Below are 70,984 nucleotides of genomic sequence, written 5' to 3' on the forward strand. Positions count from 1 at the left end.
GCAGTTTCAAAGCCAAGAAAACGTATTTTACACAATATGGGCCCTTAATTATATTTTTTGACCATATTTTCTTTACTTTTGGTAGGTCCAGGGTTTTTTGCTATTTATTATGGGTTGTTAGTCCAGATTGGTGGAGCCTGGAGCACTTTTATCTCATGCTTATTTTAGTATTTATAGTGTTTTATTGTTTTGTTTATTACATAGTATCATGTCCTATCTGTCCTTTTTCCAAAATATCTGTCAATTGGATGCCACTTTCTTAGACTGCAAAGAAACCTGAACCCTGATATATTGGATCTGAGTGATCCAAGATTTCTGGTAGCATGTGGGACAAGGTAAACCCGGCTCAACCTCAGCTGACCAGCAACCTTTATAAATTCCTCAAGTCGTCACAATGCGAGTAGCGTCTGTATACTTTCTCAACATATCAAATTACTTTGTCATATCTAGTGCTTTAAATATATTGGGTCATTTGGTTTGTTCTTCTAAAAATGCAAGAAATCAATCCAATCTTTATTTTGTATTTATCCCTTCTTTTAATCTCTGGCAGACTTTGCACCAGATTAAAGTGCATTACTAACTCCTGCCGTCTTTGCAAATGGAAACTATGTATGTGTTTATTTGCATTTAAATCGGGGATCACAAGTGGTCACTCTAAACACATGTGGAGACTTATTCCAATGCCAGATGGGATCAAATGCCCTAAGAACTGTCTACTGTGATAATTCAATACATATTCTAATGCCAGTAGTAAACATGGCCAAAAATATCTAGATTGTCAACTTCTCTGAGGCTGGATTCACTGCCTTAATCTAAGGAACTGATCCAACGTCCTTCCTTAAATTTATATTTGTGTGATATCTAAAAATCACACAACACATTCATAATCACACAGACACACACACAAGAAAGTGCAGACGGAAACACAGATTCACGTTGCTACCATTGCCTTAGTTTATTTACTGAAATAGTTCTGAAGTCAGTAGTTAGATCTTCTTGCTGGTTCTCTTCAGGACTAGAGAACCAGATTTGGAGGTCTGTAGGGAGACGGAAAAATAAGTTAATTATTAAAGACAGAAATATGTGATTCCAGTGCCTTGTTGAACTTAAGCGTATGTCATCAAAAGAGAAAGTTTTTCAGTTAATTTTCCAAATATTCAAAAGGTAATATTCTGAAAAGCTGGATTTGGAACGGAAACAGATGGTTTTACACATTGGCAAATCTTAGTAAAACATTTGGAAAACAGTTTTTCTTGTTAGCTAAAGCTGCTACCCAGCTGCAGATATATAACATTATGGTCTGTAGTGATCTCTGAACGGTGCTGAGCCGAACAACTGGTATCACACTGAAGGTTCTCTGCAATGAAAGCATAAGAGCGTGTGTTTACCTCAACAAGCTTGCCTCCAACGATCTCACTGGTGTGGTGGTAGTTGGGGAAGGTCACGTCCAACTTGCCTCCGTCCATCTGCACAGTGGCCTGAAAACATAAAGGTTACAATCAGTCAGGGAACCAGGATAAATTCCTCCTCCTGCTGCTTTCTACTGGGTTTATCATCACTGTCATGGTCTCATTTCTCTTCTGGGCAAAGCTGGAACTCAAGACTGAATACGATAAGATGCAAATCTCTGGATTCTTTCCCTCATACCTTGAATTTCTTTCCTCCAATGGTCTCCATATCACACTCCTTGCCGATGGTGAACTTGTTGGTGACCGTGGCGTTTGTGGGGTAGATCTGGGTCCAGGTGAAGTCGTTGCCATTCTGGGTGACATCTGTGATCAGCTTGTAGTCGCGGCCCTTCTCAATGACTGCATCGGGGATACCTAATGCGGAAAGACAAGAGGAGTGTGAGGTTTAAAATAGCTCTGATTGGTCTAGAGAGTAAAACGAACGTACTGTGTGAGAAATGTTTTCGGATTGTCGTCTGCATTCTCACCGAGCAGCTTGCAGAACTCGTCGTATCCCTCCTGGGTCTCGGTTTCCCATTTACCAGCGAAAGACATCTTGGTGGTATTGGTGGGTGGAGGCGTTTGAGCAGAGATAATGAGGAAGCTGAGGGAAAAAGCAAGGTACTGGGACTGAGACAGCTCCTTGTTTATATACTGTATGCCGAACGCCACCTCCCTCATCTGCATGTGGTGACACAAGAGGGTAATTACATCTGAAGATGATTACTACATCATCTTATGAGTGCTACAGGAGAGAGAGGGCAATAACCCGTGTAAACGGGTGTTTATGGAGCTCCGAGACAGTGAGTAAAATGCTGACTGCTCATCACGAGCGAGCTGGTAGCTCACCTCTAGGTCGATGAACTCTCCTACAATGGCTTTATGGTCACATCTTCCACTTTTACTGCCCAAACAGTTTAAAATTAAATAAAGAGCTTCGTTTTAAAGTTTATCCCTCGATCTGACGTAGTTTGTTATCTTTACATTGTGAATGGTCCTCATTTGTAATGAGATCATCATGTACTTACTCAAGACCTTGAATCTTTATTCATAGATAGATTAGCACCGATATGAGTCATTTCACAAGCTTTTTACAATTTATACAATTGTGAATTTTGCATCATACAACATAATTTCTTTATCTAAATGTATTATAACACCATCCTGTGGGTCTGTATGGTTGAGGGAACCTTTTGACAAAATCTACAAAGCCCTACTGAATGAAACAGACCCATAAAATAGTTTTGTGCGTAGAGGTTGATGCAAAATCAACAAACATACCAACATAAATTGGACTTATTTAGCTGCAACAGTTTTTATAACTGCTACTATGTTTGTTCATATTTTTTTGACAAATCTATGGCACAAGCCCTGTAGCTCAGAGAAACTAAATTGATCTCACTTTATTTACACAGATGATAAATGTTAAAGATCATTTGCTGTTTTTGGTGTTTTCCCTTCGCTGACCACAGCCTGATGCAACCGACACACAAAAAACCTGTGGCTAGGTGGTATCTTTGCATCTGCACCATCCTGTAGGTGTAATGATTGGTTTCTGAGTCTCCAGGCAAAATGTAATGAAGTTGCTATCTATAGGGAGCTGTGTGTACTGTACCTGAAGGCAACATGGACACATTGAGGTACGTACACAATGCACAGTATACAAAAGGTGTATGTGTGTGTGTGGTGTGGTGTGGTGTGGTGTGGTGTGTGTATGGTGTGTGGCCTGATGTGATCAAACTTTATGTCTGGAGTCCTGGGGTGAATTGTGGTTAGGTTCAGGTTAGGCATGAACCAGTCCTGGTTATAGTTAGTAATACGATTTTGGTTTAGGCTTTCCACATTAAATGGAAGTCAATTTGAAGTCCTAATTAGGTCACATAATTTGGACATTTGGCTTTTACCAGGCGCTAATGGCAAATGACATGGGCCTGAAGGTATCAGCATAATATTAGCGTTACATTGTTATAATTGTGCATCCAGCTCATTTACATGAACACGACTGAACGCCACATGTCGGCTGGTAGCTAAGAAGCATTAATGAAAACATCTGCCAGTCAGCTAATACGATGGGATGGGCTCCAGAATGGGTTATTCAGGCCACAACTTGTCATTGGGTCAATGTACATGTTCTACAACTGCATTACATATATGCTATTACAATGTGATATATTATTTTATATTTAACAAAGCATCGGGATTCAATCGAAGAATTGCGGGATAATGTTTTTATCTATTATTTTATTTGTTCATTTTAACTCATATGTAATTCAGTGGTATAAATATACATTGGTATCATTCTCTGGGGACAAATATGAATGAACCGAATGAGATGTCATTGTTTCCTTACCAGTATTAAAATAGTTTGTAAGTGAAGCTAAAGTAAATTTGACATTATTAACTTAAATCTATACAACCAAACACACAATATGGAGTAATACGTAATCCTTCAGCTAACAAAAATGATTTTTGACTGTAGGCGTGTGGCAGCAAATTGAATAAAATCAGCCAACAACAAAAATAAGTACTTTTCAAGTCTTCCTTTATGACAAACACATTCAACCACCAAACAGTTAACAGAATTTCAGTGTAATGCTGAAAATTGTCCATTAAGGTGACTACACGACTGAAGCACCTCAGGCTTTCAATTCTGCCAAACTGTGAATAGGTGAAAGCTTTTGATGCTGCACTTAACTTCGATCTGGCACAATGCAGCCGTTTTCACCGACCACTGATAGTGTTTCTACCCTGTGAAAAGTCACCATGGCCTTGAAGGTCTTTATAGATACATAAAACATTGCATTGGCCAACATCCTATAAAAGACACCATTATCTCTCGCTCTTTACTGTCTCTGCTCACTCTCTCGAACAAACTCGCACATGGGGTCAGTGTGCTGAAGTGTTGAAATGCAGTTTAAAAAAAAAAAACTGTTTCATCAGATTTTACGTGTTCTGCACCTTAAGATTTTTTTGTGCACAAGCTGTGTATGTGTGTGTTGTGATGCGCAACGTGATATGTCACCGGGTTCAGTCAGTACTTTGACTGCCTCACATTGACATTCTAGAAAAGCTCCAGGGAACTTTCAGCCTCTGAACCTTCATAGAGACTATTTCATTTGACCCATGAGACAACTCATATATGCAATTAAGACATATTTAATTCATTTTATTTTGTACACATTTTTAGCACAATAAAAGACAATAACTTAAAATACAACACTGGTAAGTCCTTCAGGGTCGTCCTTACAGCTGCAACTTACCTGGATAAATTAGTTGCAGCTGTCAAATCTAAGAAGATGAACAATTTTATGAAGGATCCATTTATGCTGCGGTGGAGCTGCAAGAACCAAAAATTGTAAAAATGTTTTAAAGGGTTAGTTTGTTTTAAAGAAGCATGTCAGAGCAGGTTGATGATTATGAAAGATATTGAAAGAACACTGATGGACACTGCAAGGAATTAAACAACTTTCATTAGCCCTCAATGGAACAACTGACAACTGTCAACTGTTTGTTGGTTTGATATGAGAAAGAAAACCAATGCTCTGTTTGTAAGGTTACGTTTTGTCAGAGGAAATTGCTTTGGATAAAACCATCATCATCATCTCTACCACCTGACATTATTGCCTCGCTAAAGAGAAGCAGTGGTGGCCACTGCATTAGCAAGTTCCGAACAAACAAGTAAACTTTATTTGTATAGCTACATTCACAGACACAAAACCACAAACTGCTTTACATCACTACAAAATACACTTTAAATGTAAAATATATTAAATATAAGAAGGTTAAATTATTATAACAAATTCCTCAATCCAGATACAATACCAACTGTAATTTATATGAGGAATAGTTCAGTCTGGCCTGTAAAGAAGGTTGTAAAAGGTGATATGGCCCTAAAAAAGAGAAAGGTTGCTCACTCCTGCCGGAGAATAGACTTAACGATGCAGCGTTTTCTTCTATACAATGTTAAAATGACAGTGTGACTCTTAATGCATCTTTCTTCATGTGGCTTTGTCAGGGATCTGTCTTATTTAAACGTTCTGCACTTTGTCTCCTGTTTCACTATCTCTGTCAACACTGCATTGGGTTTTGAATGCATAAATTTGCTAAAAAAAAGATGAGAAAACGGCTTCAGTCCCTTTTCCCTCCATTTGAAGCTCTGCTACAATGTGTGCGGAGTCTTGATAGACATGTGTGAAGTAGGATGTGGTAAGGAGACATGAATTCAAGTAATGTACTTAAGTACAATGTTGAGGTTCCCTAACCTGAGGTACTGAATGATGTCCATTTTCTTCTGCCTTCTATAACTTCTAGAGGCAAATATTCAACTTTTTCACACAACTATATTTCTATAATTATAACTGCAAAATACAATCAACTAATGAATAGCAGCAGGGTAGTGGTAGTAGTGTATAACGTAGGTAGAGTCGATCTGTATCAATAATATTACAAAAATATTTCTGAATTGGGTCATTGTCCATAATCTCCCTATTGGTGCTTCAAGTGTGTATTTTGATGCTAACACTCTATTCATTAAAAGCGCTTGTATTTCAACCAGATCATAACAAAAAGGAATAGCATCAGTATCTGTGATAGTGTACTGTCTAGTGTGAGTACATCTTAAAATTGGTCATCCACTCCTATCATATAACAGGTGTCGAGATAACACACAGGTAACAAGAACACATTGTTAGGTTTCCTTTTAAATACACATTATCAATAATAGAAATGCTAGTTCACATTGTAATGGGCATAGTTTAACTACACAGGTTTATCCATTAACACATGCTGATACACTTTATCCAATCCAGTCATACAACACGGACCTGTAAACTGTTAGATACTACACACAATTCCCTGGTAATAAAACCTCTCGGTTCAGCTCTCAGTGCTGTGCAGCTTGCTTCTCTGTGGAATTAGATCTGTGGTTTCAGATCTAATTTAATCTCCTGTTTGTGTCTCCAAACATCTCCTACAATGGCTGCTTCACATTCACAGCCGTCCATGGGCCTCACGGGTCAAGCTTCATTATAATGGTTTCAGGACATCCATCGTGTTTCTCACTGATTTGTGGAAACTGCCTCAGTGGTTTGAGTTTACCTTGAACTGTAGTCAATGTTTGTATATTGATCCTCTTAAAATCTGTTTATACAATGTGTAATAAATGAGTAATAAATCTCTTGTATACATCCTGTATATGGAAGGAGGTAATTTCTTTATATAGTGAGCATTACCACCTGGGGGACAATGCATTCTTGTTTTCTGCATGCAGCTTATTTCCTGTATGATATGATGTGAATTTATGTGTAAACATGGATTCCACATGTATAGATATGAACCTCAGTATTGTGTTGAAAGTCATGCCAGTGTTTGTGGAGTGGTATAGCTTTTTGGTCTGGGCTGAAAAATAATGAGGCAACTAAGCAGAAAGTTTATCATAATCACATCCAGCGAGGGACTGATATTGCTGCATTTGTTTCTTCATTTACATTTTAGCATGCTCCATAGCGTAAAAAAAAACAGCAATGATGAACTCATGTCAGGGACGTAGAGTATATCTACTGCCACTAACAAAGTGTTTTGCATACTGAATGCGAGTGACAATTCATCTAAAGTCATTTGTATCTGCTCATCTCAAAGTCCTTCCAAACTGAAACCCTCTCGGCAGTTAAACGTGAGCAAAGTACAATTTTTACAGTGTCTTGTTGAGTTGTTTCCTCGTGGTTACACCTTAATAGTAAACTGCTCTTTCATCATTTGGTGAAACATTTCCTTTTTTCTCTGATCCCTTAAATCATCGTCGATAATAAGTAACTAACTTTATTGAACATGACCTCATGTCAATAAACACTTTTGCCTCTGCTCTTGTATTCATGCTCCTCAGATGTACGCCACTATGTTCTCAGACTTAGGGAGAGCGAACCGAAGACAACTCAACAGAACCGATGATGAATACGAGAGAAAACGAGTATATGAACAAGAAGGAGAAGATGAACGAGTGGAAGAGGGGGAGGGAGAGAAGATTCTAAAGAAAGATACATATAGATAGATTCCTTTTATCTGCAGCTATAAAGGGGGGATTTGTGATGGAGGAATTAAAGGAGGGGAGGCCTTGATATGCAAATGAAGCTGCTGCTAATCAAAGCAATAAGATTAGCCTTCCAAATTGAGATGAAGAAAGGCTCCATTATCTGGGCCGAGTGTCATGTTTAATAACGCGGAACGGCATCGTAATTCACTAGTGATGCAACTGTAGCTTGTGTGTGTGTGTGTGTGAGTGTGTGTTTAAGTGCACGAGAAAAGTGTATGTCTGCCTTTTTGTGTGTGAACGAGAGAGAGAGTGAAAGATTGTATATACAGAGGGAATTAATAGCGAAAGACAAATTTTGACCTTGTGTGTGTGTGTGCTAGGGGGTCACCCAGCATGAGCGAGTGTGTGTGCAAAGGAGAGAGGGGGAAAACTAAGTGAAAGGGAGAAAGAAAGAGCGCAAAAAGCTGTCTCCCATGAGAAAAGCGGGCATGCACAGTTGTGTGTGTGTGTTCGCGTGTGCGTGCTTTGATCCAAAAGTTTTGTGCTTGTGTGTTTGGCAAACATAGCTTTAGACAAACACTAGTGTATCCTCTCACATTCCCAGACATTACTGCCTCACCTGGTTTGATTGGAAGCATCATGGTTGGTTATGTAAGATTGAAATGGATGTGGACAGGTGTAAGTGAATCAACTGAGGGTGACACCGAGGGGACTGCAACATACATGTGAGCTTTAACAAGCACACACGTGACTCTGTACCAATCCCACCATCTCTTTCTGCTGCCTCGGTAGAATCTTCTTTGCAGGATACATCTTAAAGGCGGATTTGTAATGAGGTCACCAAGATGACTAAACTTACTAATGTGCTTTCTTCAAGCTCATTTTACTTTGTGTAAGATAAAGTTAATAAAATAAAGCAAAGCAGTAGCAAATCTCTATTTACACCTCCCTAAAAATGTTGTGTAAATATTCGTTTATTAGCTCATCCATTTCTCTCAAGCCGTTTTCCGACATGTAGTCCTGGCCCAGACTTTCTCTGGAGTTTGCCTTTCACACATGCACAGCACAGCAGGACATTCTGTTCACAACAACAAAGAAATGTCCAGTGTTCAGGTGAGGGCTGGAGCAGCTGGCCGAAGCAGGACGTAAAGTATTTACAACACATTATCACCCAAATGCTTACATGACTCTACGGCAATAGAAACCAGCTCTTCTAACATTGTCCCCCTTTTTTGTACTGAAGAAATTTCAGTGAAGATTACGGTAACACTTTCAAATAATGATACTCTTATTCTCCATCAACTAGTTTTTTATTACCCTGCCTTTTATGAATATTAAAATGCTTTGCTGAGTGTTGTTCCTATATCAGGTGTTACTGTCCATAAGATTGGTCATTCTCCCTCAATAACATTAAGAATAATATTTCTTAGTGTTGAACTACTAGTGAATTAGTTATGAGAAAGACCTCATTTTAGAGTTATAAAAATTACGTGAGAGTTTTTTGGACAAATATTAACACTAATTTATAACATTATAATGGAGCATATTATGTCATTGAGGGAGAATGGGCAATCTGACCTTAACATGTAATAGATCTATCAAATATAATACTTCCTTCAGAATTGTAGCGGTGTAGTACACTTAATTTGCCTCTTTAGATTTCTGCTTTAATACTGTTGAGTTTTGAATACCAGCTTTGGATTGGTGTTGCCGCCTTACACAAATGTTTTGATAGGGCTATTCAGACTAATGAAAAGAGAAGGTTAGCTGCATCATTCACCACCAACAGGTTCCATTTTAACACTTTAAATTTAAAACAGCACAGATGGAGCCTGTAAGAAAGCAGAATATCACGTCACCTTTGACGTACAGTGCTTAAGGTTGCAGCGTTTCAGTGGAGTGAAAGGAAGAACAAGCAGAATGGTTGATAAAATATTAGATATTTAACTGCTAATAGTGCCGTCGTGAGGCCACCAATTGTTCATGGCAATTATACCAGTCTATCACATCTAATTTGACCGTGACTGTTCATGGTTGGAAATGCTGCACCTAGCACCTTTCATTCTGCAAAGCCTGTCAGGGACTCGGGCAACGTGCCAATCTAACCATTAAACAGAGAGACAGAAATAGGCCACGGTAGCCGCCAACAGTAAACATTCTGCTGTTGTTATCTTTACTGTTTCTCAATCCGTCCTGACAGCTTTGCCATCCTTTGGGGAAGGAAACGGCAGTCACTGCTGATTATAGAGCCCCCGCCGCCCACACCACCGCCCCTCATCCAGGGAGCCAAATTATGCCCGCATTAATATTTCATATTACACGGGACTTGCAGTGAAACCACATGTGTACTCAGCCCTTTGTCTTTGTGTCAAATGAAATGTGCTCAGCAATCATCAGAGGGCAAGCCGAGGTGGTGCGAGGAGGGGCGACTACCGGAGGGGAGGGCTAGAGAGGAAGGGGTATGGAGGAGATGTGAGGAAGGGATGGTGGGAGGGAGACAAGGGAGGACGAGAAGTGTGGGGAGTTGAAAGTAAAGAAACAGGAACAAGCGGGTGGGACAAATACAGGGACTCGGAGGAGAGACGGTAATGTATGGGCGAGAGGAGAGATGAGGCAAGAAGAGGAGAGGAGCATGGAGGTCTGAAAGCTGAGTGTAGCAGAGAGATAAAAGATCGGCGGAATCGATGAAAGGCAAGGTGAGCAAAGAACAAGGTAAAGGAAAAGACAAGAAGGGAGAGAAATGCCTGTGTTCTTTAAATAATGAAGGTGTGAGCTGGGCTGAGCAAAGTACAGAGAGCTTTGCTTGAAGGCAGAGAAAACCAGGGAAAGCAAGTTGATTTCAGACATGCACTGAACTCCGGATTATCTCCTGAAATTATCCAGAGGGGATGACCTTAAATAGGCAAATGTCCGAGTCAGCTACTCTGGACATTTTCTGGAACTTTTCTTGCCAGTTACCTGGTAAAATGTCAGAGTGAGACCATGCAGCAGGAGATTGTCGATTCGCAGTGAGCCAGTGGGTTTTTTGGACGTTTCTACCTTGTGACGGATGCGAAACTGAAAAAAATCATAAAGAATACAAATATCTCAATATCTATCTGTCGACTTGGAAAAATACTGAGATTCAAGAGCTTTTGGATAAAACAAAAGGCTGTAGCAACAAAAATGGCGGTAGGTGTGTATGTGAGTGTGAATGATCTCTGTGTCGGCCCTGTGATGGACTTGCGACCTGTCCAGGATGTACCCCTCCTCTCGCCCAGTGTCAGCTTGGATTTGCAACAGCGCCCCCATATCTAATTATTCTTGCTAGACTACAAATTACAATTCTCTTCATTCACTGGGCCTCTATATGCCTCACCTGAGTGACAAGCAAATATTACAGTAGGACAAAGTTACAAATTAGAGTCAGCTATAAGTCTCACTTTTAACATGACTGTGGTTTCGAAACCAATACAATACGGTATTAAAAATTGTTTTGAGTAACAAAATACATAAAAATTCTTCTTGTGTGTGTTAATTAGTTGTGATATTTTGGTCCCCCCCCCAATTTTCACTTCATGACTGCGGACTTGTGTCATAATCACCCGTTCAGCACTCTTCTCCAGCTTCGTCCTTTTTGCCCCACCAGAGAGAATATCAACAACCCTATTCTGAAAGGTGCAAATTATCTGGGGCCATGAATTAGATATATATGTATATGTACATTTACTGGAGTTAGAGTCATGGGCTGTTTCCCAAATCAATCACTTATCCCTATATTGTCCACTGTGTAGTGAATTTGCAATTTTTGTATTGTTCTATACCCTATGAGGTTGACTCATTGTATTGTGCAGTTTATTTTTTCAAAAATACTAGCATTATTGAGAGGATAAAGAAGGACAGGTTTATATTTGTCTGCTTTAGTGTAGTCCCCCAATATTTCCGATGGCGTAGTTATTTCTTTCATGAAAAAATCACAAAGCATATCTGTGAGATGTGATAGCAAAATATATAAGAAGAGCATTCAAACATATACATATATTTGGTCATTCCATGTGCTTTTTACCTGAAAATAATAAAACTAAGCGTAAAATAAACATTTACAATGTATCATGGGATTTAAGTTGTTGTTGTACATCACGATCCTGCGACAATTAGGTTTTTACTGGCTCGGAGATGAGCTCCCCATAAAGCCCACCAGAAACAAGTCCCTTTATCCGACACAGCCACAGCCTGTTGCCCTCTGGCCTTAGAGATCTTGACAAAAGTCATATTTTCCCTCACAGAATGAACAAAGCATTTTGAATTTTGAATAAGAAACGACAGCAGGGATCACTTTGGGCTAACAGATTTACAGAATCAGGTTCATGTTAAATCTGAATTAAATCAAGCAATACCCGGCGGGCCCGAGCCCCTGTGAAATAAATATCCAAGACCCACAGTGAACAATAAAAGCCATAAATCAAGCTATCTGCCTGTCAAGATAAATGGCACATCCCCCATATTACTTTGATAACACAGATACAGGTGGCGCTGGGCTCATCCCATTGTCCATTAATAGAGACGGCCTCGCCGACAGATGGGGTTTTTCTTGTTGACAACAAAGACACAGAGACACACGCACAACCACGCCACGTCAAGTGATGACAAAGTGAGAGGTAGATGCTTTTTAACAGGCGATAGATGCTTTTAAACAGACGTAAATGTAGAGGGGAGGGCGGGGGAGAGACCCTCTGCTTTTCTCTTGTCTGCATTGGAGATTCATGCCTGTTAATTACACACACACACACACACTTGACAGGAAGCTACTAGCTGGTTGGTTGGCTGATTAACACGAGCCTGTCTGCGTGTGAGTGTGCTCCCATCGTGCTGAGATTGCCGCAGCCTCTTGTTAACCCTCATTGTACGAAACAACCCAGTGGCTCACCTTCAAGCACACTCACCAGCCTCTTATTCCCAAACCTCTCTCACTGTCAACAGTTATATTGGTGTGTGTGTGTGTGTACATGTGTGCGGATGTGTGTGTGAGTGTGTCGGCCGGTCCCTTCCCTCTCACTAGATAGGAAGTTAGCGGCAGCAGCTTCGAGAGGGCTTCAATTTCCTCTCCCTCTAACCTGATTATTAATTACAGTCTGCCTCTGGCTGTCCGCAGACCAAACATTGTACGACACCGTAACCAAGGAGACCGACGCAAAGTCATTCACAAACCTGATTCTGGATTTGGGCACGCTCTCGGCACGGTGGTTGCTCGGTTTTTCAGTCTGTGTTTGTATCAACTGCGGTGTTTGAATTTGCCCGTGCACCAATCAAAAGTTATTCAGTGAAGTCTCACGTGCGTGATAAGTATTGAGGGGTTAAGCGACACCTGTAACTGACTTGGCATCGTCTCAAAGTGCTGAAACTCGCTAAACACACAGATTAAACCAATCGCCTGGTTGCTAAACTGTAAACTGATCAAGGTGACGGCGTGCCAGGAAGTCAGTCAGGCCTGAGCTGCACGGCACTCAGCAGTAATCAACCTGGAGCTGTGCCTGCGGCGAGGCTGAGGGACAGCAGCCTTTAAATGGGCTTCTGGCAATCAAGCTGTGCGTGTGTGTGTGTGTGTGTGTGTGTGTGTGTGTGTGTGTGTGTGTGTGTGTGTGTGTGTGTGTGTGCTTGTAACCCACTTGTGATATGAGATGCAGAGCAGAAGTACCTGCCAGCCACAAAATATGGCTCATAATGCTCAACAAGTGTGTCCTGTGTTATTTTAGTGCTGGTCATATGGCAGTATGAGATACGTGCAAACACACAAAATCACTCTCATGTACTTTAGCTTTGTGAGAGCCACTCTGCCCTATAGCTCCTTACTCTCCCCTTAACCATTTCAACTAAATGTCTGAGGATCGGTCAAAATGTCCTCACTTTACCGAAATGTTCTAAACCAACACACGTGCACACACACAAACACACAAACACACACACAGGCATTACACAGACTTCAGAAGAGCTTTTCTTCCACTAATAAAGACAATGAAAAAGATTTGAAGCGATACTTCAATCAAACATTTTTAAGAAAGTTGCCCTGTAGAGATTTTTTACCTCTAACCAAAAAATCCTTTCTTTTCCTCCCTATAACTGTAATGCAGAGTTCAGTGGATTTCTGCTCTACACTTTACATTCCCCACCCTGACGATAGGGTTAGTTGTCCAGATTGACCATAGCAGTGCACATAGAAAAACATACACAAACACTGCATAATCATTTTATAAGTATTATAAGAATATAAGTCCTCTAAGCCACTCAGACTGAACCACTTCTGCTTTAAATCCTCGGATGTTTAAGGGGCGATTGTGTGAAATTCAACAAGTTGCCACTTTGTGCTGATTGGTATTAAAATGAGTCTCCTGAGTAGCTGTCTTTGGAACTTTTGATTCAGTCACTTCAAAGTGCCTTTTCATGTGCTGTTCTGTTATTTTGTCTACCCCCCCTGTTGAGCTTGGAACAGAGGATATTCAAAACCAATATGCTGCCGGAGATAAAAGTAGTGGAATAGATAGTGAACAGAATGGGAATATGTGATGGTGGCAGAGGGAATATATTGCACGGGCTAAGAGATATGGATAATTCATGGTGCTTTCATTTCTGTCCACAAGGGGGAGTAGAAGGGGACACAGGCGACCATGTTTCTACACCATGGACAGATGGAGCAGCTGGGGTTGTGGGCTGGGGTCTCCCCATTGGTAAGAGGAATTAAACTGGGTAGGGGGACCCTGGTGTATATAAAAGAGGGGAGGAATAAAAGGAGAGCAGGTGACATGGGCCGAGCAGAGAAGAAGAACGCAGTAGATGGCAGTAATGCACCCTTGACGCTGGTTGCCACCCGCAAATAAACCATACAAGGAAGAAAAAGAAGAAGAAGATGGAGAGCAGGATACAGACCTAATAGCAGCTTTCAGCCGATTGGCTGTGACTCCCAGCCAATGGGGGAAAGAGAAGAATCAAGCGAGTCCAATAGTGATTAGAAGGTCTCATCTATTAAGTGCTGGGGGAGGGGAGACATGAGTCATGGCTTAATGTATGCTGACTGTTTGTGGGTAAAAAGAGTAATTGAATGTATAAAGAGACTCGTACGTCTAGTAAACATCTCCTCTGTGTTAAAGGCAAAACATATTTCATCAAAATAAGTATAAAACATTTTGGTTTTATTTAAAAACATCATAAATATTGTATTTTTATACACATAACGTATGTATACACATGAACAATACAGTCATTAACATAACATAATGAACATTCAGTAATTAACATAACAGAGAAGAGACGTGGCGTCTCTTTCGCCTGCCTCTGGATAACCTCCCTGGTCCCAAACTCCTCTCAGCTCTTTTCTCTGCCTCTACGTTCAGTATTGGATGGAACCAGATTGTTCCCTTCTTCATCCCCTCACGTCTACGTGGTCTTCTTCTTGTCCAGGTAGCTGCGGTAATAGAAGTTACTGAAAAGTGCGATGAGGCTGAGAGAGTAGGCGAACACCACCACGTTCATGGAGTCGGGGAAGTCGCAGTCAGCAAACAGGTTGTAGGTGGTGTGGAGGGTGACGATGAAGAACTGGAGCTGGGAGGGCGAGAGACAAACACTTTTTTTTTAGTTTTCCTATTGATTCAAATTACATGGTGCTAATTACTGGTATTTTTGTATTGCCCGTCCCTTACCACAATTAAATTAAATCACTAAGAATTTGACTAATACAAAATTATATCATTTTAATAATACACATAATATTATTATTACTATTTCTGCCATGATGTCGTTACTATCTGGTCCACATTAATAGTATGCAGTATTCCTAGTGTTATTCAATAATTTTACAAAAAGGTTGATTGAAGGATGAATTTGAATGATAACACTAATATTTATTTATTTAAAAAGCGCCTTTGATTAGCTGTGTTCCTTCGCTCTAGTCTTGCAACAAAACAATGGATAATATAAATAAACGATTTTGATAGGCACAAACACGGAATCCCTTTTATACTGTGTATCAGCAGCTGGTGAAAGAGCAAATAGTCAATATAAAAGACTTGATTCTAGCTTTATAGTAAAAGACCTGTAGTTTGCTTGAGTGCTGAGAACCAGGATGAGCAGACACTCACATGAACATCAGTCGAATTTAGCTGAAAAGTGCAGGATGACCCTTGTGTATCATTGTGTGTATACACTCATCTGTGACCTGTGTGCTTCACAGAGTTTCTACCGGCTTCCCCTGCCAGGTATTGTGTGTTTGAGCGGACATAATTAAAGCTGTGCATCTTACTATGCATCCCAACCCCCCCCCCCCTTCAATGTATATAATAATTACCTCTAAAACACAGAAGGACCCCCCCGTCCACAAACACACACATACACACACACACATTAACAGACAGATAAACACCATCTCTAATCTCCCCAATCAACTCAACTATCTTGGCTTCAGTTCACTGAATTGTGAAGCCAGCTGTAATGAAGGCTTCGGGGGGGTCATGTCTAAGGTCAGTACTATTATTGTTACATAATGGCAGTCAGCCATTGTACTGACCCATATATGCTGCGGCCATGTAGAAGGACAAACACTAGAGGCTGCATTGTTGCTTCATCAAGTCAATAAAAAGAAAACAGATGGTCCAGTAGTTGCTGTATCTGAGGCGCATCAGTGCCGCTAATCTGTCTAGCAATGCCAACCCAGCCAGAACAATGACAAGCCAAGCAGGAGGCCTCCACTTCTCCCACCCCCCCCCCCCCCCCCCCCCAAGCTTCCAGCACATCCTGAGAGGAGGTTTCTTCAACAGTTTCCAGGAGCTATCGTTTCACAGCGACTGACTTGAAACAACCTTGCTTGAACAGGAAACTTTGTGTTACATGTGGAAGTAGAGAGTGTATTCGCCTCAGGTCCATTGAAATGAATCAGACTGCTAAAACATGAAAAGAGAGCTGATCATCAAAATGACCCAAAGAGATAAAGTGAGGTTAAGTGCAGCATGAACTTAGTCTGACCTTTCATAAGCCACTTGCCAGCTTGCTCCAGATTACAATAACACAATATATAATACAATACAGAGACAACAATTATTAAGTCTAAAAGATAAAAGTCAAAATAAAAGTAATAAGTGTATTATAATACAGAGTAAGTGCCAAATAGAAGTTAAAATAGAAATGAAAGTTAAACAAGTAAAATACAATAAGAAAGTAAAATAAGATGAAATAAAGTAAGCAGGTAAAATTAAACAGTTTGTCAAATAAAATAAGTAGCAAAATAAAGTATGTAGGTAGAATTGAATAATTAGCTAAATACAGTAAGTAGTTAAAATACAATAAGTAAGTAAAATAAGAGAAGTACCGAGTAATATCTTGAGATTTAAAAACATGATGTAAAGGCAAGGTTCAAAAACTCACACACACACAGAGGTAGATACTGACCAGCTGCAGAGAGGTGAGGTAGCGTTTCCACCACAGGTATTTGGTCATGCTCGGCCCCAGAGCAGCCAGGCCATAGTACAAATACATCAATACGTGGACCAGGGAGTTGATCAGACCAATCAGAAAGGCTGCGGACAGAAACGCAGGAGGACATTGTGTTGTAGATAAATAGATATCATTTGTACAAGTTGCTGTACTTTTGTGACATTTTGTGAGACTGGGCTGGTGGATCGTACTCACACTGGCCCCCAGCCACATATTTAACCCCGGCCCACCAGTTGAAGATCATGGTGGCGTGATGGTAGATATGTAGGAAGGTCAGCTGACCGTTCTTCTTCCTTAGGATGAAAAATATCTGAGCCACACAAAACAAAAACAGGCAAACAGTAAGATAATGCAGCTATGTGTTTAAGCTGCAGGTACAGGAATACATGCATACATGTAAGCATGGATGTGCAACTTTAATTTCTAAGTCTCATCATTTGTGATGATGTTAACAACAAAAGAAATATTACAAATTAAAAACATAAAACTTTTGAAATTGAGTGTTTGTACTCACAGTGTCACTGAGCTCAATCACCTTGGAGAAGTAGAACCACCAGCATACCCTTGCCATCTGCACAACAGGAGGAAGATAATTATGTTGTCTCCTCATAATTCGCTGTTTAAATTTAATTTATATTCTATCATGTAGACTTTGTGTAAGCTTGCATGTAGATGAATTCCTGAGAATGTGTTTAAACTGTAAATTTAACGTATGAACATGTGGAGGGGTAATTTGAAGGGTGTGGGAGATCACGAGGGGCATTATGTGACAATTGTCCCATAAGGTAAGGTGTGTTAAACAGATTTACCCTCATGGCCGGCGGGCTGTCACTGTAGTCGACTGGCTGGCACAGCAGACTGTATCTGGCCAACCAGGAAGAGGCTGTGAACTGGAAAGACAAAGGCATTTTTCATCTCTGCTTTGGGTTCTCTCGACCAGCACAGGGAGCTTTGATGTGTGTCACACAAAATTTGACTGTGAATGAGTGAAATCACTTCCTGTTTGACTGACAGTCGTCACAATGTTCAGGGAACATAAAAAAAACGATGCCCTGAGATTTGACTGTCTGAGCTTGTGGCTGTGGAGGAGCTATACTTGTTCTGCCACTGGGGGCAGCAGGAAAATGCTGTAAGCACACAACTGACAAATTGATTAGGTAACAGCTTCCTGTTTAAACAAACTACATGCACATTCCCTTGAAGTCCTATGACTCTCAGACGGATTTTCCAGCAAATTATGTGTGGCCCTTGAACCAGATCCCTTCAGGGTTCTTAGAAACTTGGTTCTTTCCAGCTTACATTTCCACCAGTTTTACGTGACCCAATCTTCACCTGAAAATATTGAATCATACTGCTTTGAAGACCAAATTACATCTATCTGTTATTGTTCCATAAATCATAGCCTCTAAAACCTTAAGACCAGGTCAGATGGGTTAGGTTTGCCCATCGAGTTGTTCTGATCATTCTGCAGGTTCAAATGTAGTTGACAAACTCCAGGTAATGTGTCAACATCTTGTACAAATGTCCCCACGCACAGAACAGCAGTACCTCATAGAACATGTAGGCAGACAGGCAGACCATGGCAAAGTTGTACACGATCAGGACAGGTTTGAGGTTAACTGGCTGCCTCTTGGCCATCAGCTTCGGCCCTGCCCATATGATGAGCAGGTAACACAGGAAGATGCAGCCGATTGGAACAGGAGAATAGACCAGCAGCCAGCTGTCTGTCCTCTTGTCTGGGTGAGTGAGAGAGAGTCAGACGAGCAGAAGTCAAGGCAAACATTCTGCTGATGTCTCCACGTAACAACCTAATAATACATCACCGGAATAAATGAGCAGTTACACTGATGTGATACAGGTTAAGACTTGCCTCCATTGTCGAGAATCCTTTGGTAGAGTAGTTGGATTTGCTGCCACGGGGTGAGAGACTGGACACCCTGAGACTCAGAAACAGACCAGCAGGGGAAATCATTTGTCATGATAAATTTCTACCCAGAAAATACATATTATGTTTAAAAACAACATTTGGGAGCGATACCACCTGAACCAATGATACAGTCTTCCTTACTGATACGGTAAAGGAACCATTGACCCTCAAAGATTTGTATTCAGAGACACTGATAAGCCAAAAGACTTCACGACTAATATGATGGGAATTTCAAGTCTTTCCTTTCGATTTACTTTATTTACATGATGTTAATTTAATTGTTCCTATACAATGTTGTCATTGTGTCTCATTAAATAAAGGCTTTGATTATATATTTTCTTTAATGTTAATCAAAGACAACAGTTTCAAGATTAAAAATTAATAAGTAATATATACAAGAAACGTCATCAGGAAAAAGTATAATCCATATATTCATAAACTGCAACTTCCTTTGAAAGGTCTTAAAGAACACTGGTACAAAATTTGATTAAAGCGCCCAGAGATGATCTGGATTATAGTTCAGGGATTATGTTGACTAATCCAAACGTGTCTCTTGATAATGGATAATAACTCATAATCCTGTTGATGAGCGGCTGCCTAATGTGGACAACAGGGCGATTAATGTGGGACAGTGCTGCCACCTAGCGTTTGCCGGTGAAATGTCTGCATACAACAGGTCACTTCGGCTCTTCCTCCTTCATATTTCACACCGACCTGAGTTTGCAGATGTATGCTGTTTGCGCTTTTTGTCGAGACTTTTGCGCCACCTTGTGGTGAGTGGAGGCTGAGTTGTGGTCTTTGGTATTCCTCTGCAAACGTCCACTAAATACCTTTTAAAAGTGAACACTTGGGGGGAACAAAATGAAACTAAACTATACTTAACACAATATTATAACGATATATTAGTATTTCTCCACTAAAATTAAATTCTGCATTTGCAGGAAATATAGCAATATATAGCAATTGCAATTGCTATCTAGAAAAAGTGGGGGGAAGCAGATACTAAAAATCTCATAATGCATAAATGCTGGCACATTTGATCTGACTGCTTCTAAGCAGAGTGTCACAATCTTAAATTACAAACAGGGTTTTTAAAGGGTAGGTCTACGTAAAATAACACCATCTTCTTTTCGTCTCTTCTCACTAACAACAAAGTAACCATAGTACCACATCCAAGGAATACCATAATATACTGCCATATCATTTATCATGTGTTATTTTAATTGTTTCACAAAATAGCACATGTAAAAGTCCACCCCCTCTCTCTTTTTAGCGGAAATCTTTACGACATATACCCTCATTTCACAGTATAACGTCATATGTGTACAGCGGGGTTTAAAAGAACAATCACAAAAACCACATAAGAGGGTCAGTAAAATAAAAAATATTTTGAGATACTGTATTTATGATGTTCATTAGGTGTAAGCCATAATCATCTTAAAGAGAAAACGCTTGAAATATTTAACTTTACGTGTAATGAATCTAGAATATTTGAAAGTCTCCGTTTTTGAGATTGAATTAGCAGATATGTAATAACTATTACACCTGGATCAAATACATTTTGTTCAACATTCTGCCACTGAGTGTGTGTTGCAGTAGTTGTTGCAGTGCAGATACTGAGTGTCCTAAGAAGGAGTAGGCCGTGTGCACGAAGCTAAGTAGTTTAGCTCCTCCTGGGTTTACGGAGGGAAATCCCTCAGAGAGCCACAACCTGCTGAGCTGCATGTCCAAGAACAAAACGACCACAGCAACATGGCAATATATGAAAATCAGCAAGGAAATATTATAGTTAAAAAATAAGCACTGTTTCAATGAGCAGTCCACAGTAAATTACTATACATTAAGATAATATACAGTGTTAACAGTTGTGCTGTTCTTCTGATTAAGTCACATGCAGGCAGCCATACAAAATGGAGATGAGGACTACTAGTTCTCTTTCATCATATTCTATTAATGCTAATAATCTGTTGTAATATTTGGATTTAGAAAGAAAGAGATGCAGAAAAGATAAACAGATTTTGGACAGCTCTGAGAGAGTGAGCTCACCGTCATTCTGACGCTTCAGATTTTTATCCTCAGGTTATCCACCGGTCAAACGGCTGCTGCATCTCAGCTGCGTGTTCAGCAGCACTGAGGATCAACCACCTGTTAGTCATCCCTCTCTCTCTCTCTCGCTCTCTCTCTCTCTCTCTCTCTCAGTGCATGTTCCCTAACACCACTGTAGCAACTTAATAATTTCAAGCTAAATCCCATTGAACACAGTTTCTAGTGAAATTCAGATTTAACCATTAGTCGGTAATGTGTATTATATTATAAGTAACATTATTATTACTATACAGGTATATATAATAAAATAATTCCTGATGTCTGATAGTCCAATGTCATAAGGTGTTTCTCTATTGTTTTGGAGCCAGGGTCTGGACAGTCATGATAGTCAGTCTCAGCAGTCAATCATGACATTTCCCCTTGTTTTTATGACATCAAATATCAAATGTAAGTGTGATAAGAATGATCCAATGGACAGAAACCATCTTAAAGAACTTTGTTTTTGACCTTTAATTAATTAATCTATTAATTCATTATTGTCTACTTATTTGGTAATTTATTTTGACTTTTTTAATTTGGTCCATCTCCCATGCACTAACACAGAGGGTCAGCCACCAGGGGACAATTGAGACGCTTTGGCTTTTATTATTTTCTTCTGTTGTCCATCTTTATGTAGAGTTTATGTTTTTGGACCCATGATGCATTGCGACATACAGTCAAACTTTATAAAAAATGCCAGAACATTAGTTATTACAAACAATTTACTGTTAAAAAGAGTGTAGTCATCATCATTAGTAAGAGATGTAAAAGTAAAAGATGGAACTTAAGTCAGGTTACAATCAGAAGCAGAGGATGACATGAACCTGGAGGAGAAGGGAATCCAGTTTGAACAGTTACCAGACTGAGGTCTGCTCTGCTGCACTTCACACTGTCCTCCCTCTCTGTGTGAGAGACATGTCCTGGTGGTCCTCCTCATCTCTCCACACACATCGGTCTGCAGCCCCCTGCAGGCAGGTTTACCACCACAGACTTCATAAAGTGGAGAGGATGGAGCAGGAGCGCCTGGTTTGTCCACAGAGGAGCGCGGGGTGGATGTGTTAGAGGAGAGACCACAGTCTGATTACTGTTCAAAACAGATTCACCCACTCAGTGGACAGCTGTCTACCTGCAGACTCTAAAGAGTTTTACTGAAAATAAGATACAAAGTCATCAGAGTAAAGAAAATGAAACCAGTTAGTGAAACTATCTAATTTTCTAATGATGGTGTTGATGATGAAGGTTCTGAGTTTTATTTTGGCTCATATCTTGATTCCCCTGAATTGTATGATGGTTATATTGGTCGTATTGGTGATGATGATGATGGTTCTGAGTTTTATTTTGGCTCTTAACTTGATGCTGGGACTGATTCCCCTGAATTGTATGATGGTGATGGTGGTCGTGTTGGTGATGATGATGATGATGATGGATGTGTTGATGTGTTACAGGTTGTTTGTCCCCCTCTGGATCTGTGGGTAATGTAGTTGTTGGATTGATGTTCAGTTCTGACTCATTCTTCATGCTGCTGCTCCTCACACTTGGTAAAGTGGAGTTAGCCTGGGAAAGATCAAATACTTGTTATATTATATTCTATTTTTGCTGCAGTAAATGCATTCATTTCTCCACTTTGGGGCAGCACAACAATTGTGTTTACTCACAGAGCAGTTGCAGATGTCTTTCTGATAAGTGGCTCTGACTGCAGCCTCTAGATAGGGGTAATACAGGAAACTGTATGGTAGCACTATGTGGAAGGTGAGGAGACCGCACCTGGAGTAAAAACACAAAGTCAGGGAGAATCGAAATGCTGAGAAGGTTGACTCATGATCCACAAAATGATGCATAGACAGATGATTAATTTTCCTGTGCAGGCGTTGGTTAAAAAACAAGATTCTGGCCACTACGAAGCAAAGTCTTTTTTCACATAAGGATCTGAAATCTTTCCCAAGAGGAACTCTCAACTATAATCCGAATGTTTCTGTTATGTTCTACTTACATGGAGCAAAGTAAAAAGAGATGACAGGAGAGCCTGAAAGCACAGCTTGTGCAACTACTATTTTACTGTATGTTTGCTCTCTAGTCTTATCAAAGAGCTAAACCACTGCCGGGGTTGTTGTGAAGAGTTGGCTGGTCCTCACCTATCATAGACCAGGAAGTCATCTTTGTCACCATCCAGAGTCTCCCACACGTCATCCTGAAAGGCCGACTGCTGGTACACAGGAACACCAGGTGGCGCTCTTCTCTTCAGTTCCCAGTACATTGCCCTAGATTGAGCCTCTTGATCGTTCACTATCATGAAGGACACCTTGGTCAGGTTGCTGCGGTTCAGCTTGTCACGCAGGCCCCCAATTCTGCACAGAGAGGAGAGATGATGTCATAGGGGGTGTCGGCTCTAAGGCTGTAAAGTTTTGATCGGTAGAAATATGTTTGACATTTTTTGGTGCCGTAAAACAACAGCAGCATTCAGTCAATTAACAGCACTCTTTGCCCTTTCCCACTCCCCCCCCCCCCCCTCCCAGCCCCAGCCCCAGCCCTTGGCCCTAACTCTTCATTTTAAAATAAGAATAATTCAGATAATATAGAAAGTGACCGTCCAGGGAAAGTTGCTCTTTCACGAGGAGAGCTGTACAAAACGTTGTGTGAGCTGTATTTATCATTTGTGTGCCTCAAGGTTAGTTTTCTAGACATTAAGCAGGAAGCACACTCACTAGTTTCTCCTTTTTTTCTTTACACAGAAACTCTTCTAAACCACCCACCACCATAGAGTTTCTCTGTTGACCCCTGAATGTTGGTTTTAGGCAAGATAATGCAAGAACGCTGCATTTTTTGATATTTTCACTTCACTCTTGATGAAAAACAATCAGGCATGTTTAGGGGACTGACTTCCACAAGGATGTGTACTTTTGTGAAGCTTGATTAAATGTAAACAGACTTTTGAAGGACTCTGGTATGCACTCCAATCAGTGCAGTTCTAGGTACAGTTTATTTTCTTACTTGCTGGCCTGAGTGAGACAGAAGTGTCAGGTGGCCTTCAGGAGCGCCACCACCACCACGTTTCCCAGCAGCTCCTTCATGGGAGCTTGTCCATTAATCTCCCAGTGGGGGGCTGGTTTGCAGATGCGAGAGGCGTCGTTGTCCCCTTCCACTAACAGAGTGATATGCGAGGCCCACATGACATTTGGCAGGGCCGCGCACAGCCACAGCAAAGAGAGTGAACGCATGGTCCCTCCCTAGATGTGTCTGGGGGGGGGGGGGGGGAATTAATGATTATCCAAGTTATTCTGACAAGAAATACTACCGATGCAGCATGCAACTTTATAAACAAAAAATAAACAACTACAGATCTTAGCAGTCATATTAAAATGTCGTAAAAACAGCCTGCAGGCCTGCGTGCAGAGCAGCATGCACAGCTCTGATCGCTTTGGCAGGTTTCTTCTTCCCTGGACCAAATGAGCCAGTGAGTCTGATCCCAGAATGATTAAAAAAGGGCACACTCTTTGTCTCTGTTATCACATGCGGAGATAATCAGCAAAACAAGCTCACAACGGGGTGAATGCCAACAGAGAGAAGAATGTCAGGACAATTGGTCAGACGGGCTGGCAGGCAAACAAACAGACAGACAGACAAGAGGCAGGGACAGAGATGTTCACAGCCACAAATTGAACTGTCTCTACAAATATGATCTGAAACAGAGATTATAACGAACAGTTATACATGTCGCGTTTGTTTCTTTTTCTGGTTGTTGATTTTAAATTAGTTTAGTTATTAAATAAAAAATGTCTTCATCAGAAAACAATCTCACAGCCACCATGACTCAGGACTTTTTTCCAGTCCCAATTAATACTAAATTCGAAACTTGGACCAGTGTGAACCAAAGCTTATCAATTTGATGCAAAAAAAGATCGTTTAATTGGTCAAATAGGCCTTAATGATACAGATGTAAAGAAGGAGACTCTTACCTCTGCCTCTGTGCCTCTGTCCTGTGACCCACAAACACACAGTTGTTTTTAAAGCTTGCTTTGCCAAGCACTTCCCCCAAATCAGAGAGAGAGAGAGAGAGAGAGAGAGAGAGAGAGAGAGAGAGAGAGAGTGATGTGTACAACTCTACCATCACCGACATGGTCCCCTCCCTCCAGACAGTACACTGTGACATGACACCACACATGGACTCCTAACGTGGAAGTTAGTTTTAAAAATCACTTTGCCTGAATTCCCTGGTCTCATTAAGACTTTTCTCTCTGTAGAGTTTCAGCCAAACCTAATACCCATGGCTTTTACAAAACATAAATTATATGAATGATAAATCAGCAGTTGAAGCAGAATCTCACAAAGAATCTCACTCTTATCTAAACAGAGGCTGAAAAAGAATGAACATCACGACAATCAAACTGAAAAATAGAATAAACATAGTAGCAGTGTTAATTCAGGCTTTGCTTCAGTTTTTCATTCTCATTGTTCAGTAATGTTTCTTTCCCCGACTGAGATCTGCTGCTTGTTTCCCCCGCACATCAGAGGAATGATAGATTAGACCCTGACACCTACAGAGACGTCAGAGTGAGCAGGAACTCTTTTTCTCCTGGAACAAAAAGCTTAAAAACTACAATTTCACTGAATCAAAATCTACACACTCAAATCGATGATCACATAAAGAAAAACAAGAAAAGTTCTTATAGATTTAATGGTTTTAATGGGGCTTTTGATTCTCTTTGTCAAGAGGGATTATTGAGGTGTCCATATCAGTGTATTGCATCGAGTCACAATGACAACACTGGATCAGACAGGCATCCCTTTGAAGCTCTGCATGCCGAAATCTGTAAGTTCATCTGAAACAACTAAATCAAAAGTACCAGCCAAAGTATTCAGTGCAGAATTAGAACATAAGAATAACTTTAAAAAAAGAAAAAATATAGATTGGTTACTTTGGTTACAAATCTCAATTTCATGTAGTTGGCTGACAGCCGCCCTTCACAGACATATTGGTATTGAAGTTTGCGTTGGCCCAATATTCATGATTATTTATCAGAATCAACAATGATCCTTTAATTCTAAGTAATTGTATCAGCGGGACTTCCTGTTTGTTCAATAAACTTCTTAAACAAAGTTGATCATTACAAAGTACTGCATTTACTATTTTACTAATTCCACCAGGCTACATGTTGCAGCTCTCGCAAAGGCTTTCAGCCATATGACTTTTAAGGGATGGTCATTATATCTCAGTAACATATTTTCCAACATTCATGGTCCCAAGAGGATAAATCCGTATGAGTCAGGTGAACCCCTGAGTTTCCCGTTAGCACCGCCTTGAGGGTGACATTTGTAGTTTAATGTAACATGACAGCTGCAGCAACTACAGGAAGGATTTTGTACAGACATGCCTGTTCACCTCAGGATGAATTCTAGTAACTTAAGATTTCAGACAGCGCCACCATCAGGTTTAAAATGGAATTTTCCAAAAGTCGGATTTGACAAATATTTTCAAAAATAAAGGATATTCCCAATAGCAGAACTTCATGCTCTGTACTTATTTGCATATGTTAGCATGCTAAAACAAGATGGTGAACATAGTAACTACACCTGATAAATATTAGCATGTTAGCATTGTCTTATGAGCATGTTAGCGTGATGTCCTTACTGAGCCTCTGACGATCTGCTTTTTATGCTTCAAAAGGAGTTTTTTGTGTTGTACTATTGACCTCATTTCAGAGTACTATTTACTTTACTATGCACGAGTCAGGCTTAGCACTGTGTCGAGGTGAGTGACACCATGACAAACAAACCCACTGTTCCAATCATGTACGAAGCAGGACGCAAAAATCAATGATGATCCGCACCAGAGGGTCAAAGTGACTCACTGCAGATTTGCAATGTACAGATGCACAGTGCTTAATGCATTGATCAGTCCACATACACCAATGCAGCATTTGTTGTTTTGCTCTTTCAAGCACAATGTTATCTACAATAAAGTTCAGCTCAGGCTACATGCAGGCGGCCCAACCAACATCTGTTATGCGTGTGGCTGCTCAAAGTCCAGACTGTGCGGAAGTAAGATCCAGCCGTAGTATTATTCAGTTTAAAGATAAATTAAACAGAGGCAACACACATAAACTTCATTTTGTAGTGAGTCCAACAATGCTGTTTATCTGATATTGTCCTTCACCTGATATGCAACGCAGGCCTACATGCACTGTGCACTTAGATTTAGTGAGATGTGTACGTTTCTCTCTCTCACATTCAAGCACAAAAACAAGAAAGGTCCACTCACATTATGGCCACTTTATTTCATCACATAGCTAGTGTTTTGTGTACAAAGTCACGTGACTTCTTTAATTGTCCTTGTGGTAAATGCACTGCTTTTTACCAATGAGGGGATTTTACAGATTTTAAAATGTGTCTGACCTTTGGAGAACACAATTTTTTGATGTGATCGAAACAGGAAACAAGATTTAAGGAAATCAACCCTTAGTGTTTTGAGAACAGGTGAGTGTGCTTTTAATGTGCATGGAAACACAATCAGAGAAACCCTCAATACCCCAGGTGTGGAACACTTGGACCCCAAGCAATAAATTAAAATGGCTCTGTGCAAATTATGTTAATCTACACACAACACTCAACCCTAGTGGTAGTCTGCTTCCCAGACTACTACACGGTATGACTGGTCACATGTTCAAACTTGTGCTGTAACTAAGCATCTCCATGCCAGGGTATACCATGAGCATAAAACCTAAGGGAGCTCCAAGCCCAAGCATCTCACAGAGCAGTCTGTGTCATCTTAGTGCAGATCAGAATCCCGACCTGTGAACTTTCATTGTCTGTCAAGAGAAGCATTTATAGCGACACTTAAATCTTTCAGAGATAAGAGAACAAGCATGAAGTGCCCTGCTTCTTTCCCTTGACAACATATCTGACGATGTTTAACACAGCTGATCCTGCACATTCTTCCTTTGGCTCAAGTCAATAGATCAAGTCAACTGCCAGCATCAGGACAAAACACCAATCAGTTCCTCCGCGTCATTGTCCCCAACAACCTGTGTGGGACTGTCACAGGTGCTCACGAGCCCGAGTCCCAGCTCTGCCAGCTCCTCACAGCTCATGTCAGTTGTCACCATGATCTTAGTCTCCAGGCGGTTACACAGAGTCCGGTATGAGGGTAACGGGTATCCCAGCTCTCTCAGGTACTCGTAGCCTTTGGTGCCAACTGCGCAGCGGATCTTTCGGGCCTTCAGGATGGTCTCGGGAGACCAGACGGCCCGACGGGAGCGCTTGGTGAGGGACAGGGCGCGGACCTGGTCCTCGTACAGAAAGTTCTGGAGGCCCTTCTCGATCCGGTCCAGCCTATAAAGACGTTTCTTCATCTCCTCTGCCTGGCAGACACAGAGATAACTTGTTTAAACAGGGCTAGAACAGTTAATAAGCATTTCTACCTTGATAGTTTCTTGCATCAGAGTTAGAGCTAACAGATAATTATAGTTAAGCAGGTAAATCCAGGTTGTAAATCCTTGAAAGCTGTAAAAAATAACCACCACATATTTCTGCACCAAGTTAAAAGGTGTAGCTCTTTTAAAGTATCTCTTTTAATATACTTATCTTTATTGGACACTTAAATGCTAGTATATGCATCCTTGTTAACTCGATTTATATTTACTTATATTTTATTGAATAACTTTATTTTATATTTCTATTGCTTGTACCTTTATTTTATTGTATAGTTGTGTTTTAAATATCCTTAGTAAATCTTTATAACATTTTACAACAACATTTTATTTTAGGATGACTTCCATAATTTAGTTGCGCTTGCACAATGACACTGTCATCCATCCTACCTCCTTCTGTAGCCTTGAAGTGTGCTGCATCTCCTGCTCCAACTGCTTCTTCAGGAGTTGACACTGTGTGCACGGCTGCTGGACCTCGCCCGTCATGTCAGCGTCCTCCTCGTCCATGCCGGGCAGAGGGGTGCGTCTGGCATAGCCATGGTCCCCAAAGTTCAGCTCCTTTTCCACTACAGACACAAAGCATTGGGTGAGTGGTACTGAAGTTCCTGCCTGAAATCTGGTACACTTTTAATGTCATGCCATCATTTTAAATAGATTGCTCTATGTTGTGATGCCAAACTTAGAACACTAAGATGTTACAGGATAAATAACCAAGATGAAGGGTTTCTGATTATTTTCAGTTGCCTCATAAACCTGGTGTAATCAGTTTAAGCCACTAGGGGGCAGACAACAAGCTGAAAACTACACATCCCTATTTCTAATTTTTGTGACCAAACAAAATCATATTTGCACATTGAGCGGACAAAACAGAATTTAACTTTCAATTGCAAGTATCCTTTATAATCTGTTTTGGTCTCCATCAACTCCTGAGTAAAACATTTGTCCCTACTCTGCTAAATGTTTGAATAAATTTATATTAAAGTGTCCGAGGATGGAGGCAAGGATCATTGTGTAGACTCTGTAACAACAATAAGCTAAAAGTGACAAAATGCTCTGTAGATTCTTATTACACAGAGCATTTCAATCCACTTTAAAATGCAATACCACCCAAAGAGTTTTAGGAGGCAAGCTTGGAAATGAATTACTGCAACAATACTACGCTGTCTGTGGAGTAGTGAACTGGAAACAAAAAACATTTCCCAGCCCTTTAAAAGCTTCCTGAGAAAGCAAATGCGGTTGAGAACTTGGTGTATATTCAGTTACCAGGTTCGGGTTTCAGGGGCATCAGGATGTATGGAGTGGTGACTGCGGGGTACGGAGGCTCTCCAACACTGAACAGAGTAGGGATGGCATTGGGCTTCAGCTTCCTGCCCCCGGCTGGAGACCTGGCTATCTCCTCAAACTGGCTCTGCTCAAAGTGATCCTTGGAGAATCAACGAAGATAAAAGACACAGACACACGTGAACAGAAGTCAGTTTGGGATTGTATTGATCACTTAGAAAGCACTACATGGTCTGGCTCCACTTTATATTTCAGGCTTAATTCAAAGGAAAGGATACTGTTGCTTTGGTTTTCGCTACTCATCTTAGGAATAAACTCCACCTCGATATCCAATCAGCAGAATCAGTGCCTGTGTCTAAGTCTGCCTGTTGCCCTGTTCGCTTGTCCTGTGTTATATCTCTGGAGCTACCTCAGAATTATTCTTTGTCATTAATGACTCCTCCTCAAACACATCCACAATATACTGTGTGTGTTTATTGTTTGTGTGCGGAGCTTTTAAATAAACAGTCTATGAAGATTTTATAGTCAATGGTGATCTAAAATGAAGCGGAATTGAAGTGAACTGTTCTTGTGTCAGGCTTTTATTAACCTTGTAATGATTTACTTAACTTTTGTTATTTTCATTCATTGGATGTTGTCTATTTCGGAGGTCTGTTAAAATCAAATCTCTGTAATTCAACTCGATATAAAGCATTGTAGCAACTAAATGAACGTTGTGCTTGTACTGGCAGACTTTATTTGTAATTTCTAAAGAGGAGGTGATTCAATGAATGTTGTTGACATGTTGGAGATCAGCCCCAGGAACACCTGTGAATGTCTTTGTCAGTCCAATTTGATGGGGAAAAAAACAAACCAGTTATCCAAATGATCTGGCCAAATATTACTGGGCTGCCAATTGACAACCACTGTTGTAGGTTTTACGAGGACTAAGATGAAGCCCCCACTGACAGCAAGGTGCCGATCGCCTGTTCATTCAAATATATTCATATTGAACGTATCATGTGTCCACATCACACCAAATTCAACACTACACTTTCTTGGGGCATCAACAATATACATGTGAGTGTGAGACAGATGAGAAGAGCGATTCTCGAGGTATGCATTCCATTAATTTTGAGATTGTTTTTATATCATCTAGTTGTTCTTTTATCTGTTTGTTTTACAACATTGCTGAGTGGGGTCTGGCTTTTCTATGTGCTTACTTTGCAAAATACATACATAGTTCTTTAGGGAATCATAACGTTTTAGACAAAAAGGGGCGTTTCAGAGAAATATAACTATTATGTTTCTCCCAAATTTCCCCAAAATCTTGTATTCCAGAAGCCTTATAGATAAGGTGATTCCTTCCGTTGAATACATGTCATAGATGAGATCACATCAATCCTCTACTGAGGGGGAATGCGGCTTCAACCATTTCTTTGAGATTGATTTTCTTGCAGCTACACTGCATTAAATGGGTATTTACTTGTTTTATTATCATTCAGAGGAAACACATTGGAGTTATTTTCCAATTGTCAGTATTATGCCAGAAGGACTTTACATTTGAACAGGCCCAGAACAAATGGTAGTGATTTGGTTCCAGGGAGCCACAGTTTGTTATTCTGACAATTATAATAAGACAGATCATTTGAATGTCATGTAAACAGTGAGACCAACATGTAGTCAGTGTGTGGGTCTGGTTTTGGGGCTACTGCAGTCTCTGTGCTGGTTGATGTCCACCTCGATCTCAGTGTGAACTCACCTGACACAGTCTGGAGTGAGCAGTGGGCTCGAAGTCTCGGCGACAGTTCACCACCCACTTCTTCTTCCGCTCGGGGTCTTTGGGGAACCTGAACAGCTGTTTGCCGATGCTGGTGGAGTTGGAGCAGTTGGGAGCCGAGCAGCCTCCCATGGCAGCAGCAGCAGCAGAGCACACAGCAGGGATCAGCTCTGGTGCAGCAGGCGTGAAGTTAGCTTGTCTGTATCTGGAGCTCAGCTGGGGATGGGATCATCACTTCGTAGATAAGTAACCGCGCGTTGTAAAAGCGAGAAAAAGTTACACGTGCGTTAAATGTCCCCTGGTGGAAACCGGAGTGATGCCCCGCGGGTGTCTACATGGTATTTAATGAATACAGTTCAAAGTAGTGAGTCTGAGGTAAAACCACTCTTACTTTGTTTGAGCCAAAATGGCGCACATCTCTTCGACGGTCGAGCGCAGTGACGATTTGTTTATATGGGCCCGTTGTAGACGCCTGTCTGAAATTATTTGTTGAAAAGCAAACCCTCAAAGTTAAATGGAAATTAGAACATCGCCTGTATGAATTATTAATTCACTATTGTTTTCATCAAATGTGAATATTTCTTTACATGCATATAGCCACAAACTATTATTTTTTACGCGCAGGCAGTAGCCCAACTGCTATAGGTTGTTTTTCAAAGGACCCCAAGTAGCACGCTGACATGTTTATAGTTGAAGCTGCTGTGAGCCGCCGACCCGAGTAGATATATGAACCAGTGTTAAAACAATTACAACAGTTGTGAAGATACTATAACACGGGAGAGCAGCAAAGTGAGCCTGTGCACAGACCAGCTGATAATGAAAACCTCTGCGAGTTAACTAATCCTGCTAATTCTGAAGTTAGCACCGGTAGCTGCAGGACACGTTTCAGCCGCGAAAGAGAACTGCTGCGTTGGGGCGACCATGGAGTCTCCTATGGTTGTTCCAGTCATAGATGTCCAGAATGAGACCTTCACAGAGCTCTGGCCTGCGATGGTAGTGGCCATTAAAACGTCTTCCTTCGTTGCACTAGATACGGTGAGTGAAATTTAGAGAAAGTGAGGTATCAGCACTGGTTCCCCCCTCGCCCCCCTCTCCTCCTCCTCCTCCTCCTCCTGTGACATCTAGACACAAACTGGCTGTGAATCGAAGTCCCATGTAAACAAAGAAATAAGTGTTGTCTCTGTTGTTTTCCAGGAGCTGAGTGGTCTTGGGAATAGAAAGTCCTTGCTGGCAGAGTAAGTAAAGAGATATTCTGTCCTCCTCTGCTCTCTTCCCTAACGAACGTTGTAGTCTCAAGATGGCATGGCGTGTAGGTGTCTGAGTCAGTCACTTCTCTGTGCCTGACCTGAATGATGGCGAGAGGTCTGCAGGCCTCTGCAGGAATACTTCAGATCAGATGGTTTATGTTTTGTGTTTGGAGCAGCCGTCCTGTCTCTGGTGATGTGTTGAGGTGAACCTAGAGCGTCTGTAGCTCCTGAGGATAACGGACATGTTGTCATGTCTTTTAGTAACCGGATTTGTTCTCTCCAAATTGGTATAACACTGAAATGCTTCAATTATACTTTAAATAGTTCACCCTAAAATGAAAATTCACTCAATATCTACTCACCACTAAGCCAATGGAGGGGTGGGTGAAGTGTTTGAGTCCTCAAAACACTATTGGAGGTTCAGGGGTAAACAGCGCTGCAGACGAATGCAATATAATTGAAGTGACTCGTGACCACTTCTTCAAACGTATTAAACAACATAACCAACTTGAAAATGCATCCATACAGATAATAAGTGAAAGAATGTTGGAATAAATTCATATCTCAACTGTGCAATATTCCCTTTGCTATAGTCATCTGTCTGTGCAATATAAACGGTTCATGTGCAATCCATTCACTGTGACTGTCCTCCCTCTGCATTTATTTTTCTCTGTCTTTACACTGTATATACTAGTTTAATAACATTCATATGTTTTTAGGTTTCTATGTATTTTTGTATATTCCTTGCACTTAAATCTTGCATGTTACCTATTACTTGCTGATGTCTTTTGGACTCCGGTTGCTGTTATACTAAAAACTTCACCAATTGTTGGACTTCTTACTCGTACTCTTATATATCCAAGCAAGGACAACTGAGACTCATAGATTAAATTATTTTATTCACCACTATGAACACCGAGCCATCTTCATCAGATATCTGTGCAGAAGATATGTGTTCATCCCCCCTGAGTTCACCCTGACTTGCTGTGATGTTTCAGATCCATTGAGGACAGATATAAAGCCATATGCCATGCAGCACGCTCTCGCTCCATCCTCTCCCTGGGAATTGCCTGCTACAAGAAGCTGGACCTCAAGGTACAACAAGACTATGTCTAAATAAAGTGACCACATCTTGTAGACACGGGTGTCTAAATACTTTATTACTTGTGCTATATATGACAGTGATTTTGACATCATTCCAATGACATACAGCTAGAAGATGGCCAAATTGATTATTTTCTCACATAATTAGATGAATGTGGGATATACTGTATCTTTAAAAGTCTAAAATTCAATTATCAGTAATGTAGGCCATAAGTCGTAATATATTAACTTATCATGCAATAGTTGGGTCTTAATGACGTTAATGTTCATGTAGTGCTATTTCTTTTCTAATAAGTTTAATTTATAGATAAACGTTTTGGTGGCGTCTATAGTTAGTAATGTCTCTGTGTGTAGTTCTTTCTCAACTATATAGACATTGGCAAACTTTAATTAAACTATAGACAAGACCAACTTGGAACTGGTGACTGGGAAGAATTTATCTCAATCTGTAGTTTCCAAGATAATGTGCTTATTCTCGACTTGTCTACTCAGATATTTCTTTATATCTCTCCTACTTGACATTGGTCTCACATATTATTGATTATCCTCTTAAAAGGGTCTTAAAAAATCTCGAACATATCAAATTGTTACCTGCATAAACCCTGCTTTAATACGCATGTTATGTCTGTGACGCTGCCCTTCTTCAGGCTGCAGACACGTACCTGGTCCAGGTGTATAACCTCACCCTGCTGTGTTCAGAGGAGTACATCATCGAACCCCAGTCGGTCAAGTTCCTGGTGCAGCATGGATTTGACTTTAACAAGCAGTATGCTCATGGAATCCCTTACTGCAAAGGCAATAATAAGGTGAGAATGTCTACATGCTTCATAATCTTTTGTGTTGAACTGTGTGTCTGAGTTGTTTAATTTGGCCAATTTCCACCCAATTGCACTGGTGCCAACATAACACAGGACACTGGATCGGCTCATTGACCTTCCTCAAGGTTTGATTGTCTCATCTTCCTCTTTCTTCCTTCACTTTCAGGGAGCATCTGATCACCATGGGGTCCACATCAGGGCGTTATTCACTGAACTGCTGCGTGCCAGGAAACCCCTGGTGTTCCATAATGGCCTCATTGACATGGCCTTCCTTTACCAGGTACCAGCATTATTCTTTCCTTCACTGCGTGACGGAATTTATTCAACTTTTGATCAGTTATCACTTGGACTAAAAGATTAAGTGATTATGTTTCAATGGTCGAAGGATAAAGTGAACTCAATATGGAAAAAAAGTAATATGTACACAGGAACTGCACTAATTGACGGAGTCACACAACCGCAGTGCAGTAATTCTAGTTTTCTCTTTCTTTAACATGCACAAGCAAAAGCAAATCTTTATTTCAAATTAGGAAAAAATTTCGAATATCAATAAATCGTTAAAATTGCCTAATTTAAGTTGGTCAAAAATAACACTTTACAGCCTTTGTGTTTCTTTTGACTTGTACACTCATTTGGTCACAGTGTTAATAACAGGAAATAGAACTGTTGAGTTTAATCTATTCCGTTGCTCTGACCATAAAAAGACTGTTTATGTCAGGACCAGAAATATTTAGTGCTGTTACTTCAGATCCAATAGAAACACAGGCCTGTAACGCTATAGAGCTAGTGCCATTTGTAATTTGAGGAAATTTCTAACAGTTCATATACAAATCTTTGTGGCTTGTTGTATTAGGGGGAGACTGCCCTGTATTAACATTCATAGGTGGAACATCTCCTAGCAACGCTGGTTAAACTCTTCAGTCAACCATTATCCAAAAGAGAAGACAAATTCTGATGAATGCACAATTGCAGTAATATCTTTATAGTTTAATATATGTATTCTTTTTACTAGAGTTTTTATGCTCACCTGCCCGAGCGTCTGACCACCTTCACTGCGGATCTGTCTGAGATGTTTCCTGCTGGTATCTATGACACCAAATACATCACAGAATTTGAGCTCCGGTTCAGTGCCTCCTACCTGGAGTATGCCTATAAGAAGTGGTGAGTATAGACACTTATATACACAGTATCAACACTTCTAAATGATCCTGAGATACAAACAGTTGTTAACACTATATGATGTTTGAAAACAGTTCAAACTGTTTTCAAACATCATATTAGTGAAATAGATTTAGTGAAAATATATATATATATTTTATTATCTGTATTTTAACATTAATACCAATTATTTTCAAATATTATATTTTTTTATCTTTCATTATTGTTTATGTGTATGCAAATAAATTGTTTGTGTATATTTGTTGCTATGTCAGTCAAAGTGCACAAGTTGAAAATTATGAATGATGCAGAATGGCTCCATGTCTCCGTTATGTCTGGACACCTATCATGCCTGTATCATTGTTGTTTTACCTATATGTTTTCATCAGTTATAATGTTCTTCATGCTCTGTCCTCCCCCTCCAGTAAGCTGGATACCAGTCGAAGTTTGACGTCTGGAGGGAGTGGACATCATGTTCATTTAGAGTTCTGTCATTATGCCGGTCAAATGTCCAGCTATGTGGACTTCAGAGTGTGTCCAGTTGTAGACTCTCATGAGGGACAGACTGACATCTGCCAGCGCTTCTCTGTGAGTTTGAACCTTTTTTTACTTCTACTAGTGCATGTCATGTTCTAAACTCTGCCTGTTTGCTTATGGTGCAGAGTGAAGTTAGAAAACTTCACCATAACAAAATATTATTATTCAGGCAAATGAATTGGCCTTTTGAGGGCAATAACGTGCTCAAATTCTTACCAAAATTTGCAGAAAGTTAGAAAGTGGTGAAAATATACGTATTCTGGAGGAATATTCAATGTGCGTCACAAAATGGCTCAACGGTGCAACCGAGACCCCAGGATGTATTCACATTGACCGATCTTCACAAAAATCGATACATAGGTGTATCATGACCAGACAAACAAAAAAGTCTTAGGAGCTATTTGAAAAACGCTACAGGATGCCTGCTATTTTGCATTTAGTGGCCATTTTGCCGTATTCCACATTTTTACTTTGAGGTACTTGTACCAGGGCTTACATCAGATCATCTTCAATTTAACTTGTTATAGTAGCTTTAGAACTGGACTCAAAACAAGATGATACAAAAGGAATAATTTCATGTTTTATTGAGATGTACAGAGATATAAAATATGAACATAAAAAGGTAAGAAAAAGGAAGAGTCATCAGGGGAATATGTACAGGGAAATTGACCAGGACACGTATCAACCAAATCTTTGTGTGTAGTCTCCTCCCTTAAACAGTAACTACAACTTTTGTTACAAGGCTACTCATCTAGTCGCTACTAGTTTGTTGTTTGCTGACAGATCTTTATCCATACATGATAAAGACAGCCCTCCTTCAAATGTTAAAGCAGGGACGTGTAGGTACACTGAAACTAATTTCTTGGCACTATCAGTTATTGTGTGTCTGGCTAGTGTAATAATAAATATTATTACACTAGCCAATATTAATATTATTAATGTTTTGGATAACTAATGTATTCAGGGAATTCACTATCCAGTTGCTTGGCTATAGAAGCTGAAGGTTATCTTGCAAAAAAGTAACTAAACAATGCCTAACATTTTATTTCAATTATTACTTGTAATACTATTTATTTCAGAGTTGAATGCCTTATTTGTAAGGGGTGCAATTTTGTTGTTGCTGCTGTAGATAGAAACCTAGTGAATACTAAAGAAGATCATTGTCTCTATGTGAACTGTTGCGTATTTAACAATTTTGTGAGTTTGAGGGTACTTATTTTTTTTCAATTGGTTTGAATAAACTGTTCACAGAAAATAACAAAGAAACATTGAATGGCACTCAGTAGAGCTCATACTTCACCAACAGTCTCCCTCTAAAACCACATTTAAATTAACTAGATCATGTTCATTTGAATGTGCACCAAACATAACACACTCAAATATTGATCTATGAATTATTCTCATAGAAATCAACAAATCTCAAACTGTTGAAAGAAACAACAACGATGTATCCGCCCCCTGATCCTGATCTGTTTGTGATCTGAAGAAAAAAAACAACCAAAAAACATACAGAAAACATTACCTCCTAAGCAGATGATATCTTTTTCATTTTTAGTTTTCATTTCCTTCTTTTTGTAAATTGTATGTAACATCAACTTAAGACTAACGTGACTTATATTTTTCTGATAGTATTTAGAAACAATTTTTTATGATAATACCCATACAAAATGTATGAGATCTGACACACGATATCTCCACAATGCAGATTTTTGTAAATGCTGCTTCAAAGCATTTATTTTTTAATTGATGACACAGTCGTTGCATTTTATATAGACTTACACAATAACAGAAAAAGATCTGAGACCTTGATGTCCAAGTATAGAATACTATAAGAAAAGAACTGGATTATTTATAATTGTGCTTCCTGGCACAAAAAAGACAAAATTAAGAGGTGAGAACTTTCAGCTAAAAAAAGAACCAAAGTATTTATGTTTGCCACTAGCTCCAACATCAAAAGTATAACTGAGTAAAATTTACCAGAAAATGGTGTTCAAAATTGTAAAAAAAAATTATTTGTAACTATGCCAAAATGCCTCTTAGTGTACACCTTGAAGACAACTGCTTCAGAGGAAGTGATTCTATGAATGTAATGCTCTGGCTGTTTGACCCCGTTGCCTACCACTGCTGTAGTTTCTCCTAAGACATAGACAGTCTGTTCAACTCCGTCCACAGACTGAATGCACCATGCCCAGCTTCCACTGACTGCTACAGAGCGATTGATGCCTGTTTATTCCAATTTATTAATGTGGAATAATATTAGTATTATTAATATTTACTGCACTTTCCTTGAACCTTAGAAATACACCTGCCAAGTTTGAAGCAGATAAGATGAAAGGTTTACGAGATAAACGTTTCTCATACAGATCTACAGACGTTTGTAGAATTAGTTGGTACATACCCTGAAGAAACTTTCAATCTGAAGTGACATTAAACAATTGAATGTACTGAAAATAAGATGCAGAAGAAGAGATACAAGCCCTTTTTTCTTTACTGTTTCTGTCAGAACAGACAAGCCATGTCGATTATGTATTACATCTTTAAGTTTACGTCTTTCAGCGCCTGAAAACTCATTAAACATTGCACACACATCCAGTCTGGGAAAAAATGACATATTTTATTGTTGTCACACATGGCGTGTCAAAATGGCTTGAGTTTGCCTTTTTACGGTTCTAAAAATCTGCTGCCTGTTTTCCTCTGCCCAGATGTATAGAATGTTGGAGATAGGTCTAGTAGGGAGGAAAGCCTCTTGGAGCCATTCCCTAAACCCAACATTAAAACCACCATCTCTACTTAATTGGTCAAATTTTGACCCTTTCCGCACCTTGTGCTTTGCCAAAGTTATCGTAAGACATTAATTCAGTGAACAAGAAATTTTTCAGTCTAATCTCAAGACTTTGATTATTTTTCTGACTAGTGTGTTTCCATTGTAATCTATGTTGCTTGCACTTTAATTGTATAGAAATGTTTGCAATAAGTACTCTTTGTGTTTGTTTGTATTCGTCTGACAGGCATTTGGCTGGTGTCCAAATGGTACCCAGTGTCCATTATCCCATGACACTGACCTGATCATCCTCCAGGATGAGAAACACGTGGATACTAAGAGAAAAAAGAGGAAGAGGCAGAAGAAGAGAGATAGAGAAGATGCAGCAGAAGGATCCTCTATATTTGATGGTGCCCCTGAAAACAAAAAATCCCACATGGAGGTGGATCAGGAAGAAACAGATGACCAACAAAAGGCAACTCCTGATCTGTCCCCAGAAAATGTGCCACAAGTGGACAGTAATGGAAACACCGAACAGGGTGAAGGAGAGAAGATGAACACAGAAAGCAAGGGGAATGGAGTTTGTGAAGACAACGCAGACTCCAGAAACTCTGTAAAAATAGCCCCAACTGATGAGACCAAGATGAAAACCAACACAGACGACAGTGTAGAAAGAACAACAGCAGATAGAGGACAAGAGAAGGTCATTGACCACTTAACTGGGACGGACGCTCAAAAGAAAAAAGCTGAGTCTGGAACTCATCGAGCGGGCTTCGATGCCTTTATGACAGGATACATCTTCGCTTACTCGCATACCTTCGTTAAAAATAAAGCAGCAGCTGTAAAGGAGGACTGCAAGGAGGAAGAGCAGATGTGGCTTCCTTCTTGTCGCAATAAGGTTTATCTCAGTGGAAAGGAAGCTGCTCTCAACGTGGTGAAAAGCACCTTCTCTAAGTCATCCAAGGCCCACGTGCAGAAGATGGAGGTGCTGTGGGGAGGGAGAAAGTAGTGTGCACACTTGCACACAGCAGGGCAGTTGTAGTTTAAACAAGTGGAGGTTCACAACCTAAGTTTGTATTCATACAAGCAGCACAGCTCTATTGATGACAATTTATTTTTCAACCACTTTGATCCAGACTGAAATATGTCAACAACTTGCTGTGGAAGTTTGGGCCTGTTATGCCCAGTAGATGAATCTTTCTGAATTTGATGGTCCACTGGCTTTTTTCCTAAGTCAACCATGAGCTTTACTATTTAGTTTATGGGGAGATATCTTGGTTACTTTTCAATGTCCACGTTCCCATCAGGCTAAATTTTAAACCCTTTGGTGATTACCTGATGCTTCAAGTAGAACCATGAACAAGTTTTAATTTGTCGGATACTTATTCACGATCAAATCCCAGCAAAACTAAGTATATTCTCAAAAGCATCCGCTTTCCTTTTTGTTGATCAATAAACGTTGGCATGGTAACAAGCTAAACTGATGGTGAACTAATTGTACTCATTATGAGCGTGTTAGCATTTTATTAAAAAAAACTTCCATGTTTGTTTTATTATCACATAGTTTTTATTTATCTGGCAGTCCTGTTTTTTTTTTTACCAAAGTGTAAAGATAAGTACCTTTTAAGAAAAGATGTTTTCCTTTCAATTGAATTAGCTGTTCTGAAAACAGTGAACAAGAGAGATGAAGACTGATTATTCCATTTTTTTCAAAATGACCTCTTTCTGAAATAAAACAACTCGACAATGATTGGTCAGTTTCTTTTATTGATAGAAAACCACCATTTATAAAGGATTATCACGTATAACAACGTCGTATAACAAATTAACTTGTTTGCTGCAGTTTGTGCTGTGATGATCCATGACGGTTGCTTGGTTATTGACCATTGGTTGTACATTGCTTTTCACAATGCATTGTGGGAAACAAAGTGTCCACTATATAGGGCAGTGGTTCTCAACCTTTTTTCAGTGACGTACCCCCGTCGAAGAAAAAATTCTGCCGAGTACCCCCTAACCAGCGCAAAGCATTTTTGGTTGAAAGAAAGATGTAATGTGATTTATTAAGCCTTGTAACTAGACACATTCAAATTTAAAACTCCATCAATGTCCATAACATTGCTCATTTGTAGTGGTCTCTCTTGAACTATTTCGAAATAAAAAGATATAAAAATAACTAAAGACTTTAATTATTATCTCAATATAAATAAAGATTTGTGCACCTCAAAATAATTATCAACTTAAAGTGACCTCTTTTGGGATCATAATAAAGATATGTTCTCAAACTGAACTCATGAACTTAATTATAGCTAAACACTTCTTCACAAAAAATAAATCATTAACTTAGTTTTAAATAAAAGATTAGCTCAAAACATATTTTTTTAATATTTATCATCTTAAAATATCTTCTTTAAAGATCGAAAAGAATACTGACAGGTAGCTTGTTTCCGTTTGCTTTGGGGAGGCTTTTCGCATCGTGTCTTGAGATGACCTGAATTCATAAAATTTCCTAAAACTCAGGTGGCTTATCAACATGAATTTCATGTTTTGTCTGGAGATACCGCGGAAGATCTGGTGGCTTAATGCCACTGTTGGCTAATCTCTCCCCACAGAAAAAACAAAAACTGTAAATAACCCAATCTATGTTATTGTTAATATTATTGAAGTGTCTTTCTGTTATTTTATTGTGAAATATTTGCTCGCTTTAAGGTCATACAATTTCGTTTCCGCTTTTGTATTACATGCTTTTATTTTGAAAGGGTACCGGTAGAGACGCGGACTTCTTGTTATGAATCATTAACTTCACAACGGAAAACTTTTACGTTTTAGCGCCCCTCCGAAGAGGCACAAACTCTCACGGTGTTGCTTAGGGAAGGCTCTCTGCTCTGGTTTCGCCTTCTTTGGTACTTGTCCCTCCGTGTTTCAGCAGCATTGCTGCTGCACTTCAACTCGACTCCATTGTTGAAGTTTTCAAGGCAGGTGATTACTGATGACAGGCGATGACAGGTGGCGTGTGCCAGGTTGGGTCAAACCATCGGTATGGGGGAGACTCTGTTTTTTTAGGATAATTAAAAAACCCAGAGTCCCAGAGCCTACTGAATATACAATTTAGTTCATGAACTTACACTTATATTTTATTGAATATTTGTTAAATAACAATTTTTCAAAGATTTTTGAATGGATGCTAATTTTAAATATATTATAAAAAAATCTCAAGTACCCCCTGGAGTACCTTCAAGTACCCCCAGGGGTACGCGTACCCCCATTTGAGAATCACTGATATAGGGTATAACAAAATTCACAAAAGGTTCAGCACTACAAAATGCCGAACTTGCTGTTTAGAGAACTTTAATGATTGATTTTGGACACATGCCAAGAGACTGGTCAAAAGTGGCATCATAAAAGCTGTGGTACTAGCACTAGCAGATATATTTATTATCCTATCCTAATTAAAGAATCAAACTGGGGCTATGCTTTGCTAACTGGCCGGGTAGTGTTATTAAATGCAGATGTGACTTGCGAGCAGCCAGGGTCCTCAAAATAATAGGGTCCCCTTAATAGTTAGTTTTAATTCAAATCTTGGAACATGAATTCAAAAACTGGCAAACGGACATGGGAGTACAGTTTGAAAAGTTAAAGTGAGCCTAGTAAGAGCAGAGGCAATTTAGTCATTCAATTTCTCATACAGAGAACAAACCATTTGATCACAGAAACAACATGGATTTCCATCTGGAGCCATCCTCAGGTCAACAAATCGTATCAGTTGTGATCGTGGTGTGGAGCTGCAGTATCAAGAGCTACTTAAAATGACAAAAACATCTTTGAGAAAAGTGTATTAAATGTGAACCTTTATTATTTTGGTCAATGCCCAATCAACATGGAGGAGTTGGGTTGTATGACCTACGCTGCAGTCCTGTCATGTTGTCCATCTTTACATACAAAACATGAATAAACAGGTTTGCACAATAATCTGTCAGGTGAGAAGCTCGTACTCACCTTGTTGCCCACAGTAAACCACAGTAGTGTAGGTGGCACAGTAATATAAGAGACAAAGAAGTGGTTAGGATGATGATCATTTATTTATAAAACGTCAGACGTTATGGTAAGACTTGTTTACCATTTATGACTTTCTCCACTTTTTTGGCCATAGTGAGCTACAGGGGCCCTGCTACTTAAGGATATAAAATTATCAATAAATACTAACTGTGTATTGACGATGTAAAATTGTAAATATAATATACATTTCCTAAATTCTGTATGTTTACTTTAAATATAATATACATTTCCTAAATTCTGTATGTTTACATAGTATTAGGAAATGTCTTGTGTTATCTGTTGTGCCTAGTGTGCACTTTATATGTCTCACTGTGGGAGAGTGGGAAACGTTGTATCGATTCCTTGTATGTTCTGAACATGTTAAGAAATTGACAATAAAGCTACTTTAACTTTAACTTAAAAAAAAAATGTAATATACCTAGCATAAACAATCACATACATTATTTTTATACTGTATTATAGTCTAATCTAGGTAATTTAAGTCTTGCAATACCAGAAGCTTGCACTCAGGTCTTTGGTTCACATTGATCAGAAAACAATGAGGGTTGGAATAAAGAAATCTCTTAAATATTGAATAATTGAACTATATAAACAATGAAACAGCCCAACAGGTTTAATAACAAAAAGCTTCAACTCAGCTTACTCAAAGTCAGATGTCAATATGGTGGTTATGTTTTTATTTGTATCTTGTCTTCCGTATTTCTCTCTCTCACCCTCTGCTGGACAGTCCACTCATTTTCTCATCGCTAACTCCGGTGTTGACATGGTGTTGACCTGGGAGTTGAATGCACATAGCCACGTGTTACCTCTATGACGCACAATGCTGACATCAAGTCTTCTTTAATCTGCCGGTGACTAGCTTCAGTGGGAGGGCAAGACACAACTAACTGCCTTTCTAGACACAGAGGCTTACCCTCAGGGTAATAATGGGTCAATCCAAAGACTACGTTAAGAAATAGTAGAGATTGTTCCCAGTGCAGGACGCTAGCAGGAGTGTCACTGACCTTTCCAGATACTAGGGCTAGATTGGGGAAACAGTGGTCCTGTAAGACGTAGAGGAAAGTTGTTGTGGCAAAAGGTTCACTGCAGCCAGCCTGCCAGTTGCTTTGGTCTTATCCTGTGTGGGTTGGTCTGTCAGCCCTGTATAGCATTATGTATTTATTGTAAGTCCCTCTCATCAGACCACCTTGGCTTCTTAGCAGAAATGTCCTCGTCGCCGCTCTGTTCCCTGCACCTCCTTGTTAAGGAGCTGACACCAGGAGTTGAAGGAGCTACAGCATCTTCTTCGTCTTGGGAGCTGTCGCCGTTAAATAATTCGAAACACTCCTCTGTAGTGAGTGGCCCAATGGTCTCAGGAAAACCAAGACCAAACCCCTCGAGGTCAGGGTCCTCAAGTCCATTGTCTTCATTTACACCATCGGCATCAAGTTCAGGACCTTGTTCACCCCTCTCGTGTTGGTTCCTGGCAATCAGCTGCTCAAGAATACCATGAGGATCAACGTTTAAAAAAGCAAGAGGATTGGCAGGAGGCGCAGCATAACAAGGAACATACGGCGCAGCTTGAGGAGTTGCATAAGGCGGAACATACGGAGGAGCATACGCAAAAGCAAAAGGATTAGCATAAGGAAAAGCACAGGGAAAAACAAAAGGATAAGCACAGGGGAAAACAAAAGGAAATTCATAGGGGTAAGTGTGGGATTGAGAATAATAAACTGGAAAATGACCAGCAGCATCCTGCTGTCTCCAGTCCATCCAATAGGTCAGTGGTGGGAACTGTTGTAGCAGGAAAGAGTGAGCTCTGACATATTGATAATCATTGTAATTTAGCTCCTCCTCTCTTTCCTCTCTTCTCCTGCTATTTGGCCGGTCAAAGCTGCCATGACCATCACCATTTTCATCATCTCCATGATTGGGGAGAGAAGGATTGTCCATGACGATGTTGTCTTCAGGTCTTTGAACATCAGGGCATTCAATGTTGTTTGGTGGCACAAATAAGGCACCTGGAGGGGGTAGGGAAGAGTATCAAAAGTCATGTTATTCTTTTCCTTTGAATATGCTGAAACATGCTACGGTAACAGTCGAATATGCAGATGGTGGGAATAGAAAGTCCTATGTTGACCATACTGACTAATTTCAGTTCAGCTTTCGAGGTCGACTTGAAGGTCTTTTCCTACTACTGTAGGCTGAGACCTCTGAAGGATTTGGCCCCTGAATTGGGACACAGCGTTAATATGAACACTGTATCACACCAGATGCAACCCATCCACTATGTAGAAAAGCTTCCATCATACAAGGTCCTACCACCACCTTTACATGTAATATAACTTCCAGTTCTGCAACAATTATTTTTAACACATGACATGATGAACTACTTACAGAAAATACATGACCTGTATGCAATAAAAGAAACCTTCAAAGACCTGTCTCCTTAACCCCTGTACATCATCAAACCAGGTTTTATAGTCAAACACGTTTTACCTGCATAGTAGCAAATCCACCGTCTTACTCTGGCCAGCAGGTGCTCCTCCATGGGGGGTCCATTAAAAGCCATTTTTCTGGCAAGAGGTTACTTTTAAATAAATTGCCTTCCTCTGTTTTTCTTGAGTCTGTCTCCAACTACGTCCAGGTGAGCAGTTTTACAAGAGCTTAACTTCCAACCTACAGGTTTAACATGGAGTCAAAGGACAAAAAAGTCTTGACACTTGAATAATTTACCTTGCCTAATGTTATGAATCTCTGATACAAAGTCTACAGTGGCAAAGGCTCTGTCCCTGCTCTCAGTAGATGTTTGTTTAGGTGTTGATTTGCCTTTCCATCTGTCTATAGGATAACTCACCAAGCCCCTGTACACCTGATCAGCCAATCATCTGCCAGGAGCACAAATACAATCTTGCAGACACAGCTTAGAAGCTTCAGTGAATTTCCACAGCAACTGTGTGAGGGCAGATGCGATGTCAGTGACTTTGGCCACCAAGATTTTGTTTCTGAAACTGCTGGTCTCCTGAGATTTCAAACACAACAGTCTCCAGACTTTACTCAGAATGGTGAGGCATAAACAACATCAGGAAACTATACTTAACAACTGTGGTGAGCAGAAAAGCACGTTAGGATGCACATGTCAAACTTTGAGGTGAATACTCTACAACAGCACAGAACATGTCAGGTTCCACATCCCTCAGCCAAGAACAGACATTTGAAGTTTATGTAGACACACACTGAAGCTAAACATCACACATCTTTTGGCTCAGTTGGTGAATTGGTAAGAACATTGGTTAAATTACGAATGTTGTAACCTCTGCCAAGGAGCTTATGTTTTCATCTGTATTTATTCCCTTCACCAAGGAGGTGCTTTCATTTTCTGTTTCCCGAGTCTACTATGATCACCATGAGTGTGTTTGTGTGTGTGTGTGTGTGTGTGTGTTGTCTCCACACATCATGAACACATTTTGAAGTCAGTTATAGGCTTTATCAGAAATTAATTAAATAATAATGAAATTAGGTGAACATTACACTACATTACATTACAATTGGCTGATGCTTTTATACAAAGCGACTTACAATAAGTGCATTCAACCATGAGGGTACAAACCCAGAACAACAAGAATCAATCAAGTACAATTTTCTTCTAGAAAGCCGAACTAAAGTCCTATATGTAAGATCCATTTAACGTTCCATAAGGCAACAACATCTGAACGCAGGAAGCTGGTGGTCGAGGAGATGCGCAGACAGGAGGAGAGTGCAAGAAGAGCAAAGGCTGTCTCTCTTGTTAAACAAGGGCAATGGACGCGGTGGGAAGGCCTGGAGAGGAGAAAGATCAACTGGAGTGAGCTTTGGCAAATGGAGGCAAGCAACATCAGCTTCATCATAAGAGCTGTTTATGATGTGCTTCCCTCACCAAAAAACCTACATCAATGGTATGGCGAGGACCCGATCTGCCCCCTCTGCCCAGCTCCAGCGACTCTCAGGCATATAATGACAGGTTACAAGACCAGCCTCTCACAAGGCCACTACACCTGGAGGCACAATCAGGTCCTCAAGAGCCTGGCTGCAGCACTTGAGACCAAGAGGTGTGCAACCAATTCATTACCTCCAAAAACAAGCAATCCTGTCAAAACAACAACATTCATTCGGGAGGGACAGAAAAGGCCCAAGCATCCTCCTATGAAGCCAGAAACTGGACACCTAGCCATGGCCAGGGACTGGAAGATGCTTGTCGATATTGGCCAGCAACTAATTTTTCCACCTGAGATTGCTTCTACCAACCTTAGGCCAGACATGGTACTCTGGTCTCCTTCACGAAAGGCTGTGTACATCATAGAGCTCACAGTCCCGTGGTAAAACTCTGTTGAAGAGGCCTACGAGCGTAAGAAACTGCGTTACACAGAGTTGGCAGCAGACGCAACTCAGCGTGGCTGGAATGCAAAAGTCTGGCAGGTTGCTGAAAGAATTTGGAATCCATGGACAGGCTCTGCGACAGACCGTCAGAGCAGTTTCTCAAGCAGCTGAAAGAGGCAGCCAGTGGATTTGGATCAAACGGAAGGACCCTGGCTGGGCTGTAACTTCATGACCCCCCATCCCCACCTGAGAACTTAATTCAGATCCCTCCAACTTGAGGAGGGAATATGAGGTATGCGGTCAGCTGTAGGGCTGGCTCAGGGAAGAGGACGCCCCTGCCTTGCATAGTCCCGTGGGAAATCTTAATTGGCCATGGGACACAAGCTAAGGCTTGATCACCCTTTAGCTGGCCAACTTTGATGAGAGTGTTTAGTGATTTAAGGCTGAAACCCCCACTGATTCGAAGGCACACTACTGAGGATGTGTCCCAAAATTGACATCTTAACCCAGTCTAAGAAATACACCTCCCATGCCACTCTGTCAACATCACGGCAAATCATGTGAGAGCATACCATCTATTGGCACAATGGACAATTTTAACATCTCGTCCCGTGTTTTATGATTCTAAGTGCTACTTATGCGCAAGCAAGTACTAGTGTTTTGAAACAGAGGCGGGCAGCCACTGGTAACCAGTGAAGGGAGCGGGGGAGCTGAGTAAACAAGACAGAGACAATAATACATGGTTCTGGATACGATGGCTGTGACGTCGACACATGCTGCAGTCTCGTCACCTGGTCCTGTCTCCACGCCTGGTTCAGTTCCTGGTCTGCCGACGCCTGCAGCCCCTGCAGTTCCTGTTGCCAGGGCGCCCGTGTGGGCGAAGCCCACCTACTCGACCCTGGAGAGCCTCAGAGGGTAGACTGGCTTCCTCTCCTGGTGGCTATGTCTGTGCGACGCCGGTGGCATGGTCCAATGACGTACTACATGAAATAATCAATGAAGTACTTAAGTAGATTATGCAAATCAACACATGGACCAGAATGTTCTGCTGATTCGCAGCATTTCACTGCCAAGCCGAAACAGCAACAGAAAGGGTTCTTGAAGGTGTTGAAGAAGCTCATGACACCGAAAGCCTTGTTTTTATAGTCCTTCCTCTTCTTCTTCTTCTTCTACTTTTTCTTAAGTACAACTTCTTGAAAGCACGAAGAAACTTTCTATTACTTTTTTCTCAAGAGCCATGAACTTGGTAGGCTGCTCGGTGTTGGTGGGCTCCAGCAGAGAGGAACGGATGCTCCAGCATTTCATGAGGTCTTAGTCGTTGATTTTGGTCCAAATGCAGCATCTTTTTAAGGACGTCCACAAAGTCTCGCACCTCGGCCTCCTCAGTGTGATGTTCCCAAAGGATCAACTGGAACAACAATGTTCAGAATATTATTATTATTATAGGCTTATTAGATTATGGAAATGTAGTCATAGAAAAAAATGTCATGTAATAACACTAAAGATTGACTGATTAAGCCACCCACCTTCTCCAATTCCTGTAGAGAGTTAAAACATCTCGTATCGTTGACTTCCTCACAATCCTCGATCTCTTCTAGAGCCTACAAAGAGATAATTTTTCAGTTAGATAAATTATCCTGATTGATGGATGGATGATAGACGGATGGATGGATGCATACTATCAGTTCCCATATTCCCCCCTGAGAATTAAAGAACGTGTTGCTGTACACTCCAGCTTCAAGCAGATCATCTGGTGGCTGACCCAATGTGTTCACAATGAACCTCATCTGGAAAAAGATATGATCAGAATTAGGAGCAGATCTCAAGCTCACAAAAGCACTGTTGATGACCAAATCCTGGATGCTGGGACGATTTGCGCTCTGTGACGATGATACTTACCAAGTGATGTTCATCTATCGCTGGAAAGATAGGGAAGGCCACAGCAAGTTCTGCTACAATGAGAGCCAGTGACCACACATCTATTGATTGCTTGTATGAAATACCAAGAATGACCTCTGGAGCCCTGAGCCAAGACAGAAAAAATAATAAAGTTTAAAATTGAGTAAAAAACCTGAAATCTCACTTCTGTCCTGCTGTTTAATCTTATTTTTGCCTATACAAATACAGGCTTATCCTGTTGGATACCAGACTTGTTGTGACTACCTGAACCATAGAGCCTGCACACATTTGACTATGTCAACGTCGGACACCAGGTGGGCCAGACCAAAGTCAATCAGCTTGACTTCCAGTGGCTGCTGCCTGCAATCCACAATCATGATGTTGTCTGGTTTCAGGTCACTGTGGATGATTTCCAGGGCCTCCAAATGCAGCAATGCAGTTGCCACCTTAAGAAGCACAAATACTTGTTAGTGTAAGTTCATAGGATTCTTTTTCAACATCAGATTTTAAATGTACATTGAAATAACACTTGAAGACTAGAGGGTTCTGGAAATAGTTAAGAGGAAAATTTAAAGCACACATTGTTTTTGAATTAGTAAAAATAGTGACAAAAAGAGATAGATAAGACATACAGAAAAAATTGATGTTTTAGATAATGATAAGTGTAAGTGTGATGTCTACATGAGTCCATGCTACATGGCCATCTTCAACACACCTGATACAAAACTGGGTGAATCTCAGCCATGCTCATTGACTCGAAATTTCTCTGCACCATGTAATCAAACAGGCTGAGGTCCAAGAGCTCGAACTTCAGACAGATGAAGTCCTCATGGAGAAATGAGCCATACCATCTCACAAAATGGCCTTTGTCATCCAGTGTCTGAAGCTGCTTGAGAATTCTAATCTGTTGAAGAAATAAAACATTCGATTTTTCTGTTTCCTGTCACCTAAAAGCCAAACTGCATAGTTGGTATTTCATTTCTTTACATTCTTCAGTTTTGCTAACGAGTTTGTACTCTACCTCTTTCTGTGCTTCTTCTTTATAGCCAAATTTTATTATTTTGATGGCTATTGCTTTGTTTCTTTCAATTTCGTGACACTTGGCAACTTTTCCAAAGACCCCCTCTCCGACAAAGGATACTACCTTGTACCTGCAGTCCAGCATGGCACCTTCCTTGACAGTAAAGTTGTCTGTAGAGGACGAGATGAGATTAACATTAAATTATGTTATGATTTTACATCAAGCATGATGCAGTCAACTGTCGACATAACAGCACATATATACAATAAATGCAAATTGATTTTAATCTCATTTTATCAACAAGGGTCACCTGAAGGCTTTACTTCACAACCACATATACAGACATTTTGACTACGTTAAAAGACAACTGACTATTACCGTTTAAACAAAAAAAAAAACAAAAAAACTAAATTACTAATTTTGTTACCATATAATCTTGAGATTGGTTCACAATCACAAGCAAAGTGTTTTCTGACTATTTTATCAGCATACCTAAAGGCGGACTTGAAGTCGGACTTGAAGTTGATAAGGGACTTGAAGTCGGACATGAAGTCGGACATGAAGTCAGCAACGGACTTGAAGTCGGACTTGAAGTCGGACATGAAGTCGGCAACGGACTTGAAGTCGGACTTGAAGTCGGTAAGGGACATGAAGTCGGTAAGGGACATGAAGTCGGCAACGGACTTTCAGTCGGTAACGGACTTTCAGTCGGACTTTCAGTTGACATCTCTGAAGCAAATTTTACCGCAAGATGACAGTAAGGTTCATCTATTCAATTTTTTTGGGGCGGTTGGGTGGCAACCAACAGATTTTTTATTCATGATTAAACATCAGTGCCTTTGATTTTTCATGTCAACTCTAATGCCTTTGATGTTACTTCTTAAGTATTAAGTCGACTGTTCAGACTCTTCAGACTGTTCTTTGTGTTAAACCTTGTAGGTAATGTCTTTCTACTTCATGAACTTTCCTTCACCTTGTTAGAAATTAATTAAATTGTGACCATAAGATCCAAGATTCAAGAGTTGTATTATCAAATGCACAGAGATAACAATGAATCGGTCGCTGGCAATGAAATACTTGAATCACAGGCTCTTATCTAACAATGCTCAAGAATTAAAAAAACAAAACAAAATTGGAATAAAATAGTGTAAAATAGAATATCAACAATTTAAAATATGAAATAAAATATATATATATCTAAATATACACTACCGTTCAAAAGTTTTGGGTCACCCAGACAATTTCGTGTTTTCCATGAAAACTCAAATTTTTTATTACCAAATGAGTTGCAAAATGAATAGAAAATATAGTCAAGACATTCACAAGGTTAGAAATAATGATTTTTATTTGAAATCTTAATTTTGTTCTTCAAACTTTGTTTTCGTCAAAGAATGCTCAATTTGCAGCAATTACAGCATTGCAGACCTTTGGCATTGTAGCTGTTTATTTGTTGTGGTAATCTGTAGAAATTTCACCCCACGCTTCCTGAAGCAGCCGCCACAGGTTGGATTGGCTTGATAGGCACTTCTTGCATACCATACAGTCAAGCTGCTCCCACAACAGCTCAATGGGGTTGAGTTCTGGTGACTGCGCTGGCCACTCCATTACGGACAGCTTACCAGCTGCCTGCCTCTTTCCTCTGACCTTTCCACCTATAATAGTCCTTAACCACATCAACAATGTATAGAATGTATTTTTGTTTAATTTAATGTTATTTTCATTGAAAAAAAGTGACCACAAACTTTTGAACGGTAGTGTATATATACAGCTGAAGAAAGAAAAACAGTAGTGCAATTTTGTGCAATGGTGCAAATATGCCACATTGCTTATTTATCGGAGTTCTTGCAATTGGGAGGAGTTTAAAAGTCGTATGGCCTGGGGGATGAAACTGTCTCTGAGCCTGGTGGTGCGGGCCTGGATGCTGCGGTACTGTCGGCCAGACGGCAGCAGGCAAAATGTTTTATTGCTGGGGTGACAGGGGTCTTTAATAATCCGGATGCTCTTCTTCCTGCACCGCTGGGTGTAGAGGTCCTCCATGGATGGTAGTGCCGTCCTGGTGAGGTGCTGGGCAGACTTCTCCACCTCTTGGTCAGACTCTTGATGGAATTTCCTGCTTGAATAAATTCAGTTCGGTGTGTTCGATCTGAGAATTCTTATTTTAATTCACCTTGACGTTGGTTGCCATCCGCCAATAAATCAAAGGAAGATGAAATGATGGAGACAATGCAGGTGGGTAGATCATCGCGTTCTGTGGTGACGTATGATGTAGACATTTGAGATCCAGTAGATGGTGTTAATGCACCTTGATGGGTTTTTTTTTCACTCACCAGAATTGTAGAATGTATACACTCCATATAATTTCGCTCCATTTCAAATACAGTAGTGTATAGAATAATCACATCGGGAACAGGGAGATGGAGTGGGGGCTTGCTCCGTCCACCCATAACGTCGACCTGGATAATGCTCCATGTCATAAAGCAAAAGTCTCAAACCGATTTCATGAACATGACAGTGAGTTCAGGGAACATCAGTGACCTCCCTAGTTACTAGGTGTGGATCCAGCAGAACCTTTGGGATGTGGTAGAACAAGAGATTGGCAGCTGTGCCGCCATTGCTGAACAAGTGTTTTCATGTTGTCTGGCCCTCAAAGGACACTGACAAGGGTTTATTTTTGTTTATTGTTTGGGTGCTGGACGTTGTGTGCGGAGCTTTTTATTAGCAGTCCATGGTGCAAAGTGATGTTATAAAGCTTTGTGTCATTCCTACATGGTTTGTGGGTGAGGGCGATTTTATATTTCAAGGTTTTGCACCTGGCCACACCCACGTAAATATAAAAAACAGAACAGCTGTTTCATTCTCCTGACATGATCCAGAACTGATGTGATCGTCTGATGCTTCTCTATTCTGGAGTCACTACAAACATAATAAAAAACACATTGGAGGTCAAAACATCATCATCACAACTTAATACTCGTATAGAAGTTATCTGTATCCGACACAGACACACACTATCATTTTCTATCTCCACATAAATCAGGTTTTTTCCCACATAGTGATTCCTCACATTATTATTATTTAATTTCAGTATTTTATTTTTCGATCAAATCTGTTTTGTTTTTATGTCCTGTGAGTAGGTGATGATTAAATGTTAAACAGAGAACAGTGCATTTAATGCGTATCTTCTGTTATAAACAAAGTTGGGATTTTCTCCGCACAACGTTTCTCCTCTCCTCGCTCCTTACGTCGTCTCCTTCACACCTTCCCTTGAGGGGTTAGGAAAAGGAGATTGTTGGGACTCTCCGAACGCAGCCCGGGTTTGGGTAAATCACGGATCACGTGACCGGGCTGCACAGTCGTGGTGTATCTGCTCTGCTGCTCATTCAGCTGTTACCTCCATCCAGCAGCGAGTAGCTTCTTCTGCTTCTTCCCGTTCCTCCCTTCGACAGCCCAATGAACCGCACGTCGGAGAGGAGCAGCTGATCCCCTCGCACGCACAGACATGGCTGACGAGGAAATCGACTACAACATCGTGTTTCCAGATGCAGCGACATCGGGTGAGCCTCCTTTTCATTGTAACACGGTTAGCCTAGCGTGCTAACACGCTAGGCGTAAACGCAGACCCCGCTACCTCTTTTGTTAGCGTACGTTAGCTCAGCCCGCGGTGACAGCAGTGATAACGAATAGCTGTGTGTGTTTGTGTGGTTATGTGTGTGTGTTGTTTTTCAGAGAGACACTGGCAGGGGACCAAGGAGCCGGTGGTGATCCTGCTCGGCTGGGCTGGGTGCAAAGACAGGCACCTCTCCAAGTACAGCTCCATCTACAATGAGCAGGTGGAGGCTAGTTAGCAAAGCTGCTCTGCTTTCTCCCTGTGTTGGCAGCCGTGTGGCATGCCACCTGTGCAGACCGGTCACTAACCTGTCATTCATTCCTCCTCTCTGCCCCCCCCCCCCCCTTCCCTTTCAGGGGTGTGTCACCATCCGCTACACGGCCCCCCTGAAGACGGTCTTCATCTCCGAGTCGTTTGGCTACAAGGAGCTGAGCAGCACTGCCCTGAAGCTGCTGGAGATCCTCTTTGACTACGAGGTGGAGAACAGTCCCATTTGCTTTCACGTATTCAGCAACGGCGGCTTCATGTTGTACCGGTACATTGTCGAGCTGCTGCACAGTGACGAGCAGTTCAGTTCCCTGTGTGTGATCGGGGCTGTGGTGGACAGCGCCCCAGGCAGTGGGAATGTCCGAGGGGCCCTGCGCGCATTGACGGCCACCTTAGGGCCCAAAATAAGTCCTGTTCTGCGGTACGTCCTCTTAGCGCTTTTTGCAGTGACTGTTTTCCTCCTGCGAGTCGTGCTCTACCCGATTACCAAGTACATCCACAAGAACCACTACGACGCTGTGCAGGAGAAGCCGCCCGCCTGGCCGCATTTCTACCTGTACTCCAGAGGCGACCAGGTGATCCGGCACAGGGACATTGAGCTCTTCGTGGAAGCCGTGAAGCAGAAAGGTGTCCCTGTGGACAGCTTTGATTTTGTCTCCAGCCCCCATGTCGGCCACTTCCGGGATTTTCCTGAGCAGTATACTCTCAAGTGTCGGGAATTTTTGAGCACTTGCATGAAGGATTCAGACGGGACCGATATGAAGAAGAGACACCGGGTTCGAAATCAGTGAACCCTCACAGGAGTTTGCTGAAACATCTTTGAAACTGTCCTCAACAGTCCAACTTATTTCCTTCGCAGTGGTTCTGTAGAATTCGCTGAACTCATATCGGACCCTGGCAACGTTTCTCTGTCCCAGTGCACATAATGGGAAGGTTCCTCAGATGTGGTCTTGCTCTGTTGGGCTTTTTACACATCTGGAAAACCAGCCTTATGAAACACTGTCTTTCACATGCCTCTGGCACAAAGTTCGAACCCAGCCTACTCTACTGTCATGCACCACATGTAAAAATGATGATACAATCTTAATTTCTATACACTGAAAAATTGGGACTCAAGTATGATGATCTAAATGGTATTTAATATTGCTGTTAACTGTGATGAACTGTAGATTAGTAGTAGTGATTCTAAACTAATACGACTGTTTATTGAACAACATTAATCTCTTATATTTATAAGAGTGCTTACGATGAAGGCATCTTATAAACATTACAATGTGAGTGTTTTCCTAATATAAAAAAGGTATCACAATGTTTGCCTTAAGCAGTAAATGCCATCTGGTGCATTTTTAGGTCCAGAAATTGTAGAATAGGCCACCCCTAATATGTGATACAAACTGATATAGTTCAAGGGATAAAGTGATTGACGATGAATGTATATGTCCAGCACAACCTATCTGTTCTTTTTAACTGATGTGCCTTCAATAAACCAGAATGCTCATTAAAAACTGTCAACCAATTATTTTTGAAAGCTGCTTGTTTCTTTTTTTTTTTTTTTAATATGAATTACATCAGACAGTTTTGATAGCAGTGTTAAGCACCAACATTAATGAAAGAACAAAACACTGGTTTTATAATGGTGGCAAAAAGGGTTGAGATCGCTGTCAATCATGACGTCTGGTGACTCATGAATCATTGAACTGATATTGGCGTTTTTGCAGATTATTTATTTGTCACCACACAAGCATGGAAATGAAAAACGAATTCAAAAGCCACACAACGGATACGCTACTACAGCGGAGGTCAGCGACAACGGATGCTAACAATGAATTAACAGAGTTACTTACAGCTGTCGAGTGAGCTGCTGTTTGTGGAAGACCTGGAAAGACCAGCAACCTTTGAAAATGCGTTGTTTCTCTATTTGGGATGTTACGGAGAGCACAGGAAAGAATGTGCTGAGGTTCTCACTAGATAACCCTGCATAGGTTGGCAAGACTTCACTAATTAAGAGGATCAACACAAGAAGACATAATATTTATTTTTTTTCTCTTTTGCAGTTAAAAAATGAACGTTTGACATAAGTTGAGATGGTGTCAAGATCCACAAGTGCGAGTCACAAAACTCAATGTTGAATTACTGAATGTATAGTGTTGTGCAATTGCATTAGATGTTAAGTTCTGGTTCCCGAGCTACCTCGGCCTGTGATTCACAGGTTTTGTGAGTCAGTCAGGAAGCAGCTTGGTGATTTGTACTTTCTAAAGTATGTGGAAACCATACTTTAGAAAGTACAGCAAGCATGTTCTCCAAACAGAGGGGAATAATGTCCAAATTGCAGTTTTATTCTTCCTTGTGCCCTCCTTTTCTTGCCATGGTGCCCTCTGCTGGCTGACTTGTTTTCAACAGTTGTCTTCAGTCACTGCTTGTTGTGTGTACTTGGTATTTACAGTATCCAATAGCTATGAAGCTTCCCCATGACCCCAAGGCAGAGTTTACAGTATTAACTCAACATGGAAAATTGCAATGACTATCATCTCTCTGTTGTTGACGACATTCCGCTGCCAACCTAGCCTACGCCCATGGATTTAACAGATTCAAAAAGAAATTGGGCATATGGCAAAAGTTTACCTGCTTAATCAAGACAGGGCCACAGGCTTACATTTCTTTTAGTGGGGCCTTTAAAGTAAGTGCAGGGAAAAGGTACAGTTTATGAGTGCAGTCTTAATTCAACTTCACCTAATTTCGTCATCTTGCTCACCTTCAGACCAGTCTGCACTACTTGTATGTAATAAACTTCACAAACTTACTGCGAGAAAGACATCAAGTGAAGGAGTCTCTATGTGATCTCACACCGAGAGGCAGATAAAACCCAGCTACTCGCCTCCCGTCAGGAAACCTCAGCGGCTGTTTGAAGAGCGTGCCTCTGAATTGGTCCAGCAGGGACGGTTATTGAATGTCCAGGACATGTCAAGCTTGACATTTTAAAGAGCAAGTGGTTGGCATTTGTCTCTGCACCAGGCCCGGCCCTGGCACTTCATGTATCATGTAGAGCTGCTGGCAGGAAATGGGAGAAAGAGGAAAGTTTACATATCGGCACAGACAGATGAACATCGCTTACCGGAGTGCACACGAGCCGGGCAGCTGTGATCCTGCTGCAATTGTTTGAGTGACATCGGAAGTCTAAGATGTCTCTGCATACTCTGAATCAAAGGGATCTACAAATACACACTTCTTTTGTTGACTGACAACAAGGAAACAACTATTGTGAACTGTGTTACTTTGACACCAGAAAGGATGTCCACAAAATAATTAATTGTGAAAGATGTATTCAGATTCTTTACTTTAACTCTGAAAAGTGATGCAATACGTCAATATATATATATATATAAATTATAAATATATATAAATTCCAATATCAATTCTACTTAGAGAACTAACAATAATGTTTTGCTGCAACACTTACATTTTTTCATGGAATTAAATGAAATTATCATTAAATGTTTTCTTGGTTACCATAGTATTATTGCATTGTTTTGCAAACAGATGCAATTATTTTAATGACATTAATCAAGTACAATAAGTCAAAACATGGTTTTTCTAAATGCTTTATGCTAACACCATAATACGCTGCAAAACTACATTGATACACTACAGCTTGTAATGTAAAACAATAATTGTTGGAGAACAATCCATGGTAAATGTATAAATCTAACAACTGTACTGTTTTGTATCTTAATCTTTAATAGATTATGATATGATACAAAATAATCTAATTTTGTGTAAAATAATCAGCTAGATTTTTATAAAAAGTACAAGTAAGCCTCCTAATGGTGGTGATTGTAAGTATGGCTCTCAGCTGTATGTCAATCAAATATGTTCCCTGAAATTTATAAGATTAACATTTAATATAACACCAAAAGAATCCGAAACTTGTACGTAAGTTCAACACTGACAATCAAGCTTTCTATTAAACCTTTAGATTCATCACAGCGTGAAAAGACTCAGAGCAAACGTACACAAACGTCCTTCATCACACAGAGACATTAATCACAGCAGGAAACATGTGTAAGTCAAATTAATGAAGGCTTAATGCTTTCAGTTTCCCGCCTGGCACAGTTCTGGTGGCTCCCTGTCCCACTGTCACGTCTCACTGGCACACGTGAAGAGAACAGAGCCACAGGCTGTGTTGTTAATGACACCTGTGCTTTCCCCACTGTGACAACTAAAACCTGCACATTAGAGTCAAATACAGCTCTCAGCAATTCATTAGTTTCAGCTCACGTAGGAACCTGGAACCCGAACAAACGATGGAGCGGCTTTAATCATTCGCTCATGTTAAACCCCCAGAGATCTCTTGAAGTATTTTTCTTTCTGTACTTTTACATACATTTAATTAACCTCATACTGTACTGTGATCCATCGTATTGACATTATAAATATCTTACATACCACAGGGAATTTAGTTTGTCTCCTGTCTTTATATCTGGATTTCATTCATTCTTGAAAACAGTAAATCCAATGTTGGCAGATAAGTGCCAATCCTAACACTTTTGGCAAATCATTTTGAATGAATTGCAACAATACGATTTACTTACAATATATATATATATCCTTATGCTTTCATATCATCTGTAAAGTAATACAGGGAAACCAAGGAGCACAAATGGCATCTGAGCACTGCAACATCCAAGAGGCATTTTATCCACCCAGTGTTTCTGAGGTTCCTAAAGAGGGCAGCATTGCCTCAGAGTTCCCATCATGCAACATTTCACTGAGGCCTCAACTGCGCTTCAGTACGAGCAGGATCAGGCTCAGCAGTGGATGTTTTATTCAGGGCTCCTGAGGGAGAAAGGCTTTGTAACGTTACCCTCCAAAGCAATTTCTGTGCATTCTGGCTCACCTTAAAAATTGGTAAAAGTTGAACTCTGTGTAGTTTATTAATCATGAAGAACTTCTGCAGATAAACAGCAACATTTGTTTCACATAATCATTCTCTTCGCCTTTCTTTATTTTTTTCAGATTTTGTTCATGAAACCCCCAAAAAGACAAAACAGCTTCACATCAAATATAAGGTAGGAATGTATCGTTTCAGTTCCGAGTGGGAGATGAAGATATGAACAGAGAAGAGCAGAAAATGGATGAAAAGACAGCGTCATCATATCAGCCACCCCCCCCCCCCCCCCCCCCTCCACACACACACACATATGAACGCACTGAAAGAAGAAATTACCCCGTGGAAGTTAATGAAGTCTCACAAGTTGATGAGGGGAAAATTGCGGCGAAGAGGGGTCAGCGCTTTCTCTTTAGCCTTTCCCTCTTCCGAGGAAAATGGCTGCGGTCAAGATCCATACTTTTAGAGGACGCCGAGCACTCCAACGTAGAGATGGAGTGAGAGGGAGGGGGGGGGGGCACACTGAGATTAATGGTATTAAGTGGTAGCACTTGGCAACGCGGTAACATATCGTCTATGTTCTCTATTCCACGCTGATAGTTTCATAGACCTTGGCTTTACACATTGACTTTTAGCTGTGATTTACAGGATTCAAATAAGCCGGTTGGCTCTTTATCATCGCAGGACCTGCAGGACATCTTCAGCCTGGAGTCACATCAGTGGCAGTTTTATCACAAAATACAATCAACACCTTGAAACAGGGTAATGTTTCCCTTCTCCTCTTTGGTTATCACGCAAAGCCCAAAACCGACTCTTTAAAAAAAAAAAAACGAAATCTGATTATTCTTGGCAACAATTTGTCCTTGGTTTAATGTCAGTACGAATTGAAGAAATGTTGCTATTTATGTACACGTTGACATTTTGGATGGGACCCTCTGAGCCCACTTTCTAGATCATTGGGTGGGGATGTGCAGTATTTTATCTGACAGGCGCACAGAAGTATCAGATAGGATCTAATGGCAAATCTCTGTGTCCCTGTCTCCGCTGATCTGGACTGATTTTGTATTATGTTTGACATTTTGATTTTTGGTCTGACATACTGTGATTTTCTGGCCAGCGATAACAGTGATTTTTCCCCTCAGAATTTTTCTTTACCCAGATGGTCTAAAATAAGGCAAAACAAAAGTGCTCTGTTTGCAATAAGGAAAGTTGTTCCCAAGAGTTTGTGTTAGGTAAACACTTTTTGATTTCACTTTGATTTCCCTTTTCTCAATCTTTATAGTCCTCTCATTTGTATCTCTCTTTACACACACAGACACACGCACACACACTCCAGGCGTGTCGTGCTGTCTTTTACAGGTGACACACGTGGCGCTGAAACCTCGCCTCTCTCTCTCGCTCCACGGGACCGGCCCTGTGATCAAGTTGAGCAGGGAGCCGACGAGAAGTCACTCAAGTTGCCCTCTCTACACTCTAATGAGCAAAGTGTCCCGTGGAAGCTGAGTCCGAGACAGCATGGGAGCTCCCACAAGCACATGTGAACACTCACACAGTATACACACACAAAGAGGACTCTATGCGTCACAAGTGCAGGCGGGCACCTTCAATGGGATGAAAGGCAGAGGATCAGGACCAAAGTCCTGTCCGCCTTTGAGTAACTTTAAAAGGTGTCCTGGTGTTTTGGATTGAAGAATGAAGTGAAAACTGCGTCTATGTGTGTGTGTGTGTGTGTGTGTGTGTGTGTGTGTGTGTGTGTGTGTGTGTGTGTGTGTGTGTGGTGTGAGAAGGGAATCAGCTTGTTGGACCAGACAGGGAGCCGTCATCAAAATCTCCCCATGTCTATCTCAGCCCCTCAGCCCTCTACTTAAGACCAAATGAGGACAAAAAAATGCGATGGAATGTTAGATAAAGAATAAAAAAGACAGAAAGACAGAGAGAGAGAGAGAGAGAGAGAGAGAGAGAGAGAGGATGATGGAGAGTGAGAGGAACAGCAGTGTAGAAACCCCTCAGCGTGTGTGCAGCCTCCCTCCCATCGTGTGGTGCAGCAGGCTGCCTCTCACAGCCTATTCAAAGCGAGTGTGTGTTCGTGAAGGAGTGTGTGTTTGGTGCGTGTGTGTGTGTGTGTGTTTCTTCACAGATGTCCTTGAACAGAGCCCCCTCAGCTCTGCGGATCCCTGCTGCCACTGGAGAACATTTGACAAGCAGCAGGCTCTTGTTAGAGCGCTGTCAAATTAAAGGTGTGTGTGTAAGTCTGAGAAAGTGTGTGCGCGCGTGTGTCTGTGTGTGTGCGTGCGTGTGCAGATGTGTGCGTTTCAGAGGCTCTATTCAGAGCCCTGTCAAATTAAAACTACCAAACAAACTGTGCATGTCACACAGACAGGCCAAGTCGCGTCTATGATGGCAGTGGTAGGCCTAGGGCTGCTTTGTCTGTGTTTGTTTGTGGGTGAATATATGTATGTTTGTGTGTTTGTGTGTGTGAAAAGGAGACTAGGATTTTGTGCCATGCATTTTTTTACATGCATCTTTCACTTGTTTGAAATAAACAAATACATATGTGTGACGGAAGAATCTAATGAGGTGGGTCTAAAAGGGAAGCGAGTGTCACACACACACACTCAGCTTTACCATACTGAAGATGTATGTCTCTATTCTGAGGATTGTAAATGATCAGAAGTTGGGGCCAAGAAGGTTCATGATTCACATCCTGGTTTGAGCCGGGGTCCTTCCCTCTGGAGACTACTCCGGCTTCCTCCCACAGTCTGAAGACATGCACACTGGGGTAATTGGAGACTTTAAATTGAGAGTGAATGGTGGTTTTTCTCTATATGTCGGCTCTATGATAGACTGGTGACCAGTCCAGGATGCAGCCAGCCTCCTGCCTAACTTCAGCTGGGATTGGCCTCAGCCCCCCTACAACCCCTGAAAAGAATGAGCAGCATAGATCATGGATGGATAGTGTGCAGAAGTCATTAAGGGAAATAATTGTATAATATATATATAGAATATCAAAATCAGTGATCAGTTATTGCTTATTTTTTATAATTGTTACAATATGAAACACACATTTTCCAGTCATATTATTACCTTTCCATTTCAATTTGAAGTTTATTGATGTTTTTGAGTTATAAAGACTAAATAATATAATGAACATCAGATGAATGATTAAAAAAACCAACGGAGAGCTCCAGGTTTCCTGCAAGCAGTGTGGACAGACACAGATGCAAGCAACCTTTATGTCTGAACCCTGCATCATTTGCAGGGTATCCCACTGGGAGTGCGTGTGTGTGTGTGTGTGTGTGTGCTCGTGTGCAGTTTGACAAGAAAAATATGAGACAAATCCTCCAAACTAAAGTCAATTTGTGGTTCATTACATATTTAAGAAGGCAGTGCTCCCCAACCTTGGGTTTGTGACCTCACAATGGGACGCAAAAAAATAAGAGAGGGCACAAGGTGGTTAATAGGATATGAAGGCCCAAAAAAAGGAAACCCAAATATTTCCATTAAATGTTTTGCTGCCAGAGTTTAATCTCGGGAGTGGATGTGATATTACTACTTCTGTAAATATGACCCAGGGAGAATGATGCAGACAAAAACAAGAAACAATTTTAAAAAACAATTCTCCACAAATGCAGTTAACTCAAGATGATGATGGAAGTAGGAGGAAAAGCCAAAATATAATTCTTGCACTTCATTTTCTGCTAAACCACAACTTGGTGGTTTTAAATGTAATCTTTTTTTTTCCGGTTGATTTTATTGCTAAGTCTTTGTCCAAATAACAAGACAGAGCATCATCATTAGTAAGATTTAGGGTTGTACACAGATTTTGGTCACAGCCAGACGAGCTGTATACTGATGCAGTCTTTATGCTAAGCTAACAGGCTGCTGGGTCTACTTTTATTTGCACACAATAACTGTGTCTAAATTCAGAGGCCTGCATCCTTCGGAGACTGAGTTTGAAGACGGACTGCGTCAGAGAGCGACTAGACAAAGGGTCTTCCCAATATGGCCGACAAATGCGTCCTTTCATCCCCATAAACAAAGGCTCCAACGGTTGGATCCTTCCCAACCTATTCCACGATTCACTGTATTTCAGTGGAAAAACCTAATGGCGAGGTAATGGCGCCGCAGGGAAGAGACGTCTTTCAGGTTTCATCTCAACTGACCAGCTAAAGGTAAATATGTTTAAAAAACCGAGGGGCTTTCTCGTTTTGGTTTGGTATTCACTCACATTGCAGGCGGTCTTCGTAAACTTCATAGACCTCCTCCTCTGAAGGATACAGACCCTGAATTGAGTCACAGTTATTGAGACAGGCAACTATTGCCACAAATCGAAATAAGTATAATTCTAACAAGTCTAACTATTAAATCATGGGCCGACTTAGGTGCAGGGTGCAGCCTCTGCAACAAGGAACCCATAACTCTATACTTCGTTGGAAACCACAGGTTGGGGACTACAATTTGTATTTGGTTTAGTCCTGGACTGACGGTCCAATTTCCTAAGTAGCATTGAAAAGGGGGATGCTAATTTGTGATGTTATTAGTACAGGTGGGTGAACGTTTGCCTCTCTTTGTGTGCATATCGTAGTGTTATGTACTGCAGGGGCTTTGTTAGCGTTTAAACCTCGCCTCCATTAGCAAAATGTTATGATTTATGCAGTTGCTTGCAGACTAATATCTTTAGAATCCTTTTTTTTCTTCCTTTATCTTGTAGCTGCGAAGCCGATTCATCTTAAAGAGTGATGAGGGGAGGTTGCTCTCTATGCAAAACGCATTAAAGCTAAATGAGGAGTCTATTACTCAAATCTGGCTGATAATCCGTTAGCTAAAGACCCCTGGCCGCTAACTAAGCAGATTAAGATATGTCAGTGCCACCGTGACCAAGATGACAACAGTACACTACTTATGATCTCACACACACACACACACACACACACACACACACACACAAACACTTCTGGGGGAACACCTTGCTGTATTACATATAACCTCACTTCTGCTTGGCTATTGCACACTCACACACACACAAACACTTCCACATATGCAAATGCACTTGTATCCTATGCTTTCTCAAACACACACACACACAAGCACACACAAATAGAGAAACACACGTGTCGTCCACACCCCCACTACTTATCTACATACACTGTCTCCTTGCCAGCTCACTTCATAGAATTAATTCTCTCTTCTCCGCCCACTCTGTTGTGCTGTGTGTGTGCGTGCGTGTGTTTGTGTGTGTTTCTGAGAGCCATGCACAGGGGACTCGTGAAGAGGCCGCGTTTGTATGAACATGGACAATTCATCATGGCTTGATTAACATACATGATTTTATCTCCCTCTTCTCCTCTCTGTGCTTTGGTCCTGTGGTGATAATTACAAATAATTTATTCCTCCTGCTTAATTAACAGGTATTCTCCACACATAGTCCCAGGAAACACTGTGTTATTTAGGACTGTGTGTGAAGCCAGGTCATTTGATCTTGCTGTACATTTATTAGTCAAAACAAAATATTTGCTCACAGAGATGAAATCACTTGAAGCAGGCTGCTGTCGGCTTTAAGGAAGTTATAAGATTCTGAGATTTTGCTTTTGCCCGAGCGGTGTTGATTTAAATCGACCCCTGAGAAAACAAAGCTCACATGGAAATTCAAATAAGAGAATTCTAATTCAGCAGAAGTGTGATATATGCCAACAAGTCACAGCCACTTAACAAGAGGAGAAACAGTTTGTGATTTCTCCTCACATTTTACAATTCATGTTTCTCTTGTGAGTAATTCCACTTAAGTCCTTGAAATACTGATAATCTGATTGCTCGACCAGATCATGCTAAATGTATGTAATCTGTTGGTCCAACTGAGGTACAGGGTTCAGCGTCTGTAACAAGGCGCTAAAGATGCTATACATGTTATTATCCAAAGATCTTTTAGAATCAGATTCTCCTAACAATCTCTGAAGTTTTTCCTCGCAGACCCCAAATGAATTCTCCGGAGAATGTCTGAAAAAGCCAATGCATGTGAGAGTAGAGCAGGATAATGTGTGGAGGATTCACGGAAAGTGAGTGACTGCATTGACAACGTTTCTAATGTGCAATGGCTGCAAAACTGAAAAAAATCTAAAAGATCCAAAAGAGGTGACATACACGTACAAGATGCAGAAGAATATGTTAAATTGTGCTGTAAACAAAATCATGTTATTTCATCAGCAGAATTCATGTCCTGCCTCCTGCATGCTTTTGTATCAAAAATAGCATTGTTTTCTGGGGCTTATGGCTGCTGATGAAGATCACGACCTTTCACAAATTACCTTGGTCCAAAATATATGATTTTAACTAAATGTTAAACAGCCTAATTGGTATTCACAGCCCCTTTTGCAGTTTCTTAGAATGTGTCTCAGTTAATCATTACGCCCTTTTCAAATTCAACAATCCACCAGAAGCATGCACAAATACCAATAAGCCCCTAGATAAGTAATTCAGAGAAGAATATGCCCAGTGTTGTGGCCATTGTGGCTCAGTTAAGATTCGGTGTGAAGCCCAGCTGCAGACAGTAGATGGCCCAGGGCAGACATCAGTGTCCACATCACTCCAGACCTTGGAGCTGGATGACCTGTGCTGGGCCTGTCTTGTTTCCAACGACCGTTTGTTACTAATTAATGGACTGGAGCCCATTCTCCAGTGCTGAGTGCAACACAAACCCAATGCATTAAACATGACCATGCCTCCCTCTGCTGCCAGAGCTGGGAGGACAGAAAGATGGAGGGAGAGCGGGACAGAGAGGGAAGCGACAAAACAGAACAACATGCACCCGCAACACTGTAACATGACATTAGAACATGACATTAGAACATGATGGATAAGAACAAATTGGTGTTAGATTTGAGAGGCCAAAGTTTGACCCCACCATGGCAAAATACATAACTTATTGAATTGTGAATAGTGAAAAGAAGTAACGCATCTCTTGCAAAAAGAATATTAAAAGGATTTATTTATATATTAATGAACTGTTATTTTCATTTTCTGTCCTTGAATAATATAAAATAAACTTCTTGTTTCATGTGCAAATGTTAACTTATTTAAGTTCTTTAATCTTAACTCCTTACACCGTCACTAATAACTTAAAACTCATAAGGCAGGACAAGACATTGAGATAAATTCTTTTACTCTTCAGAGCCTGTGGTTTCACTCAGCAACCAAGACTTCCGTTAAGTAACTAACCGAGGATCTGAAAATGAACAAAATTGTCTACTCAGCAGGGGACGCTGTTAAATTGAAAAACATGCTATTGAGCGGAACTATGGAAGTCAACCCCCACATGACTGCAAGGCAGCTACAGAAGTGTTCGGACACCCATCGATTGTGCATTCCATGTTGAGGGACATTGCTACAGCTGAATTGAACTGGCAACTAACTAATTATTCTTGAACCAGAAGCTCCTCAGATGTTCAGCTCAATTCAAGAACATGGAGTTTGGATTTTTAAATCGAAAGTGATTTTGTTTATAAAAGTAAAGTTGTTTCATTAAATGGCAACATTGGGAAATAATCTCTAGTTTACCAAAGGAATTCAGGCTTCAGGAAACTCAGGATTTCTTTAGAAAAAAAATTATTTGTTCCTTTTGTTGGTTGTTTTTCTTTAATTGATCAAATATAAGCCATTCTCTGTGTTCTCTGGCCACCTTAATATTCAAACTACAGCATTATTAAGTATTTAGGGTTGCCTTAGAAAGGTCTCATGAGATTGGACTTGCCCTTTAAGACTGAAAGCGTCCTTGGTGGCCATCATCACACATCCACACACAAACTGAAAGCCACACACACTGTAGCACACGTTAATGCATAAATTGCCATTATCTGAGCTGCCGCCGGTGGCAGAAGCGCCCCCACCAAGATCACCTCAGCTGACAAAAGTTAATTTGCACTAATGATGTTTTACTCCTCTCATTACCTTAAATCATCTCCTTCCCTTCCCCTTCCTCCCTCCTTCCCTGCATCACAGAGAGAGAAAGAGCAAGAGATGCAAATAGAAAGGTTTAGAAAGAGAGGAGAAGAACTAGAGAGAGAGGGAGCCAAAGTGAAACAGTGTGGGTAGAGTGGCTGAGAGAGAGAGAGAGCAGTCAGCAGTTTGTAATTGTTATGGCGCTGGATGAAGTTGATGCTCATTCAAGCTTCACCCAACAGCTCTCTCACCGCCCGCTGTTAAATATTTAACACTGTCGTATAATTATCAAAGCTACTCAAGTTAATTTTTGATTGAAGTCATGTGCACGCTGTACAGTCCACTGCAGCGTTGTATTTATGTTGTGGGCTTAAGTGGTGCACTCTGTAATGATAACGGAGTCTCAGATTAACAAGTGTAGAGTGTTTAATGTGTAAATGAGTTTTTTATCATGGGGGTTATAGTTTTATGAGTGGAGTAATGTAATGAGCGTTGAGTTGCATTTCAGCCAAACTTCTGCCTCACAGGTGTCAGTCCTGCTGTTGAATTGTCTTTTATTTTAGTTCCATTCGTTTCTTTGTACTGTGAATCGCTGATAATTATACAACAGTGTTTTGAATGCAACAGTATTACCGCGAAGAAAATAGTGTATTTAAAGATGGCGGACATTTCAGCTCCACAAAAGTGAAGCCAAAGCATCTCAATCGCCTCCTGGTAGCTACCTGCAGTATAACTCAGACATTCCACCTTTTCCTTGTTAGTGGATGGAACGTAAACCAAACAAAAAATGCATGTCAAATTATTGGCAGATGAGAGGGCAGTTCTCAGATACCAGAAAATATCTTTCTCTTGGGTCCCCTGGCCAACAACTATATCAAGACAAGCTGCCAGAAAGCTGGAGTCCCTCTCAGATTGTTCAGAACACGCTAAACTAAACTGGGATCAGATTCAGTCCACCCAGAGAGACAAGAAGGACCTCCATGTTGTATGGCTGGACTTAGAAAATACCTACAGGTCTGTTCCACATCAGCTGATTAGTTTTGCCCTGGACTTCTTCCACATACAAGTCAATGTCAAGAACCTTGAGTCAGTCAACAATCATCGAGAGCTAATATTTGGATCTGAAGATTTGCCACTCGCTGTGGGACTGTACAACCAACTGACAGCAACTTGACAGGAGAATAGCAATGGAATGTTCCATTTCACCCATACTAGTTATAGCATTCTTTGAGCGCATCCTGATTGGAGTGAGGACAATGGCCAAAAGAGTGCGCAACAGCGCAGGTCAACGGTTGCCATCCCTCCTTTGCTTCACAGATGATGTATACGCCGACTGACAACAGCTGCAAGCACAGCAAGGCTCCTTAAACGTCATGGAGAACTGCTGTCCAAGGCCAGGATGAAAAGAAAATGCCAAATGCAGCAGCCTCTCAATCTGCAAGGGTATACGACTGATCTCACAGACAAGCACATGGCAACTACAGTCACAGACCAACTGAAAGGGTGTTACCTTCTTTGCAAGTCTGTTACCAGTTCAACTGCCTGTCACACTCTGCCAATGTATAATGTGGCCACTGATGATGTGCAAAATAACAACAACAACAGTCGCAAAACTGGATGCCAAGGCAAACAAATATATCCGGAAGTGGCTTAGAATTGTTTGGTGTCTCTTCAATGTTGAGCTGTTTGGAAGAAATGCACTACGGTTGCCACTGAAGAACATCACCCTTGGGTACAAGCTGCAGAAGACCAGGTTGATGCTGGAACTTAGACAGTCAAGTGATCAACTGGTCAGGAATGCATAAACAAAGATGAGATCGGGGAGATTATGGAAGGCTGAAGACTGCTTAGACAATGCCAATTCTAGACTGAAGCACAAATGAAAAAGTTGGGAAAAATATGGCGGCATTCACTCAAGGCCATTGGGATGGAGTGAGCTGTGGAAGATCCATCAGGCAAGACTGAGATTTTTAATAAGAGCCACAGATGACAGCCCAGCCAATCTGGCAAAAATGGTTTGGTTCAGATGAGAGATGTGGTCTGTGTGCAAAGGCCCAGGTAAATCTTCACCATATACTCTTTGGCTGCAAGACCATCTTGGCCCAGGCCTATTAAAGATAGAGGCATGAACGGGTGCTAAGGAAGCTGGCGGAACACACAGAGAACATGAGAGTACTCGCAAATGAGAAGCCCCAGCATCATCAGAAGCAATGTGCCCATTTCAAAACAGTCTGTGAAGAACAGCCCCTCACAGTACAGAACTTCAGTCCTGGTCCCAGGAAATGACAGGTTAATGACATCACCTCCACCACTCTGAGACCTGACATCGACCTTTGGCCGGCAACACAGAAGGGTGTCCTGACAGTTGGCTGACAATTCCATGGGAAGGGAGCCCTTCCTGATGGACATTGGCTTTTCACGGCAGGGAAAGTCTGATAAGTCCTCAAATAACTCTCTGAAGAAGCAGAAAAGGGAGGTTTGGGGCATTGTAGCAGTCAAAGAAAAGACAAGAGCTGGAGGGGAGACAAGAGGCCACATAATGGAATCACCTGAAAATCTAAAGCCTTTCTGTTGGAGAGGTAGAATCTCTAATGTATTGTTGCATTTTCTTTCTACTGACAAGTAGCTAACTATCACGACAGTGCTTTTCTTAAATAGGACAGACAGAAGAGCCTATCATTGTATATTAGCTCGTTGTATCCACTTTAACGCTCTGCTTAGATATTAACGACTCAAAGAAGAGACTTGGTTGTTATAAATTAAATGACAGGTTTCCACAGCACAATTGTTTCTTAGATTAATTAAACTTACTATACTTAATTGGCGTGAACAAAGTCAATATGGCCAAATTGTCAAGGACAATACAATCCAATAATGGATTGATGATGAGGAAAAAAATAAAAATAATATTAATTGTGTGACCTTACTGTCGTGTTCACATCAAAGCTAACGAGCTTGCTGTTTGATAGTTAGCAAGTACCCCTCACTAACGTTACGAATTACAATCTTTGCTCTTTGTTCTCAGGCTCGGATAGAAAGTCAATATTGATTTAATGGGCCTGGTTCATGGTAATCACATATGTAAACGGTGTGGATTCACCTCTACTGTAAAGCATCAGTCCCCAGAGATTGCAGAGAATGCTCCTCAGACAAAGTCATGTGCCAGCGACCCTTCCCTTGCATCAACTCTGAAACCTCGCAGTCATTAGCAGCCGATTGATGAGGGAAGTGGTATTAGTCTGAAAACATTTGCAGCTCATCCGGAGAAGAGGCCATTTTTACAATTGGTTTAGGAGGTTATGAATGGGTGCATGTTCTGTTCGAAATAGGCAATGTTCATTTTTTATTTGTAATTGTTTCTGGCGGAGGCTTTTAGTGAGAGATGACTAAAGATTCTATTAGAATCCACTGCTCACCTTTTCTTTCTTTTTTTTGTCTTGCCTTCATGCAGATTTGCATCTATTGCATACTTCATAAACCAATAGATTATGAGTACAAACAAATGTTTACTGCCACAATTTAATAAATGACTGAATTTGAGGGTTATAATTGTTTTAATGACTGTCATCTTTGGTAAAGCCCATTGCTATCCGCCTTCTAGCATGATCGGTGGGTAAAAGTCCTTGAAGAGGTTTTGTCTTTGTTGTCTGTCTGTATCAGTTTCATCTCGATCATCATGTAGCCAGTAGCCAGGAGCATGACGGATGTCAACACGGATACAGCAGACTTTTAGTCAGTTAGTGACACAAACATGTGTTCAGTATCCCACACTTAGGCACCCACCCAGTGTGATGTGAGTGATGATCAGTAGGAATGAATGGGTGAGGGATCAGGAAGTGGCTTGCGTGATGGATCAAAGGGTTACATGACAACCAAGCGAGGACTTCCTGGTTGACAGACGCATCCCTCAAATGGACAGCACAACGTGTCATGATCTGTGTGTGTGTGTGTG

At 40.8% G+C, this 70,984-nt stretch overlaps 6 protein-coding genes across 6 annotated transcripts; 2 read left to right on the plus strand and 4 right to left on the minus strand.

Annotated features, from left to right (window-relative positions):
* Positions 1-934: 934 nt before the first annotated feature.
* On the minus strand, positions 935-2,135 carry LOC133968626 (gastrotropin-like). The gene is made up of 4 exons (XM_062404772.1): positions 1,937-2,135; positions 1,648-1,823; positions 1,389-1,478; positions 935-1,037 (listed from the first exon to the last, which is right to left on the minus strand). The coding sequence occupies exons 1-4, from the start codon at positions 2,133-2,135 to the stop codon at positions 987-989; spliced, it is 516 nt and encodes a 171-aa protein (XP_062260756.1). The 3' UTR covers positions 935-986.
* Positions 2,136-14,739: 12,604 nt separating this feature from the next.
* Positions 14,740-21,384, minus strand: elovl8a (ELOVL fatty acid elongase 8a). Its single transcript, XM_062404776.1, has 7 exons — positions 18,803-21,384; positions 18,481-18,668; positions 17,742-17,822; positions 17,447-17,503; positions 17,128-17,242; positions 16,888-17,015; positions 14,740-15,048 (listed from the first exon to the last, which is right to left on the minus strand). The coding sequence occupies exons 1-7, from the start codon at positions 18,909-18,911 to the stop codon at positions 14,884-14,886; spliced, it is 843 nt and encodes a 280-aa protein (XP_062260760.1). The 5' UTR covers positions 18,912-21,384; the 3' UTR covers positions 14,740-14,883.
* A 141-nt stretch (positions 21,385-21,525) lies between these two features.
* selenop2 (selenoprotein P2) lies at positions 21,526-24,984 on the minus strand. Its single transcript, XM_062404774.1, has 5 exons — positions 24,898-24,984; positions 23,933-24,178; positions 23,077-23,289; positions 22,600-22,708; positions 21,526-22,498 (listed from the first exon to the last, which is right to left on the minus strand). The coding sequence occupies exons 2-5, from the start codon at positions 24,157-24,159 to the stop codon at positions 22,160-22,162; spliced, it is 888 nt and encodes a 295-aa protein (XP_062260758.1). The 5' UTR covers positions 24,160-24,178; positions 24,898-24,984; the 3' UTR covers positions 21,526-22,159.
* A 2,212-nt stretch (positions 24,985-27,196) lies between these two features.
* Positions 27,197-31,792, minus strand: si:ch73-382f3.1 (uncharacterized protein LOC100151273 homolog). The gene is made up of 4 exons (XM_062404775.1): positions 31,391-31,792; positions 29,632-29,791; positions 28,759-28,934; positions 27,197-28,299 (listed from the first exon to the last, which is right to left on the minus strand). The coding sequence occupies exons 1-4, from the start codon at positions 31,538-31,540 to the stop codon at positions 27,916-27,918; spliced, it is 870 nt and encodes a 289-aa protein (XP_062260759.1). The 5' UTR covers positions 31,541-31,792; the 3' UTR covers positions 27,197-27,915.
* Positions 31,793-31,813: 21 nt separating this feature from the next.
* toe1 (target of EGR1, exonuclease) lies at positions 31,814-40,783 on the plus strand. Its single transcript, XM_062404773.1, has 8 exons — positions 31,814-32,443; positions 32,603-32,643; positions 33,654-33,750; positions 34,407-34,565; positions 34,744-34,857; positions 35,590-35,738; positions 36,161-36,323; positions 39,281-40,783. The coding sequence occupies exons 1-8, from the start codon at positions 32,330-32,332 to the stop codon at positions 40,040-40,042; spliced, it is 1,599 nt and encodes a 532-aa protein (XP_062260757.1). The 5' UTR covers positions 31,814-32,329; the 3' UTR covers positions 40,043-40,783.
* Positions 40,784-53,641: 12,858 nt separating this feature from the next.
* Positions 53,642-55,732, plus strand: tmem53 (transmembrane protein 53). The gene is made up of 3 exons (XM_062405236.1): positions 53,642-53,895; positions 54,068-54,171; positions 54,305-55,732. The coding sequence occupies exons 1-3, from the start codon at positions 53,841-53,843 to the stop codon at positions 55,004-55,006; spliced, it is 861 nt and encodes a 286-aa protein (XP_062261220.1). The 5' UTR covers positions 53,642-53,840; the 3' UTR covers positions 55,007-55,732.
* The last annotated feature ends 15,252 nt before the right edge of the window (positions 55,733-70,984 follow it).

The sequence above is a fragment of the Platichthys flesus genome, chromosome 14, assembly GCF_949316205.1.
Source record: "Platichthys flesus chromosome 14, fPlaFle2.1, whole genome shotgun sequence".
Taxonomy (NCBI): Eukaryota; Metazoa; Chordata; class Actinopteri; order Pleuronectiformes; family Pleuronectidae; genus Platichthys; species Platichthys flesus.

Bases quoted from the DNA above. Each gene is read 5' to 3' on its own strand.
- elovl8a (XM_062404776.1), bottom strand. From the start codon at position 18,911: ATGACAAATGATTTCCCCTGCTGGTCTGTTTCTGAGTCTCAGGGTGTC. The intron at 18,669-18,802 runs GCAAGTCTTAAC...TCACTCACCCAG, and splicing joins AAGGATTCTCGACAATGGAG to ACAAGAGGACAGACAGCTGG. The intron at 17,016-17,127 runs GTGAGTACGATC...TTCTGTCCGCAG, and splicing joins ATATGTGGCTGGGGGCCAGT to CCTTTCTGATTGGTCTGATC.
- LOC133968626 (XM_062404772.1), bottom strand. From the start codon at position 2,135: ATGCAGATGAGGGAGGTGGCGTTCGGCATACAGTATATAAACAAGGAG. The intron at 1,824-1,936 runs GTGAGAATGCAG...TTTCCGCATTAG, and splicing joins CGAGTTCTGCAAGCTGCTCG to GTATCCCCGATGCAGTCATT. The intron at 1,479-1,647 runs GTATGAGGGAAA...TTATGTTTTCAG, and splicing joins TTGGAGGAAAGAAATTCAAG to GCCACTGTGCAGATGGACGG.
- si:ch73-382f3.1 (XM_062404775.1), bottom strand. From the start codon at position 31,540: ATGGGAGGCTGCTCGGCTCCCAACTGCTCCAACTCCACCAGCATCGGC. The intron at 29,792-31,390 runs GTGAGTTCACAC...TGATTCTCCAAG, and splicing joins CTCACTCCAGACTGTGTCAG to GATCACTTTGAGCAGAGCCA. The intron at 28,300-28,758 runs GTAGGATGGATG...TGTGTCTGCCAG, and splicing joins CTTCAAGGCTACAGAAGGAG to GCAGAGGAGATGAAGAAACG.
- tmem53 (XM_062405236.1), top strand. From the start codon at position 53,841: ATGGCTGACGAGGAAATCGACTACAACATCGTGTTTCCAGATGCAGCG. The intron at 53,896-54,067 runs GTGAGCCTCCTT...GTTGTTTTTCAG, and splicing joins TCCAGATGCAGCGACATCGG to AGAGACACTGGCAGGGGACC. The intron at 54,172-54,304 runs GTGGAGGCTAGT...CTTCCCTTTCAG, and splicing joins GCTCCATCTACAATGAGCAG to GGGTGTGTCACCATCCGCTA.
- toe1 (XM_062404773.1), top strand. From the start codon at position 32,330: ATGGAGTCTCCTATGGTTGTTCCAGTCATAGATGTCCAGAATGAGACC. The intron at 32,444-32,602 runs GTGAGTGAAATT...GTTGTTTTCCAG, and splicing joins CCTTCGTTGCACTAGATACG to GAGCTGAGTGGTCTTGGGAA. The intron at 36,324-39,280 runs GTGAGTTTGAAC...TTCGTCTGACAG, and splicing joins ACATCTGCCAGCGCTTCTCT to GCATTTGGCTGGTGTCCAAA.